Source organism: Arvicanthis niloticus, chromosome 12, assembly GCF_011762505.2.
Source record: "Arvicanthis niloticus isolate mArvNil1 chromosome 12, mArvNil1.pat.X, whole genome shotgun sequence".
In the NCBI taxonomy this organism is placed as follows: Eukaryota; Metazoa; Chordata; class Mammalia; order Rodentia; family Muridae; genus Arvicanthis; species Arvicanthis niloticus.
This window is the reverse complement of record NC_047669.1, coordinates 59,304,178-59,376,266: the sequence shown is the minus strand read 5'-3', so window position 1 is coordinate 59,376,266 and position 72,089 is coordinate 59,304,178.

Here is a 72,089-nt window from a genome sequence, read left to right as displayed (position 1 = left end):
TCAATACATCCACACCACAGATCCCTCCACACAGTAACAAAGTGCAATACAAAAAGAAAATGACACCTTTTCTTATATATATGAAGTATTAAAAAGAACAAAATACTTAGGAATACAATTAAGCAAAGAGACAACAAGCATTACACTACAAAAATGCCAAAAACAAAACAAAACAAAACAAAAAAAAAACAAATCCAAAACACATAAGGTATAAATACTCAGAGAAACATAGTTTGTTCCTGAATTAGAGGACACTATTGGGAAGATGGCAATGATACCCTAAGTCATTTATGAGTTCGACCATAAACTTGTACTTGAATGTTTATGGCAGCCTTCTCCCCAATAGCCACAAAACTCAATGGTGAGGATCTAGCTCAGTGTACATCACTTGCCTCACATGTATAAGGGTTTGATCGCTACTACCCCACCAGGAAGCAGAAATTAGGTTGTAACAGTAAATGCTATATGATTCCATTGATACACTACATCCAGAATAGGCCACTCTGTAGGTGTAGAAGGTGCTTTAGTAGTTGACTGGGACTAGAGACAGTGGATAGTGGGGAGAAACGGCTTGGCACTCCACAAAGGGTTTCCATTTACAGCTGGGAAAGCATCCTGGAAGAATATTCAGATGGTGGTGACACTTCCATATGGCTGAATTACAAAACTCCACTGAGTGTATTCTTAAGTGCTTAATTTCTTATTATAGAAAAAATTGCCTTGATTTGGGAAAACACAAAACAGCATACAAAACAAACTAAGGAGTCAAAACCTATTTCTCCAAAGAGATTTTGAACACATGTTGACCCCGATTTGGATCTGTCCTCTGCATTTATTTTACCAGCTGATTGGTTGTGCCAGCTGGTAGGTGGTATTCTGTGGAGAAGCACTCTCTTAGTCTAGGACTCAGAATAGTCTCAGAAGTCTCATCAAGCCTAACCTCAGAAGAACAAGAAAAGTATAAAATGCATCAGGAAATAAAACCACCAAGCCCAATAAAAAGCACAAATTCCAAAAGAAAGCACACACATACTCGCCAGGGCTATAGATAGTAGAATTACTGAATTTAGAATGTAATAAGAATGCCCCATATTCAGAGCTTCTTTTTAAAGAAAGGCACCAAGTACGAGAGCAATGAATATGGACTGCAAAAATTGACCAGACAGAATTTATTTTAAATTTAAAAACTGCAAAAACAGTTGGTCTGGGAGTTCTATGTCAACTTGGCACAAGCTAAAGTCATTTGGGAAGACGAAACCTCAACAGAGACTATGCCACCACCAGAGATTGGTCTGTGGGACAGCCTCTGGAGCATTCTCTTGATTGATGACAACTGTGGGTGGTCCCAGCTCTCTGTGAGCAGTGTCACTCCTAGGCAGGTGGTCCTGGATGCTGTAAAAAATGGAAGCTGAGCAAGCTATGAGCAACTAGTAAGTAACACTTCTCCGCGGCCTCCACATGAATTTCTGCCTCCAGGTTTTTGACTTGAGTTCTGAACCCAACTTCCCTCAGTAATAGAGTGCGACCTGAGAGCTGTGAGCTAAACTAATCCTTTTATTTCCCAAGTTGCTTTTGGTCTTGGTGTTTTATCATGGCAACAGAAATCTTAATGAAAACAATCCTTAAAATGAAAGATGTGATTTTTTGAAATGTAGTAGTGATAGTGAGTAGAAATTAGACAGCAAACACAGCTAAAGAGACACTCCACAACTGGAAAATAGAGTGGAAGAAGTGACTCAGAAGTCAATCTGAGTAGAGTTTAGAAAACATTAAACCTATAGGATCTCATTTTTGTCTTATTACTATATTGTAAGAAAATATAGATACTAGAGATTGACATAATGGGTGAGAATTTTCCAGAACTGATGGCAGTATAGAAGCAAGCTATGCAAGAAAAGCTGTGACTTTTCTAGAAACCCCAGTGATGTAGAAACTATTGCACATAGCCTCTAAACCAGACAATGTTAAGTGTGAAAGTAAATCTAATAGCTAGGTCTGTATGACAGAAAGCCCAGCTTGTCTTCTGTCTCTCTGCTTATGCTTCCATAGTAAAAATGTCCTTGCCAGGAATTATTTTTTTTTCTAGGTCTGAAGGTTGGGAAGTCGAAAGTAACATTGATGGCTAATGCAGTTTCTGGTGAGAAGGCTCTCCTAGCTTGCTGATGGCCACCTCCCTCCTATGCAGGGGGAGTGAGGTCAGGTCTCTAGTCAGAGGCAGAGGGAACAGAGGACTAATGAGAGGAACAATGGGTCTTCTCTCATCTTCTGAGACTACAGTATTGCCATCACCTCCCTCTCTAACATTAACCTTGATTGGATGTTAAACTTTGTCTAACCCCCCCCCCCCCCCATTGTTGAAAACAGAATGCCAGAGTCTAGGCAAGTGCAAAAATTGAGACTTATTTTGGACCTCAGATCTGGAGATAGGAGAACAATGGTTTGAATACTCTGGTAGTCTTTGTCCTGGCAGAGTCCTAAGGTGGTGTGCAGCATGGCATAGCAAGGAAGGAAGGAAGGAAAGAAGGGAAGGAGGAAGGAAGCTCATACATGCATGCATAAGTCTTTCCCCCATTCTCCTGGAGGTGGTGTATGCATGACTGTCTGTCTGTCTGTCTGTGTGTCTATGACTGTGTGTTTCCTCTTTTTTTAAAAGAATTTATTAGTTATTTTGTTTATTTACATTTGAATGTTATCCTCCTTCCTGGTTTCCTGGGTCCTGGGAGCCTCTTGCTTTCCTGGTGTCTGGAACTTTCCGTTGGCTACCCCCAGTTCCCCATTCCCCATTGTTACACAGCTCTGTTCAATTTCCTGACCCTCTGTACAATCACTCTGGAAATCAGTCTGGCGGTTCCTCAAAAAATTGAACATAGTATTACCTGAGGACCCAGCTATACCACTCCTGGGTATATACCCAGAAGATGCTCCAACATATAACAAGGACACATGCTCCACCATGTCCACAGTAGTCTTATTTATAATAGCCAGAAGCTGGAAAGAATTCAGATGTCTTTCAATAGAAGAATGGATACAGAAAATGTGGTACATTTACACAATGGACTACTACTCAGCCGTTAAAAACAATGACTTCATGAAATTTTTAGGCAAATGGATGGAACTAGAAAATATCATCCTGAGTGAGGTAACCCAATCACAAAAGAACACACTTGGTATATACTCACTAAGTGGATATTAGGCAAAAAGCTCATAATACCCATGATACAAAACACAGACCATATGAAGGTCAAGAAAAAGGAAGACCAAAGTGTGGATGCCTCAATCGTTCTTAGAAAAGGGAACAAAATAATTATGGGAGGTAGAAGGTGGACGGGACTTGGGAGGAATAAAGGAGAGGGAGAAGAAAAAAGAGGGGTCAGGATCAGGTATGGGAGGAGACAGGGGAGATATTCCTTCTTCTTTAAAAGTCACCAATGTTGAATTATGATAGCTCCATCCTGAGAATATTCTCTGTCTGTCGTCAACTCCCAGATTTTGCCTCCAAACATAGTGACACAATTAGGGTTCCATCAACTGAATACCTCACAAGGATAAAACCCACAACATGGGTTTCAGAAACAACATGCTGTCCTTCACGCCATAGTAAACCTCATCTCCAGGGGGCAGTCACACTCAGTGCAGGGGGCAGTCACACTCAGTGCAGGGGGCAGTCACACTCAGTGCAGGGGGCAGTCACACTCAGTGCAGGGGGCAGTCACACTCAGTGCAGGGGGCAGTCACACTCAGTGTAGGAGTCGAGGGCGAGAATCTTCAGTCTGTAGTACTTGTCTGTTCCAAAGCAGGTTTGTGTACAGACCCTATGGTTGAGTTCATCTTAGTCCTTAATTCAAGAGGAAGATTGATATTGAGGATGCCTTTTTCTCCACTCCAGATTCTCCCTCAGAGGCGGCATCTTCTCTGTTCTGTGCCTCAGGACATGAGCCTCTGCAGTTGCTCTCCAGCTAGCAGGTTACTGATTACTTTTGGCCCCTGGGATAAACTGGCAGATGATCAATGGACCAACGGCATGAGAAGCCACGATATTCATTTTCTATTCCTCCCCTGTGTTAGCTCTGCACCTTGTGTGGCTGCCTGAAGCCTCCAAAGCTGCACCTGGAAACTCCTTTCTCCTTCATACTTCTAACAGTGTTCCGGTAATGTCCCTCTTTCCCTCGCCCCTTCATCTAAGAGGTGGCCAATGTGGCTAAAGCCAGGTAAGCCTTGAAACTGTGCCCAGGCCTCCATCAAGAGTGTTGCTGCTGTTAACATTTCTTCATTTAAAGCTTACAGAGAGTGGATTCCATTTCTTTGAGTCCAGGGGCCTGGCTAGCTTTCCTTAAATTTCATTTTTTAATTTAAATCTCAGTTGTGTGGACATGCCGGTCTCCATTTATATTTAAGGGGGGGAAAGTTCATCATAATCGTCAGAACTAGAAGTGAGACATGATACAGAGAAGGAGAAAATTCGAGAAGAATTCATTAAAAATCTGCATAAAGACGTCTCGTACACCTTTAGAAACCCTCTCAGTTGTCAAGGGATCTCTTAAGAGAATGACATAGACAAATGCCCTTTGTCTTCTTGTGAATAAGTTGAAAGTCATTACCCAAGATCTCTCCATAGCTTTAATGGAAAGGTTATGGGGAGATCATTCATTTACTTCCCTATGACTCACGTTTTCAGTTTCCCTACTTTGGAATGAGAAGTGGCCATTTTCAGCCCTTGAGTTTAAAATAGGTCATTTCCCTCTTGCTTTGTCAGAAAAGCCTGGCTTCCTTAAATTGGGTGACTAGGTTTATTCATGGGGTCCCTTTAAGCAGTGTAACTGACTTCCAAACTCAGCTCTATCCTTGTTGATTCAGAAACAAATTCTGAAGTTGTAAAGGCAGCAGGTCACAGTGGGCCCTGGGAAAAACCCTCATCAGAGAGGCAGCTCGAGTGGGTCACATGCAGTTGCAGGTCCAGATGCTCTGATAGAACGGCCAAGAAAGAAGAGCTGGAGACAGGAGGTAATAGGACAGCGGTAGTGATCTCAGCATACAGAGTGAAATTTGTCCTCACAAAGAATGACAGTGAATGATTATTGACTGCAAAAGCATTGCCATGTTGGACTTTTGTTGGGTCCCTTCACTCACAAGACTTACCTTAAAAGAGGTGGCCATGAGAACATCAAGGCTCACCCCTCCTGCCGGGCCACGCCAGCATCTGGCACAGTGTGTGTTGGTAAAGTGTGGCATGAAGGTAAAATGAAAGCTCTTTTAGAAGGAAGAGGAGGAAGAGATGAAGAAGAGGAGAAAGAGGAGGAGGAGAAAAAAAGGGGGAGAAGGAAGAAGCAAAAAGAAGGAAAAACTATGTTTCATAGCTATAATCTGTGCTAAGAAAATATTTCTAAATTCACCTTGCAAAATGCTGTCTATAACATCACTGGAGTCAAATGGGCCCTTTTCTTTCCTTTCCTTTCCTTTCCTTTCCTTTCCTTTCCTTTCCTTTCCTTTCCTTTCCTTTCCTTCCCTTCCCTCTCCTCTCCTCTCCTCTCCTCTCCTCTCCTCTCCTCTCCTCTCCTCTCCTCTCCTCTCCTCTCCTCCCCTCTCCTCCCTTCCCCTCCCCTCCCCTCCTCCTCTCCTGTCCTCTCCTTTTCCCACCATTATTTTTTTTTCAACAGGGAAATTCACAGAGGCTCTCTGTGGTATGCAGGGCTGGAAGTCAAGTATACCTAAGAGCAAGCACTTGCCTGCTCTCACCCAGAATGATGATACAGGAATGACAAAGGGAGATACTGGGGAATGTCAAGTCAAACAAATCATAGCTCTTCTCTCCTGGCTCCTTTGACCTTGTTCTGAGGTAAGGCTCACAGGCGGGAGGGACATTTCGGATAAGCAATGTTTGTCATCTGAGGCTTCTATCTGCTCCAAAAGGAACTCTAAATCTCCCTTATGGAGGCATTGACATTTAGTTTGGCACATTTTCAGATACTAGAAAAAAAAACATGACTTGACAAGAAAAAAAAAAAAAGTCAAGTTAATACACAGCAGAAGGAGGCCATTATTTCAATGGTTCAGAAGCTAATTTACACAGAAGTATGCAAACACACATTTCCGGACACTAGAATTTCTACTTTTTTCTGTCACGGAGTCAAGTAAGATAACTGTGGCTTTTACAAATTCCAAATCAAGTAAAATTAGGTTTCCCTTTTGCCACATCCAGAATCAACCTTTCTTCTTTTCTTCTTTTCTTTTTCTTTTTTCTTTCTTTTTCTTTCTTTCTTTTCTTTTATCTTTCTTTTCTTTTATCTTTCTTTTTTTCTGTCTTTCTTTTTTTTCTTTCTGTGCCTCTCACATATTTTCAATTATGTGAGATTTTTATTTAAAAGTCACTGAGTGGTCCTGTCTCATATTAAGCTTTATCTCATGTGAAGATGAAGGAGGAGGGCTTCCAGAGAAACATTAGCATTCATTTTAGGGTGGTTATAAATCTTAAGTTTGGCACATGCTTATCTAATGAACCTCATTATACATGGTTCACGTTTCAATTAAATACCTCCGGGATAGGGCAAAACCTCATAGATTAGGGGTGTATTATTTTATATGACAAACTGATCCAATTGTTTCTTTCAAATTAAACCCTAAGGACTCCTGAGGAACTGTGTGCACACACATGCCTTCGAAGACAGAGAAACTTTGCACTCTATATGCTTGCTGAAAGTTTACTTTTGTGCCCCTGTTGGAAGGATCGCCTAATTCTGCCCCCCACCCAACACTTTGCTCTGCTTTTCTCCAGCCCGCACATCCTGTGACTTCAGGAGTACTGACATTTTAAGGTGGTATTTGATCCTTCCAAATCTTTGAAGATCATTTTCTGCAAACTCTTCACCGTGCCACCTTTAAAGATAAAAGGCCAGTCTGAGAGGGAGATGAGGTCGAGAAAGTTCACTTTTGTAATTCCAGCCACAGGACACTTCCCACACTGACTGACTCCCACATATCAGTTATTTGAGACAGATTTTTTTCTCTCTCTCTCTCTCTCTTTTAGAAGAAAAAGAGGACTGGTGTCAAAAGTGCTTGCATAGCATGCCGGTATCATACAGTCTCTTGAACTCCGACAGGTTAAGAAAAGACAGCCTGCTTTCCTACCTTCAGCTTTCCTTATTAACTTTGACCTCAGCCCTTTCTCAGTGAGCTGCTTGCACATGCATTTCATACCGGAGAGGTGAAGGAAATTCCAGAAGAAAAGCAAGCAGCATAAAAGTGACTTTTTAACGGAAAGTTCAACAAGAGGTTTCTGGAGAGATCGAATATGGTCTGTTGAAGTAGCAGACTTCATTTATTAAATGCACTTCCCGATGTGTTAAGTAACTCTTTCTTCTAAGTGCACAGGGTTTGTGTGGCTCTCCTCCCTGCTGCCTCCCTTCCCCTCTGAAGGATTTATGATGCTTTCCAGAGAGGCTCCATATGCCTGAGGCCCATTAGGTAGAACTGAGGTTTCTCCTCTTCTGAGTCCTGAAGTCATCCTGAAAGAGTGTTATTACTTCACAGTGTTCCTGCAAAACTATAGAACAAACACAGAGTCCCTTGGAACAGAAACTCCTGTCAAGGGTTGCTCTTCCTCCAGAGTTTTCTTCTCTGAAAACTTATTATTACTATTATATTATTATTATTATTAGTAGTAGTAGTAGTTTTGTTGATTTGACTATGCCTTATTAAAGATAGTAACCAAATGATATAAAATAGAAAATATTGTTGCTTGCAAAATAGTGTCAAAAACCAACAGACAAACCTTCAAATTCATCTGCACCACATGTCAATCAGATGCTATCCAGAAAACAGGTCCAAGCAGCAAAAATCTCAGTTCAAACTCAGTCCAATTTAGTTTGACCCAGAATGTATTTTAGGTCTGAGGTACCAGGACTACCTCATTTCTTCCACAGATTCTTCTGGAGAAGAGTGACTGACTGGATCCACTTCAACTCTGGAGATCTCTAGATGCCACCACGTACTAGATTTTTGGCCATGAGGGGCACTGAATCTTCAGATGCAGCTTCTCACACCTTAATGCTCTATACTTCCCTCAGCTAAATCGAGACCTTTCCGCAAAGAATACAGACCTGCAACTGCTCTTATGGTTTCAAAGCTTAGCTTCACAGGTAATTGGAAAAAGTTAGCTATATTCTCTGTGCACAAATGACCTCATTCACACTATAACAACTACTGTAATAACAGTGTCAGGAGTCTGTGAGAATTGTATAGCTCATGTGAAGCTGCTTAGGAACATATAAGCATTCATGTATGCATAACTATCTATTACTGTTCTTTTCCATTTCATTATTTTTATTGTAGAAATGTAAATCTCTTTCTTTCTTCGTATCATAGAATTGGCACAGCAATATTAACATGATATGATTGACTCAAAAACCTGGACCTGCCCACATTCTAAACTGAGGCCACTTTTGGAATCCCAGAGGAAGGAGTTATCTTGCTATGAAATATGTTCTCCTGACTGGGGATAAATAGAAGATGTTGGTAGACATGGACGTTTCTGGCATTGTCTGAAAATAGTTTCTACTGCCATGTCAAATGCATGTACAAAACTGACCCCAGACAACCACAGCTACTATAACTATATAACAGCTACTATAGACTGGGTGTATAAGCCAAGTGTCTGAATAACTTCCGGTGCCTGGGCTTCTTTCCTGTTGAGTTCCGTGACTGAACTCACTTAGAGACACCACTAGGAGAAAGGTCACAAAGCATGGCTTCTGCTAGCCCTAACAAGAAGTGATTGATTTGAAAGCAGGATTGATACATAGATTTAGTCTACCAGTATATTACTAAAACTCCTTTAAAATGAGACTTTCAGTCCATCCACTCTTTTAATTTCCTCTGAGTAGATTTTTTTTTAAACTAGATCAAACACTACCAAAAGCCAGGTCAAGTACAACACAAGCTAATTCATGTCTTCCATCCCTGTAAAAGGCAGAGACATCTGAGTATCTCCTAGTTAAAGGAGTAATCATAGTTCTTAAAGGTCCGAAGACACTAGTTACTGATCCCTACCTATCCTGAGGCCTCATTGCTAACACATGAGCTCAGATGAAATCGAAATGTGCTATTTCAGGCCTGTTACTGTGTTGATCATTTGAGATAAAAATATCATAATGTTGAGGCTTTGGAAACTGCTGCACTTAACTCCCATACTGTTGCTTTTTAAAAAAAAAAAAAAAAAAAAAAAAAAAAAAAAAAAAAAAAAAAAAAAAAAAAAAAAAAAAAGGCTAACTTGGGGTTGAGTGCATTGGCATCACTGTCTTAGAAAACAGCAAGCTAAAAAAATAAAATAAAAAAAGAAAGAAACAAACAAAAAAGAAAAAAAAGAAGAAAAATGGCAGCAGATTTTTTTCTAGCCGATGTCAGCACAAAAGGGTGACTCAGTTGTTTCATCTCCCAACAGCTGCATGCTTTCATTGACATTTGGTGACCTTTCTTTGTGCACCCAGCCTAACCTCTTAGGTTATTTCCTGGCCTCCCTTCTGTGACCTATGACCGAGGCTGACCTTTAGCTGGAGAATGTGACATTTTGTTCTCCTCTAGCTGACATGTGATGCTCTCATTATTCAAAGGTATGTGAAAATAACGACCCGAAGTGACCTGCGAGTTTCCTTTCATTTATTGGTTGTTTTCCGTGCTTGTTCAGCATGTAGGGGCCTTGGCTGAAAGGGGTTGAGGAGGCTGAGAGATGGAGGAGGAGAGGATAGGCAATGTCTTTTTTTTTAAAGCTCACAATTCTATCTGCTTTCCTGCCAGACTGGCCACTTGAATGTGCAAGGACACGTTAGTATTTCCTGTTTCTGAATTTAGGAACAAGGTTGGCCTTCAAACAACAGGTCTTCTTGTAGGATGTAAGCACTTCAATGTAGTGAGTAAAAACTACTTGTTTATTTATCTTCTTTCAACTAATGATATACCCCTACATCTCTGCAAAAAAAAAAAATATGCATTAGTTTTTTTATAGATGCCGAAGCAATAATACACAAAGGTAATATATATCAAAATGAATAATTGAGAAACTTGTCATTTATGTTCTAAATGTACGATCCAGGTGGATTTTGAAGGTGTCTTCTCTCTATAGAAAATATTTTTTTGTTTTCATAATATATTCTAATAAATTTGATTATGCTTATGGCATTATGTCAATTAGTTTAATAACACATGTATATCAATATGTAAAAGTGCACACCAGGCACAACATATGGAAAAATAAAATTAAATCTGGGCACTGGTGAAACAATTGTCATAAATTACTTATATATTTTAGAATCAATCTAGAAACTATTTACTCATGAGTATTAGATATTGAAAATAGTATTTATCTCAAAGTATCCCATAAATAATTTATGATTTTTGATATTACACTTTTCAACAAGGTAAAGTTTATGTCCACTTTAACAAACATATAGGTCGGGATCCCCAGTTCCTTTCATGAGGCTTGTATCTGTTTTTGGTTTGCTCAGTCAGTTCTCCACTCTCAGGTAACTATCTCTGGAACAGTTCCAACCAGTGCAGAAGATGGAGGACAGAAGTTTGGATTGCTTGACCAAAATGTAAACATTGTCATGTAGTCTGAGATTTCATAACTTTAAAAAGCATGATGCTCTCTTAAGTACATGATGTCTCTTAAGTACAGCATCAACTCTACGTGCATTTGAACAAACACATTGGCTCTCTTGGTGCAGGTTCAGATAAAGTTCCTCATTCTGAACCCATCATTTCCTTCTACTTTCACCTCCTGATTCTAAAAAAAAAAAAAAAAAAAAAAAAAAAAAAAAAAAAAAGTAGTTTCAAAATTACAGTGTTTTGTTATTTTTTAGTATAGTTAAAAATAAAATAACATCTTGGGTCCTATAGATCTTTTCTCATGTATGACTTAGCTAACTATTTAAGCTAATGTCAACATGATATCCTCTAAATTTGCTGAAGTAAATATCCTCTTGTAGCTCAGAATGTCTGTGATTAAATTCAAAAAGCCTAGGGCAGACGTCAATGCTGTACGAAATGTGTTGTTTATGTCCCAAGGAGCTGTGTCCAACTCCTTCTGAGTTCTATCTTCTTGGAGACGGGATGAGTTGACTTCTGATTTGTAAAACACTGCCATATGGACTATAGGTTCAACAAATATTTGAATGGAAGCTTTATACAGGGAACTCGAGCAGTGATAAAATACTGTGTCCTGCCCCTGGCCTTCAAGGAAGATGTGTTCTTCCTTAGAGCTTGCTAAAGTGTCTAACTCCTCCAAGAAAGTTTTAGAGTTTGATAAGAAATGGTGGCTTGAATCTGCAACACCAGGTCTTGGAGCCCAAAGTGAAAGAATATCTTTAAGTTTGGGTCTGGCCTGAGCTATATAGCAGGATTCTGAATTAAAACAAAATCTATGTGATTCCAGCAAAAAGAAAAGAAATGCATCAACATAAATGTATGTTTTCATAATTTTAATAGCTCTGTCCAATAAATTCTGATGTTCTGTTCACAGATAAGTTCTTGGATTATATATAAAATATATTTCATGTGCCACTTTTATGCCTAATTGGTGTATAACATTCACTGAACATCAAAATAAACTTCACACTTCATTAAATATAGGCCCATTAACTCCTGTAGCATGAAGGATACTGTCAAAGCCAGAGTCCTGGTACTCAAACCAAAACACAAAGTCATAACTTAAGGTTTCCTTGTTTCAAACAAACTAAAGAGATAATGAAATGTGAGAGTCAGTCCATTTAATTAATTTAATTTAATTAATTAATGCAGTATATGTTCAGAACAGCTGCAGTCTTAGTATTCACGTTTAGCATAAGTGTTTGCTTCTTGATGTTACTCTTTACTCTAACACTAAAACATTTCTCTTTTGACAACCATCCAAAACCCAAACCCAAAGCAAACTAAAGAACATTTTAGCCTGCTTTGGGTTTAGCTTTAATAAACAGAAGGTAAAAAAAAAAAAAAAAAAAACCCGAACAACAACAACAACAAAAAACAGTAATGCAGTGGGTGGATTCTATGCAACTGACCCTTGATAGATTATTTTGGTCATTACAGTTTCTAAAGGGAAGAGCCATCTTTCACTATTTTTAGGTCTTTACATAAGAATTGCTACATAGCTGGGTGGTGGTGGTGCAAGCCTTTAATCCCAGCACTTGGGAGGCAGAGGCAGGCGGATTTCTGAGTTCGAGGCCAGCCTGGTTTACAGAGTGAGTTCCAGGACAGCCAGGGCTACACAGAGAAACTGTCTCAAAAAAAAAAAAAAAAGAATTGCTACATAGACCTGAAAGCCATCTTGAGCTTCCTGATCCGGGAATACTCTATGCTTCCATCTCCTCTAGTCATTGGCTTTTTATTTTTGGGAGCAACAGTAGAAACCTGTTTTTGCACTTAGCTCATTCTGTTCTCTGTAAAGATCCTTGTTTGTCAGGCATTTAATCATGGATAAAGACAAATATTTTCAGTCGTTTAAAAATTTTTTTCCGTGATTATAATATAAGACTTTCTGCATGGGACTCCTTTCATGGACAAGAGTCTTTATGTGTTGACTGGTAACAGATATACATGAAGGAGGAGCAAAAGTTCCTTCTCCAGACCCCATGGGGAAGAGACCCAAGGTCTAGTTACTGCTTTCTGGCTTTCCAGTATTGTCATTTGGAGGTCCCCAACTATAAAGATCGTGTTCTATAAGTAGATTCCTAATAGCTATAAATCTATACCTCCTTGGCCAAGTAGGACTCGTCTGCATTATTTCTTTAAGCACCAGTGATATGCACATGAGAAGAGTAAGAATCATTTTTTGCTTGGCTTGCTCCTAATTCCCATGTCTTTATACAGCTATTGCCTAATTTGCCCATGATTCCACATCAGAACAAATTCATAAAGGAAAAGCACAGTAAGTGGGGAAGCCAAAGTCTTCATAGCTCAATATGAAAGGGAAATTTTAGATTGTGCATGTGTTGAGTTACTGTACCTGGGTCCTTTCATTACATATGACAAAATAATTTCCCCTAGGATTCTTTATAGAATCATAACGTTGTCTGTCTGTCACCTCCATAGTGAGATCCATCATAACACTTGCTAGTCACAGAATTCTCAGATGCTTCTTGGGAAACCATCCAGAAATAGTTTTGTATTATTATTGACTCTACTATACATGCTTCTTTTCTCTGCTCAAAGGATCATTTACCCTAATTTTTAACATACGATACTAAATATGTTTTTTTTATTTTAGATCCATTTATTGCAAGGTCGATTACTTGTTTACTTCAGAGCAAGGGGGAGATGATTAATAAAGAAAGCCGGAGAGGACCCTGTACATGGGATTTTTATTCTGTTTACTAAAAAAAAAAAAGCCAAGGGTCTATCACATTCACCACACCACGCCAGAGAACTACCTCACTGGGAAAAAAATAAGAATGTGTGTTAGATATCAGATTTTTAACCTCTGAAATCCAATTGATATATTTTACTGATATAATTGAACATATATTTCTTTAGGTCACTGACATACTTAAAATATTATTTTTTAAATTAATAATAAAACCTTGGGTCTCAGATATCACAAATCAAGGGCATACAAATTCAGTATCTATTTTTGAAATTGAAACACCCTCCATATACATAAAATCTGCAAAGAAATTTATTTCAGCAGGACACTAGTTAATTTATAGTGTTAAGTTCAAAAAGGCAGAAGAAGATAACAACCCAATTTAAGCAAAGGTAGAGCACATGCACGCTGGAGAAAAATAAATGTCACATAGGAACCATATCTGGAATTCAGATCACATTCTGATGCACCCAAGAACATTAAGAGCCGTGTAGGGTGCTATTGTGCTCCAATTAAATGTCCTTTGCTCACATCAATCAGCCCTGGCTTGAAAGTTAATCATATGATTTACAGGGCTGTTAGAGGAGGGAAAGGCGGGGCAGCCAGGACAGGGAAACGAGATAGGTAATATAACATCCTAAGAAAACCATGCATTACAAAGTTTAGTGTAGGATGGAGTAAGGGTAGGTTAAAGAAAAGTCATTCAAAAAACACAAGTATTTAGGTTTTCTCTTTTGGGAGAGAGGGAGAGAGAGGGAGAGAGAGGGAGAGAGAGGGAGAGAGAGGGAGAGAGAGGGAGAGAGAGAGAGAGACAGAGACAGAGACAGAGACAGAGACAGAGAGACAGAGAGAGACAGAGAGACAGACAGAGAAAAAGAGAGAACACACACACACACACACGCACACACGCACGCACGCACGCACGCACGCACGCACGCACGCACGCACGCACGCACGCACGCGCATGCAACCTGACACCACAGGTTTCCTGAGGTTGGGGCTGGGACTGGGGCTGTTTTCCAGGAGTTTCCTGGGGACAGTTTGGTGGTAGACACAGCAATGTTTCATTTGTTGTAGGTTTATCCAGACAGCAGCAGATTCATTTCCATTGTGGAAAACTCAGAGATGGCGTCATCCACTCGCTCTAAGCACAAACTGTGGGAACAACATGGAGGGCTGGAAATATCCCTTAAACACAGACCAGAAAAAGGTGTCTGATGTGATGTGTGATTCCTTTCCAAAGGAAATACGTAAGTCTGAAGAGAAATATATATTAGATGTTTTGAAACAGAGTCACGCATGTTCATTGTTGTCTCCCAAGTCCTTTAATATGTGTGCTGTGTTGATGAACCCAGTTTTATAAGATCATGATGAATTATAATTGACTGTGTAAATATTGAAAAGGACACAGAAAGCTCACTTATGTACAGATTCCTGGAAACTTTGAATTTTCCAGTTGCTTTATGTCCTTTGATGAGGATGATAACTATAGACAGCTACAAAGCTATTTGACAGACATTCGAGACACTACTAATGCCTTCTCCAAACGTTCACATTTCTTTTGGAGTTTTCTTTATAGTCTATGTATGACTTGGTCCACTAGAGTAAAGAATAAGAAAATGACATGAAATGAAACTCAGGAGACTTAGGTGACTATGTTTATTGGAATGATGTTGTCATAGCTGTAGTGATTATTATCTGTTCGTGCAATGATGCTCCCTATTCTAGCACAGTGGGTCTTAAGATAATGTGTATAGCAATGAGAGATTATAAGACGTCATTGGAAACAAAAAACAGAAATGAATACCTAGACCACATGGCGTAAAAACACATATAATTACACATCTTTTCATAATGCAGATGACCTAGATTTAAATTAAGCGACTTTAGAAAATTGATCACTGATTTGATAAACTATTACAATTATTAGGACCTGCTGTGCAAAGAAAAATTTTTTGAAATGCACACTGCTCTATAATAAAAATTCTTAGGAAAAATACAACTTTTTTTGCATGCTGAATAACCTCTACTCAACATTATGTGTTGGCCAAAAAAATACATTTTAAAATTAGAAAACATTTAAACTATATAGGATGTGTTCATGTGTTTGTAGTACTAGGTATTGATGCTGGGACCCTACATATCCTAGGTAAGTGCTCTACCACTGAGATATATCCTTAATCTTAAACACACACACACACACACACACACACACAAGGTTTTGCGTGTGACCACACTCTTGAACTCCATTTGTATCTCGTCAGGTCTTCCACTTATTATGCTTCTGCCTCAACCACTGAGATTACAGACATGTACCATGAATCCTGCCTAGATCTGACTCCTAATAAAGCTCTGTGACATTTATATATGAAAGGGGAAATTAGAAAATGTCCTTTCATTACCTAATGGCTGATGAGGGATCTTGATGACTTTGATGATAACCCATCTTGGAGTGTACTATAAACTCCTTGAGTACAGGACCTAGAATATATTTTAAAACACTGGCATGCTTTTCTTGATGAATGAGGGATGAGTGAAAACTTCTCAATCCAAGCAAAAAGACTTCATATATCAGAAAGGAAAAAAAAAATGTCTTCCAGGGAAAGGTTTTGCAGAAAGTGTTCGCCATGGGCAATGTCATTTGACAAATCTCATCCTTTTTGGTGGAATAGTGGCAAACTGAGAAACTACAGTGGTTTGTTTCCCAGAAGCAAGCTATTAGACTGTTGACCTCCCTGAAAATGAGGACCCCCAAGAATGTCCAAATGAGAGGCGCTTGTTAGTCACATGCCATTCTTAGCCATATCACAGCTTACCTCTAGCAACAACCAACTGTGAGTCTGAAAATAAAAATTTTAAATCTCCTTTCCATCCCACTTCCTCTGAAGCCCCTAAGATGGGACCCCTACTCTTCCATGTGAGCCTGATCTCGCCTGCCCTCTCCACACTGCCATCTGCGTATATATCTATGCTTTTCATATCTCTTCTAATACATTTCTTATAAACATTACAATGCTTTCAGTGCTTCCCTTGAGTCCCACCCATGAAACCTTTCAGAGTGTCTGAGAGTCATAAACATTTTAAAAGTTGGAAGACAGCACTTAAAATTAGCGTGACTATACTCTAAATTCAATGTCGTGTTCACTCAAGTTCAAGTATAGAATTGAAAGAGTTGGAGATTATTTTTGTATTTGTCACAAGTCACTGTCCCTGCACAAACACTGCCTTGCTTATCAATACCCACAACACAACCTCTATCTCTGATTTTAATGCAGTATTATTATTATTTGTTTTGATGCAAAGTTTACCTAAATTGCTAAGGCTGACCTTGAATTTGTGATTCTCTTATGTCAGCCTCCCAACCACTGGGTATGTACTGCCGGTCTTAGTGAAGAAGTTGAAATGACTATTTTTTTAAACTGATCCTCTTTCTTCTGATTCAGACTTTCTGTTCTCCTTTATAGGGGAATCATTCTTTATCCTTATATACTCCTTATATGTGTGATAAATTGAACAGATTCCCTTACTTCAGAGGGAAATTGTTCCTGTCGATCATGTTCTTGCTTTGGTTAGATTTCCACATTAATGTGGCCATAGCAATTCATTCTCTCTTTTCCTGCCAGCTTCTCTCAGGACTTCAGTGGAGACATCAGGAGAAGCTAGGAGAGTATAAAGTTCTGGAGGAAAAGAGACTTGTGTGATCCCTAAGTAGAGGTCACTGATTCTCATGAAGGTTGTTGAGGTGATGATCCCTTGCCAGTCATCCTAAATAACATGATATTATTAAGGAATGCAAAACGGCCAGGCTGCCCTAGGAACTGTTTCTCCTCTGTACCCTCCTCCTTAGCCACCAAATGCAGCAAAGGAATAGGGGTTAAAGTTGTGACATTCTCTATCATTAAAAACAAACAAACAAACAAAAACCTCTGAATCATCAGAAATAAATCTATATGAGTTTAGCTCAACAGCTTACCATCCCAAGTTCAAACCTGTTTTTAAGGGTAGGTGAACTTGAAAAGATGCCCGTGCTTCTCTGGAGCCAAGATAAATACCTTGTACTGTGTAAATGTTTGCACTAGTGTAAGATTCTCTCACTAGTGTTTAAAGCAGCCCTGGGCCCCCAGTTGGCATGAGTACCAGGGTGGGAAGCATGACTGAGCTATCTTTCTCAGGTCACTGAACTCCGTAATTACTGAAGGATCAACATCCGTGCCAGCAGTCATGACCTCTCTTGGGGTCCCATGGCCATGTGCTGTTTTACTGCCATTTCTCCTGCCACCTGCTCTACATATAATCAGCTGCTTGTGTGTGTGTGTGTGTGTGTGTGTGTGTGTGTGTGTGTCTGTGTGTGTCTGTGTGTGTATTGCTCTCTTTGTTATAATATCATTTTGTTTCAAATGTTAATATGCCAATAAAATTATTTTAAACCTACAAGCACTTCAAACATTTCAGATGGTCAATATAAAAAATAATTTGACAGCCTGAAAACTATATAATTTATTAAGAATCACAAGAATAACGTGTCCTTAGCAAATTAACCCTAACAGAAACTCTAAAGCATTGCTGCACAGTTGTACAAATTAATTTCTTTGCTTGGTAGACTTCAGGTAGATGCTTTCCTAATGAAGAGTATGTTGACAAGGGTGTATCTGTAGGTACTTGGGATGGTCACCTTAAGGGCTGATGTTGCCTTAACTAGATTCTGAAGATTTACTTGAATAAAGGTTTATGGTTGGGTTTCACTGACGTGGATAGAACTCAGCCATATTGGTTCTTTAATATTTTAAGCATCCAAAGGGGTCTCCAAAATAAATGCCTGTCAATTATTAAATAATAACACACTGTTCGTTCAGTATACCTTCCTTCCAGTTTCACAGCCTCTGTGGGAAACCAGCAAGCTGGGTGCACTGTACCCACCAGAATAGTAAAGAAGCATGGTCTTAGCTAGGATTTTACTGCTGTAAACTGACATCATGACCACAGCAGCTCTTAGAAGGACAACATTTAATTAGGGCTGGATTATGGGTTCAGAGGTTCCGTCCGTTATCATCAAAGCAGGAACATGGCAGCATCCAGGAAGGCATGGTGCAGGAGAAGCTGAGAGTTCTACATTTTCATCTGAAGGTGAAGGCTGCTAGCAGAATACTGGCTTCCAGGCAGCTAGGACAGGGGTCTTAAAGCCCATGCCAACAGTGACACACCTACTCCAACAAGGTCACACCTACTCCAAAAGGGCCACACTTTCTAATAGTGTCACTTCCTGGGCCGAGCACATACAAACCATCACAAGTACAATGTAAAGAATTGCAAAGCGCCTGCGTTTGTTTGCTTCTTCCACACTAGGAAGCCATTGCTTCCCATGTGCATGGCTGTGCTTTCAATCTCAGCACCACAGGGAATAGACTGTTTAAAGGTGAAGCCGAGACAATGCTAAAGGGTATGGGAGCCATTCCACACATAAAAGAGAAATACTCAGTCTGTGCTCACAGTCCCTGCAATCCCCAATGGAATGGAACAAGAGGAAGAACCAAGGAAGAGCACAAGAGTGGTGCCATCCATTGCAAGTTCTGCCTTGGTGTCCTTTATCCCGTGGCTTTGGTCTCTCCACCAAGTGAGGGGGAAGCATGTGTTTATTTCATCATAAGGTTTGTGTCAATGATTATTTTTAAGATAATCCTTGCCAAAAAAATTAGAGTGCTTTTTTTTTTTTTTCCAAAGGAACATAAATTGAAGGTTTAGTCTGTAGCTGTTAGTATTAATTCTGAAGTTTCTGGAAACTTTAGGTAGTAGCTTTGTGAAGTAATGTTTTTATGCCTGGACCCACTCTGACCCACCCCTGTCTCATTCTCTTTGATTCCTGTCTGCCATGAAATGAGACGCTTCTGGTGGTGTTCCCTCTAAGTGGAACCACAGTGAAGTCAAAGACTGGGGACTGAACTCTCTGAAACTATCAGCCAAAATATATCCTTTAATTTGATTTTGTTCGTTATTTTTTTATTGAAGTAAGGAAATTCTAATTATAAATAAATAAATAAATAACATTTAAAAAAACATGTTACTCATAGACATTAGTAGCAGCCAATAATGTGAAGTGTTACACTCAAAGATACTTGCATCATAACTAGCTTCTGCAAATGGAAGCTTCATTTGACATCAATTAGAATATAAGGAAGTGCATTATTGTGAAGTAGCTAGAAAGGTAAGGTGGTTTCTTAGATATGCTGCCTATATGGAAAAACACACTGCTAAGCTTCTGAGAGTAGGTGGTAAGCAGACAGCCCATGGTAAAAAACATTCCTCAGCATCAGATCAACTGTAGAGCATTGTCTCTCTCAGCAACAGTCCCTCCTTCTGTTTTCCTGACACTTGCATCCTAATGTGGAAAAGGTACAAAAGGAACGAAGGTTCCTTGACAGGTAGGTAAGCCACTCCTCAGAGCTCTTTTCCTCAGTGGCTCAGGCTTGGCTAATTGCAGGTCTACTTCTTCCTTGTCAATGACAGAAGCCTGATACAAGCTGTGACAGGAGAGAACGGAGCAGAGGGGAGACTCCAGAGAAATCCAAGGTGCCAGATGCTCTCTGTTCCAAAACCTCATTTGACAGAGATGAATGAAGGACACATGTGAAATGGACCCCAGCCAGAAACAAGTAGATCAGGAAAACAGTTACACATGGATGTTTGCAGAGGAAAAATCCTAAATGTGGAGATCTCAAGAGATGCTGATGGTGTAATGGCTGGGATCCTTCTAGGAGGTCATCAGGAAGCACAGTGCTCAAAATAGTCTCTGGTTCACTTCCTGTCATTGCATGTTTCTATTTGGGACTCTGGAGGAAGAGGGAGGTGCATACTTCTATGAATGATGTACTACGTTTGCAGTCAATACTTGCAAACTTAGCTGTTAAATTAATTACTACCAGATTTAAACTTTTCTTTCATTCTTTTCTTTTTTTCAGACATAATCTCCTGGAGCTCAATCCAGCTTTCATTCAACTTGTTAGGCACCCTTCACTGTCTCTGAACTCTTGATCCTCCTGTTTTGGTAGCCCAAGAGATGGGATGACAAGCACATGTTACTGTAACTCCCAAAAAGTTTTGCATAGTGAAATCTTAATAAAAATGGATACTTGGTTTGTTTTTATGTCGTTGTACAAGCACTTATGATATGAAAAAATACATTTAGCCAAAGATCAATAACAAAATACTTCGATTTCTTAGGTTTGTACAACTGTTCTCATATTCCTTATCTTACTTTTCAAATTGCTGCGACCAAACACCCAACAAAAGGCAATTTAAGGGCAGAACCATTTATTTCTGCTGTGAGCAGAGGAGATGCAGTCCATTATGGCAGGAGAGGCATGGTAGAAGGACTATGAAGCCACAAGTCACACTGCATGTGCAGGCAAGAAGCAGAGTGTGATGAACGTTAACATCTAGCTCATTCCCCCTTTTAAAGGTTCTTTAGGACCTCAGTGACATAGAACACTGCTGCCTATTGGTAGCATGGGGTCTCCTTGCCTCAGTTAGTCCAATCTATACTCCCTCACACAGATATCCCAGAGATTTTCTTCATGGTGATAATACATTCCATTGATTTGACAATCAAGACATCACACTACCTTTCCATGTTTAAGAGCCCCAGAACATAGAATGACAACACAAAAGAACACTAGGCATCAATGTAGGTGTATCTTGGATAATTGCAAGAAAAGGTCATGCCTTTCCTGTACCTGTGGTATCCGTCATCACAAGAGATATAACGAAGCTTCATAAGGGACTCATGATGGAGTGCTTTTCCTGGGAAGCATTGGCAATCAGCACAGGACTTAGCATTGTACCAATTCTTATTTAATTCTTATTCTTATTCTTATTTAAGTCAAGACCCACTTGGAGTGATTATATTAGTATCATCCCCAAATGGTACTTTTGAGTTCACTGAAGGCCTTGATAAAATGATGGCTACTCAACATGATTCAAGTTTGAAGGCAAGTATATAGCATTTTAACAGAGTGTTTTCCAGCTAGACACAGCTTCAATCCAAATCTGAAATGAAAAGAGCTACAGAGTAGCCTCATCAGAAAGCATGGTCAACAAGACATGATCTCAACCTGAAACTCTCTGTCACCCTGTCAATCTCTGAAATGAGGACAACATATGTGACCACCCTCGGACCCGTGAACTTCAGTTTTTATATCTGTATACAGGGGATAATAATTATCACCTTGAGGATCTTTGTGAAGTTTCCATTAGGTCAGGTGTGCTACATGCAAGATGTAACTGGTACCAAAAGAAAAAAAAGTATTGAACTGTGTATTGCTCATGGGTAATCTCGGTTGAATTTTTATTTTTCTATGATATTCTGAATCTGTCTCTTGTCATGATAAATTAATAACTAAACATCACTCATTTTTCATCATAATGGCATAGGAGAAACACAGCTTTCTCCATCTCATTTCGTTGGACTCCTCAAGACAGCTTTCCTTTTTTGCTTTGACAGTGATACAATCACATTCTCAATCTTTAAGATTCATGGCTCGTGTTTTGCATTTTTATATGTTGTGATTCATGCACCACTATATTTTCAAATACAAATGCCATTAGCATTAAATCTTCTTTTACCATTAAATTTTAGCTTGAGAAGAATGTTTCTAGCTGTCAGTGTTTCTTTCTGTCTGTTATAAATGTCACCATACTCTTAATGATCTGTTTTGTCTATGTACTTAATTATCTGATGTGAATACTATGCCAAGAAGTTGCACAGTGACACCCTCTGTTTGGACATCCTTATTAGAAATACATGTAGATAGAAGTTGTATGTCTGACAGGGTGACTGTGTAGCATGTATGAGTCCCTAGATTTAATCCATAGCATCAAAGGAACACGTGGACCCACAGGCAACATTCATCTCCCTTTCATTACAATTTCCCATTGTGTCTCCTGACATGCTTTCTCATTAATATTACTATAGTAAACACGAAATGTTATTGTTAACATATATGATTACACAGAGATCTTTGAGACTAGAACACATGTAGAGTGAATAGCTACTATCCTCTTTTTAGGGTCATCACCTAGAAAATGGGAGGACCGTGGCTACAATGTGAAAAGTCCATGAAACTAAAAAAGAGCACATGAGATAGGAGATAAAGAGGTTTGATGAAAGGTGCTAGGCCAGACATTATTATTCATGCCTCTTAAAGTGCAAGGGGAAACACTGGATGCATCAGGGAACTGGAAACAGGGCAAGGAGGTAGGGGAGAGGCTGAGATGAAAGGAACAGTAATAACAAAGTGTATATAAAAGTGGTATACAAAAACTGGCTACTTTGCAAGCTAAGGTTTAAAATAAATTAAATGAAGAAGTATATAACACTATCCCCTGGTTGATAATACATTACAAGTGTAGTAAGTGGCTCCAGGATGCTTCCTGATGCTAGATTTAGACCTGGGTCCAAGTACAAGTTCACAAGAATGGCTGTATGAACCTGAAGGATGGATTATGTTTTAGGAGACTGAGTTTTGAATGCCTAATAAAATAGGTTGAGTAATGATGCAACTTCCACATGGCGTTGTAAGGTGCTGAGCGACTGCAGACAGGGTGTGTGGTTCTCCTCCTGACACACAGGGATTGTTGAAGGCAGAGCATCATTAGTTCCATTTCTTCATCTTTACAGTTGATCGTGCCACTGAATAGGTGTGAGGAGAAAATGCTGGTACAATGAGAGGTTTCAAGAGAGTGCCATCCTTAAGTAGACAGTATGCAAGAGAAAAAGTGTCCCATTGAACCCTTGATGCCACATGCAAGGTTAGCCAAACCAAACAGGACGGGGAATATGGTTCAAATAAAAAGTACTTGAAAATAACATACTTTATGTTTTTATCCTATTAGCATAATTGCTCTTTGCAAGCACAGATATGTCAAAAACTACATTTGTCTAGCATGAACTTTCCTCAGAAGAACAAGAATAAACAACAAAACAAAAATCAGATACTTCAGATGCTGTCATAAATAAACCTTTTCTGCTACAAATGAGACTCTCAAGAGAGTGAAATGATAAATGATAAATCCCATAGTATTTGCAAAACATGCATCTGTAAGATACTGATACTCAGCCTGTACAAAACTTCCTACAACTTGAAAAAAATAGCTGAGTTTAAAAAAAAAAAAAAGAATTTGAGTAGATGATTTTTCAGAAGATGTGACATGGACAATTTGCATGTGGAGAAAACCGTGGAATATGGTTAGTCATTAAGGAAATTATCACTAAAACCATTATAAGACACAAGTTCATGTGTACTAAAATGGCTATCATGCAAATAAACACAACTGTAAAAAACAAAACAAAAAACATAGAAGAAAAGAAAAATAGCAAGTGGCAGTGAGGTTGTTAAACATTTTAAACACTTCCATTTCTGATAAAAACAGAAAAATAAGCCAATCATTTTGCAAAATAGTTTGGACCTTCCTCCCCAAACTAATTTTTTTTTGGGCCAGCAATTCCAATCCTAGATGTATTCTCAAAACAAAAATAAAATACAGAAATAGATGCCCAACATAAACTTCTGTCACACTGTTCATAGCATCCCAAAGGAGAAATAATATGAATGTTCATCAACTGAAAAAAATATCAAAAAAATTTAAATAAGTGAAAATGAGTCAGGTGCAAAGACTAAAGACTAAATACTGACATAATCTGTACTAGGGTAAAATCTTGGATACACAATATTAAGTGAAAGCAGCCATCACCAAAAATGACATATTGTGTAGGTTACATTGTAGAACACAAAATCTGACGTGGGCCAATGACAGAACATAGCATTGAGTTTTGGCCTGTTTAGAAACAGGAGCATTAATGGGCAGACATTTTCTTCAGAGACTGATGAGATGTCCTGAACATAGATGTTTGTAGAGAAATTTTAATCCAGCAACATGGCTGCTTTGGCAAGAAATTACATTTAAAGACTTTTAAGGTCTGTGTGATGGGGCTGGAATGCGGAAATGCCCTGAATTATAGTATAATATGGCTGGAATAAGCACAGGTGTTAGTACACATTGTTAATCCCAAAGAACGTAGGTAAAGTTGGTTTGTAGAATGAAGCAGCAATATTCAAAAGTGATGTCTAATTGGAGGGCAGTTGAGTGAGTGTAGTTCTTGCAGTTCAGTGCAGGTCAGCAGCGGCAGTTGAAGCCAGAGAATAAGAAGGAGCCAGAAGATTAGAATAAATTGCCAGTGAGTTTGAGACCAATAAGAGCAATTCAGTGAGAAGCCCAGAGAAGCCAGATTGAATCAGTCATCTTGGAGAGGAATTTGAGCCAGAACAGCTGAGTTCAGAAAGAGCTAGAAAGGATGAGCATATTCAACAGTAAGCCTCCAAGATGACAATTACATCTGAGGGAAAAAGTTACATTTACAGATGTTGGCGATGTTTACAGAACTTTCAGAGTATATTAAAACCCTGAGGAATTTTTTGCTACCTAAATGATATATTAATAAAGAATACATTTTAAAAAGAAAAGCCAAACCATGTAAGAACTAAAGGCACTGCAGTTGGAAGCTGATAGAAATGCCAGCACTCCATGTATTTCTGTGGTGATTCTGAAACTATAAAAATTCTAAATAATATATGCACACATGTCTTCAAAACATACTAATACATAAATTTAAGTACTATTCAATGTAGGTGACACTGGATTGATTAAGCAGAAAAACGATGTGTCAGCATATTATACCTAACAAAATATCTAACTTCTCTGTTTCTCTATGTGACACATTGACTTTTTATAGCTGTTTTTTTTTTTTAAATTATTCTGACATTTAGGGTTGTGAGACTATTAGCCTGAACAATACTTAAGTATGAAGCTAAAATATCTAGAGATATAAAAGCAGAAAATGTCTAATTTACCTCTTGTTCTTCTAACTTATGTTAACAGATATACCTTCATGGAAGTCTATAGCAAAAACGTTTTTCAGTACTATGAATTCAGTATTATAAATTACAGTTTACTTTCCCCAGGTTAATAGAATGCTTAATCTAAGACTTAACAGTAGTGGATAATCAGTTCAGAATGATTTTTGACCCAGTATCTCACCTTCTAGCCTAAGCTGAACTGGAACTCACTATGTAATCTACTTTTTTTAAACCTGTAAAGATTCTATTTTTTTTTTCAGCTTCCAAAGTACTAGGGTTACAGGTATGTGTCATACCTGGCTTCGTTTATGAGGATTCTAATATACCAGCTTGACACAAAAAAACTATCTTGATTTTATGTTCAGTGCATTAAAGAAAAACAACAACCTGGCCCTCATAGTTTTACTTTTCTACCACTTCAGCTAAATCTCAAATATTCACACTATAAGAGCACAAGATTTCAGTTTTAGTTATAAGTATGATTGTATTTTATCAACTCAAATATATAGCACAGGATTATAATCAAATCTGGAGAAACAGATCTACTCAGTGTTCCCACCTCGGAGCTCTGCCCCCTACTCAGTGCTCCCGCCTCAAAATTTTGTCCCTACTTAGTGCTCCCACCTCAGAGCTTCCCCCCTACTCAGTGCACCATCCTCAGTGCTCCATCACCTACTCAGTGATCCCACATCAGAACTCTGCCCCTACTCAATGTGTTGCACCTCTGTGCTTTGTCCCACTTTATTTTTTTTTTAACCTGGAAGTGGGTGGGTATCTCATCCCATCCTCCCCAATTCATCACCTGTGAGTTTGATCCCTACAGAGTAGGGTTGAGGAGAGAGTGCTTCAGCGATCTGTCATAACAATAGTGGACTCACTCTGCCAGGGGGACAAAGGAACAAGAGAAATTATGCCCATACGCTGGTCACTGGCCCACGCCTCCCGTATGCTGTTGTATCCACTAGATCACTAAAAAGGTAATGCCTAGATTTGCCTCACCATCTTGTAAGAAGGGTTCTGCCTTCAGGATGGGGTAGTGTCTGCTTTAAGAGAGACCAAAGCAGCTTTTAGAAGATTTATTTGTGTGTGCATGCATGCGTGCATATGTGCGTGCATATGCACAAGAAGTCTCTGAAGGTCAGAAGAGGATGTCGGTTCCCCTGTAGCTGGAGTTACAGGTATTTGTGAGTTGTCATGTGCATGCTGAGACTTGAACACCTTGACATCTGCAAGGGCAGGAAGGTGCTCTAAAGTCTCCCCAGTTCCTACTGTAAAAGAAAATGGGAAGATTGAACTTTACTCTATTACTGGGCTTGAAATAAAGATCAAATTTTCTTAAGGCTATATTCTTGTTTCATGAAGGCATTATTCTGTGTCTTCTCGGAGGCCTTAAACACATCTGTGAATTTTGTTCTCATCTCTTTGCCATGTGGCTACAGGAGCCCTTCCTTCCACAGTTTCCTCACTAGTTTAAACAGTACCAATCCTGGTCTTGCCCCTCCATCTTGACATCTCGCCTACTGCTCTGAAATGGTCAGATATCATCTTTAGCCCAACCCAAACTATCTAGACCAGTTCATTGGATGTTTTCCTGATAGGTTGCGTTCTCACCCTACATTTCCCTTCTCTTCCCTTTCCCCCTCCCTGCTTTCTCACTGCTTGTTGACTTCTTCATAATCTAAGCTTAGTTTTGAGTTGTGTGCGTGGTTTAAAGAGCATGCTACAACTTTTAACTTAGAGAGTAGTACCTAGCCCCTACCTCCCACTGCTGTTCCTCTGCCTCAGAGCCATTACTTCTTCTGCCTTGCCATTTACCTCTATATTTCTAAATAACACAAACTAACACTGCTATTTCTAGACTTTTGTCAGTTTTATAAGTTGTCTACTTACTTCCTTCAAAACAAGACTAATTTTACTATTTTTACATCAGTGCTAACACACATATTTATGGTTCCAAAAATTTCTGTAAGACATTTTAAAAAAATCCTTATTTGCATTTTTATGTTTGCTACTTTTTTCTTCATATTTATTCTTATATATTTCTAACATAAAATTTAATTTATTTCTGGACTTTAAAATTACATCATTTTTTTTTTTGCTTATGTGTATCACTAATATACAAAAAATTTGTCTGATAGAATTCTCAGCCCCTAAATAGTCACACATACTAATTTTATGTTTTGGTGTCACTTGTTAATAGACCCCTCCTACAGTTCTGCAATTGTTCATTCTATCTGGACTAGTTGCTCAGTTAACTCTCAGAAGTTATTTTTCTAGGCTATCATTGATTTTTCATCTTGGAACTTTTCTTAGGTTCTCTGTCCATGGGATTTGACTTGCTCAATCACTTTTCCTGGTTTGGGACTCACATGTAAGTATCTTCTTAGAAAAGCGGTATGTCCAGGGATGTGAGGGAACAGGCAGAGATGGGTAACTCCTTTGATGTTTTCCTTGTTGTTACATGTCTGAAAATATCTTTATTTTGCTCTCAAAGCTGATTTCTAATTTGGTTTTGTATAGAATCTACATTGCTAGTTCTTTCCCTTCACCAATTTAAAGGCTTCATCTATTGGACTGTAGCTTCTAGAGGCTGTTGAAAGCCCAAATCACAGTTCATGCACCTGCTTCTTGGTAAGATTTCATGGTGCTGTTTGCCTTAGATTTTCCTAATGGTGGTTCTTCTCATTCATGGCAATGTATGAAAATGAATTATTTAGAATTCGTACTCCAAATATTTGCAAAGTTCTACAATACAGGAACTATCTTAGAACTTATACCTGGAGTTCTATGGAATTTTCTCTATTATTTCTTAATATGTCTTACCCTTCCATCTCTATTTGCTAAATGTAGGTTATTCCTCCTTTATGTGTATGGATACTCTGATTTGGAGTCTCCAATTTTCTTCAACTATTTAATGACTTATTTTTAGCTCTCTTTCTGTTCATTCTTCTTCCCAAGCATTGTCTGAACTCACCTTCAAGTCTGATTTTTTTTTTAAATGAAACTTTTTTCTACCTGATTAGTATTAAGTAGAGAAATATAAGTAATGAAATTTAATTTTTTCTCCTTCTCTTCTTGTTTTCCTTAAAATCATTTCTTCTGTGCATTAAATTTCATATTTAATATCTATAGTTTTTTTTAAATACCTGGTCATTTCACATTGATAATCTAACAACTAATCACTTAGCTAAGAAATTAGGTACTGACAACAAATGTTTTTCTAGGAAAAATAAATCTGATCCTTTCTTCTTCCTGCAAACAGGTGTATTTATTGAACAGCCCTAGATCTGTTACTACTAGGAGAAGGACAAAAGATAACTGGATTCTCACCATTTAGAATGCCCATGGTCTCTCAACGCCTTCATTTTCCACGCTGGTTTCTTATACTATCCATGGTCAGAATATCTGGTGGTGTCCTGTCTAGAGCATCACTGTATGACAGTCTTGATGGTAACATTGTCTCTCCCAGAGTAAGAGGCCAGTAGGCCAGCAGTGTAGTAAAGAGGCAGTGTCTCACTGAACAACGACAGGAGGACTGGAGCCATTACAAGGTCCCCTTTAATTACTGGAGGTCAGGCCTCTATCCCCGCCTTGGCAAGAGTAGAATCGCCACAGCCCTTCTATACTTGGAGAAGGGAGGCAATGTCAGGGCAGCCCTGCTTATACACTGAAGGCCTAAAATCAGCCATAAGCCTAAAATCAGCAATAGGCCCGACTTACATGCCTGCTAACACAAAGTCTTGGGTCTCTATGGAAAAAACACTGAAACAAAGGGCTATAAACTATTGCAAACAGGCAGCTTTTGTTGAAATGTACCAGCTTGAGTAGTCGTAGACCTTGTAAATAGGCAGCCTTTGGCAGATAGTACCAAATTAGATAAGAACAAGTGAATCATAGGCAGAGTCATAGTGACCTGACCCCTGAACCTTCACCCAGCTGATACCCTGTTCTGAAAGATATCTGTACTCCCCCTGAACACCTATGCTCCTGTGTCATCCCCTTCCCCACATCTTGCATTTTTGTGTTTATAACCCCCATGTTAAAAAGTAAAAATTATGATTTGATAAAACACACACACACACACACACACACACACACACAGTGGTTCTGCTGACTTAGCTCCTGACAATCTATTTTCTTGTTCTCAGAAATACTTTGAATTATAAAATGTTATTGTGTTTTTTGTTAGTATGCTGGGTAAAATAATTTTTATTAATCTCATTTTAAACTTCAAAGTTTGTAGTGAGTTAAAATGTTCTTTAACATAATTATAGGTCATATTTATTTTCATATTGTAAAATGCTAGTTAATCTGTTGAACATTTTTTAAAACTGGATTCCTTTTTGAGAATTTCATATATGAACACTGTATTTACATAATTTTCCCCTTTCTCTCCTTCCTCCCACTTTTCCCAACCCCCCATACTTTTAAAATACATCTTATTATTTAATTATTATTTATATATGTATACGTGTATAAGTATATATGTTTATACAAATATTGATAAATAAAGTGTTTTGAAAAAAAAGAGGCACTGTGGTGTATGCCTACTTTCTACAGTGGTTATTCAATCCATCTGGGTTCAGATATCTTTTCATCTCTCTCTGAGCTTCCTGGTGTGTCCAGTTTTAGATCCTGTTCAGAGTTTTGTGCTCTGCCTCTGTCCATTAGGTGGGTGAGTTCCTAGAATGCTCAAATCCAAATGAGATACCAGTGGTGACTTCTGTGCTTTCTTGCTTTCCTCTTTTGTCATTATTGTCATTGGATCTAGAGAGATGAGTAACATATGTTAGCAATCTACGTTTAATTTATTACTTCCATGCAGCCATTTTATTAATATATTGAAATCTCTTACTTTACCATACCAAGTCTTCCAGATATCCCAAAGCAGAGACCTTTAGCTCGCCACCAGTCTGTGAACTAAACAGTAAAATCATAGTTTCTAAGACAGCACAAGTAGAGAGAGCTAGTGACAGAGGTGGCCTGACCTCAGCCTGGGTTGTAGGTTCAGATGCATTCAAGAGTGACACTGGCTAGCTTGTGGCTGGGAGGCAGCTGGTGACTAATGATTCTTTTAGAACAGGAGTTGCTTCTGGCAGCCTAAAAGAAGGCAGGCCTTGGAGTAATTGACAGAGCCTGATCAAAGGGGATTGTTAGAAGCCCAACGTGGATCCTGAGATAAGATGGTCACTAGCTAATACGCAACCATAAACTCTTTCTACTGTCTTCATGTCTCATCTTCCCACCTATGATGCCTCTGGAAACTTAACACTGCTTTAAGAAACTAAGTGTGAGGGGTAATCTTGATAGGAAATAAAAATCACCTAGAAGACACAGCTCAGGCATGTCTGAGGACAGCCATATTGGTTTGCTTGAAAAGAGATGATTCACTGTGGACGTGGAATCACTTCCCCACAGATTAAGATCCAAATCTGAATAAAACTGAAAGGAAGGAACCAAGAGGTAGCATCATCTCTCTCTGCCTCCTTAGCTGCAGACATGATGTGACCAGATTCCTCACACTCATACTGCCCTGTCTTTCCTGACCAGGTGATGGACTGTGGCCCTTCAAACAGTGAACCACAATAAATTCTTTTTCCCCTACAGCTTCTGTCAGGTATTTTATTATAACAAAAGATGTAATACACTTAATTTCTTCAACTGTAAAATGGGACTATCAGTCATAACTTCCTCCCCAGGGTTGTTGTGAAGACTGAATCTATTAGTTTCCTGTAGAGTTTAATATAGTCTCAAATGCATTGAACAAATGAGTACACTGTCATGCATGCACTAAGGACTCAGTAACTCCCTTTTAACTAAGTGAATTAAATACATCATATGGGACCATCTGTCTTTTTGCAATTTATCTTTAGTTTCTGGGATTCACAAATAAATAAATAAATAAATAAATAAATAAATAAATAACCAAAGAACTGTTTTAATGACTGCTTGTGGGTAGAACAATTAGCCACATGACTCTGCAATCAAAGAGACAAGCACTTCCAAATCTCTCTTCCAATAATACCACCAGGTAGAAAAATGATGACTGATTAACCAAGAGCTATGCTTTCTTTGGTCCAATAACAATTCTGCCCCAGGCATGTCTGCACAGTCTTCCAGGGACTCTGACTGATCAGCAAGGAACCAAAAGGCTGGTAATTTCTAATTTATAAACACTGCTTGATGTAGGCAGTTGGGCAGTCTGCCACCCCACTATGGCCTGAAATGGCCCAACCACTTTGCAGTGTGCTGAAAGCAATTTCAAATGCCTTAATAACTCTTTACCTACCTCTCCACTGGGGTCCACAGATACCATTGGATGAAGAAGGCCATCAACTGGCCTCAGGACAAGAGGTTCAGGTTACAACTTCATGGGGTTTCCAGCTGAACAATGAGTATATTGTGAGAGTCCCATCTGTCAAAGTCATCAAGAGATAAAGAGGGAAATAATACAATTAAACCTTTAAGACACATTCATTTATCTTTGGTTTTTCAAAAACCGATCTCAATTTGGCAAGGTTTTCTTTGGCAAAGAAACTAGAGATTGGCATGCTTTGATACAAATTGAGGTCTTACGGAAAACGAATCTTTGTATACAAAATGAGAACAAAATGAAGCTACTGGTACTATAGATATTGGTGGGGAGAATCTGGCTACAAAATGCTTGTCCTAATAAGACAGATCATTAACTAGCTTAAGTAAAGCACTGAGTGTGTGTATCCCTCACTAATCTGTGCATTTTCCGTTTGTGTCAACTGATTGGTCAAGGAGCCTTAGGGATCCAATTGACTCCATCACATACACACACATCACGCACACACATCACGCACACACAGGCATGTACACATGCGAGCACAAAAATGGACATGGTCACATAGCTGTGTGCAAGGGCACTTGCACATGTATGCATGTGCATGGAGGTCAGAGGTCAGTCTTATATGTTCCTCTGAAAGAGTCTATTCTCTTTTTAGAACAGGGTCTCTCACTAATCTTGGCATTTCCTATTTGGCTCAGCTGGTTGGCCAAGGAGCCTTTGCAATCCACCTAACTCCACCTTCACAAGAATACTCAGATTTATAAATATGGGATTAGGTCCTCATGTTTTTATAATAAGCCCTATAGTGATTGAGCTATCTCCCCAGATCCTAAACACTGCTTTTGTTTGTTTATTTCATCTCTTAAAAATAAAACCGTTCACCTTAAAATAGCAGGAGAACAGCACATGTGGAAAAAAAGGAAGAGCTGAAATTGTCCTTCATGGTGAAGGGACACTGATCTCCCTTGTTGATGTGACTTCATGCAGTATCTCTGGTAGCATCCTGTTCACCTCATCAGGTCCTATCTTCTCTAAGGAACTCGTGACTCCAGAACTCCCTCCCTCAGATTCACTGGCAACCACCATCACTTTCTGCTCTCAAGCTGCATTGGGATTTTTCTCTCTGTTTCATATTTTGTCGATGGACACTCCAACGCTATTTTTTTTTTTTACCTTCAGCCACAAATAGCAGCCATGGGTAAACTACAAACTTACTTTGTGTCCATGCAGGCTTTCCTCCCAAGTTCCTCAGCCTAGGATGTTACATTCAATGAGCTGCCTTTGGACCTAGTCTAGCTCTTCCCCTGTGGGGCCACGTGATATTGTTTGTGATTTCTCCACATCTGGTTGTCAGTGCAGTGGCAGAAATCATTACGCTTCCAGAAAGAGAATTTTTCTTTCTACCCCAGTCTCTTACATCAACCTGGGCAAGCCATCATTTCAGGGTACAACAGCTTCTTCCCACACTGATACATCCATTATTGGATATTCTGGGCACCTACAACCTTGTCTGGGTCTAGAGGGCATGGAAGGAAAGGCAGACACACAGACATCCCTTATCAGCTCTAAGTGCCATTAGGCTGCTGTTCTTCCTCCACCACAATGACTTAGGTCCAGGGCTCTGCATAAGGACAAAATCTAAAGGCTTTTCTCACAGACTCAGCCTTACGAGACGTCCAGACCTAAGTAAGACTTCACAACAGAAGCAACCCAACTCAAAGTGTTTTCAAGAACCCAAGTCAAATTCCTGAGCCATGTTTCATCTGGTCAACATGATGGCATAATATGGGACATGATTACACCTATGGCTCATATGGAACTTTATTGATGATGACAATTAATTTGTTCAATTTTTTTCTTACTTTAATTATTGAAATAACATCCACGGGAAGGGAAACTTTTTGCAGATGCTAACCACACATGTTATACACATGTTATAATTGTGTTAACAATTAGAACAGATCTGGTCTTCCTAAAATGCATAATAGAGATACCAAGTCTTCTGGCCATGACAGAGCTAAGACATTTTTCCTCAGCACTGATCTTAAGGAATCAGCTTGGGAAAAGCCAATTCCCCTATTTTTCCGCTGAACTGGCAATAATCAACACCACCTTTGACCACTTAGAACACCCTCCACTCCAAAATAGCCAAAGTAGCACACTTAAGATATTAATTCAGGATTCAAGGTATTTCACATCTCTTAGGAGAATTGGAAACAGAAAAGTAGGAGAATATCTTAATCTGTCAAGGTTGGAACAGCTGGGCAATGTGCTTGGTTCAGCTCCAAAAATTCTCTGTTCTAGTTACTGCTAGATGAACTGATCCAGTGATGGCAATGGGGATCAGTCTGTGTCCTGAGATGCTAGTCAGTCACTTGTCATAGTGCAAAGTCCATAGAATCAAACTGTGGGTAACCATCATCACCTCCAGTATTTGCACACACCCTCGGGCATTGCTGTTTCTCCCCAACTGTTTGGGCTCTTTCTGTTCACAAACTAACCTTAGATTCTTTTGAAGCTTTAGATTTATACTTGAATCTCTTCAATGTTTCTTAACCTCAAGAATCTGCTAGAATCTCTTTCCATCTACAGACAAATCACTGTCCAGAAAAGAACACACTTGCAGAATAGTCGACTGTTTATATCTGCCAAGACAGAGTAATCAGCCCTTAATAACTCTGCACCACTAGGTCTGTCATATGATCCTGGGCCAGAAGGCTGAAGATCAAATGCTCCAATGTTCTGTGGTATAGAGACTGTCCAGGTGTTCAGTGGTCTCTATAAATTGACTATGTTTTAGAAGCTATGCTTTGTGCTTCCCTAATTTCAGTTAACTCAGTCATTCTGGATTTCTGATGGGGTTGAAAACTCATGGTTTCATAGCCAATCCTTGCTATTTACTTTGAGAGAAAATATTTGAGAGGATGGTTTTCAGCTGACATTCATTCTAAAGCCAAGGGGGGGAAAAGCCAGGTTCAGAACTAAGTCTTTTATTTAGTAGAGATGACAGAGGTTCTGCTTAGTCAACAAAATGATGGACTGGGTATTAGGTCTATCTTGCACCTTACTGACATAAATTGGTATAGTTATGCTCTAACTGTATTTTAGTTTTATTTTAACAGGAAGGGTAATATGTAGGAGGAGCTAAGGTGGGAGGAGTAAGGAGAGGAGGAGGAAGAGGAGGAAGAGAGGAGGAGCTAGGTCATAAGAGAGAAAGTGGGGGCAGACATGGAGGCAGATGTTGACATGTCTCCGCCAGTCAAAGATAGTTGATATATCTAGGTTGGGTATTAGGTTACACTTCTGATTGATATTGAGCATTACCAAATTTATAAAGCCATTGGTTAACATTTAAAAAATTGTATAAAAGCAAAAAAGGGGGTATAGGATAGGGGTTTTCTAGGGAGGGGAAATGGGGAAAGAGGATGGCATCTGAAATGTAAATAAAATATCCAATAAAAAACAAAACAAACAAACAAAGAAATAATGAAAGCAAAAAAGAATCTGCTAGAATCTTGAGATCTCGAGAAAGATGTTTGTTTCTTCTTCCTTCTACCTGCCCTTCCTTACTTCTTTCCTTCCTTCCTTTTTTCCATCCATCCTTCCTTCTTTCTGTTCCTTTCCTATTTTCCTTCTTTCTTTCTTAAAACTAATCTGCACCTGTTGAAGTTTTTGAGATTTTTCAACTATTTTCTTTATTTTTTTTAATCTGTATGGGTATGGATAGTTGACTGCTTACGTGGTTATTCACACCACGTAAGTACAAAGCCCATATAGGCCGGAAGAAGCATCAGATTCCCTTGGAACAAGAGTTACATCAGTTGAGAGCCACCTTGTGGGTGCTGGGAATCCAACCAAAGGTCTCTGGTAGAGCAGTCAGTGCTCCAAATCACTAAGCCATCTCCAGTACTGGGAGGGATGTTTTTCAGCAAAGCCTGGATCCCAGCACACCTGTAATGACCACCATCCTGGTCCCTCCATCATGGCCATATCAGCTTTCTTTTTTTTGTTTGTTTGTTTAGGGTTTTTTTTGTTTTTTGGTTTTTTTTGTTTTGCTTTTTTTGTTGTTGTTTTGTTTTTGTTTTTCGAGACAGGGTTTCTCTGTGTAGCCCTGGCTGTCCTGGAACTCACTCTGTAGACCAGGCTGGCCTCGAACTCAGAAATCCTCCTGCCTCTGCCTCCCAAGTGCTGGGATTAAAGGCGTGCGCCACCGCCTGGCCCATATCAGCTTTCATGATATAGATTTCATTTTCTTTTTCTTTCCCTGTTAAAAATTATGCATGAACTACCAAAGTAAACATTTCAGCCTAAACTATTTTAAGATAGAATTGTTTGTTTTTTATATGCAGCTCAGGCTGATTCCGTGAAGCTTTTCCTGTTTATCAGAAGTTATTGGTTATGGAAAATGACTCTCTTTACAGAAGCACATAGTATTTTGTTTTATTAGTTCTTCATTAAAACATTCATATCTGAAATAAATATATACCATTTTAACAGTTCTGTTTACTACCCCCTATTTTATATAATTGCTTGTGTGTGTGCACATGCATGTGAATGTACAGTGTGTGTGTGTGTGTGTGTGTGTGTGTGTTGTGAGCATATATTAGAAGTATTCTCCTTATGCTTTTAGGTTTTAATGGTTGAAAAAGTAGATACTTATATGGCAGGGGCTTTAAAATTTCATTTAGTTTTGCTTAACTTAGGCTACTATTTTTTAATCTGGGAAAAATCAATATTCATTTTCTTGTTTCATGTTAAATAGTTCAGATAAAATACAAACTCAGGAAAATGCACCTGGTACATGAAAGCTACTGTTCCTGACAACATTTCATCTTTTTTCAGGCCCATATTGGCTTTTCTCCTGGCTCATCCATTCTCTAATGTAAGTGTTATAAATTGCTCTAAAGTGCCATAAAGCATAATAAACATAAATCAATATTTCTTGGTTAAAAACTTGGAATTGCTGATGGGGGTTCAGTTGATCCGAGGCATTCTGCATCTATCATGTTCCTTAGATAATTCTTCTTACCAGCAGCCATTTCTAGTCTCAGGAATAAGTCTTTGTTCTTCTCTCTGATCCTAGTTCCCTGGACACTCACAGTGACACACCACGACGGATGTGAAGAAGATCTTTTCCAGCAATCTTAGAAAAGTCCCATTCTTTTTCCTTTTGGCCTCTGAACCTGGCAACTTTGGAAGAAAGGAGTGACATTCTCAGACAGAATTAGACCACAGATCAGCAGTATGTCAAGATGGTCTGTGGATAATGCCAGTTTGTCATGAGAGAGAAAAAAAGAAACTATTCATTTTTTTTTGTCTAAAATTCAATGAATTTAGCAAACTTCCACCTCTTGCCTTCTGCTTCTTTGCAAATGTAGCAAGTAATCTGAATAAAACACCTGCAGGCAGCTTAATGGCAAAGCCCACCTGTCTGGATTCTGCCATCTTTGGCATGTGATCAGTTGTTGTGCCATTGGAGAGAAAACCACATCACTCTCCTGGAATGACAGCTTACTCCCACCGCCAGCTCATACTATTTATGTGGCATTCGTGTTATTTATTCTCATCTCAGAAGAAATGATTGAATAGCTTCCTATGCTTTCCCCACAAGGAATGGTAGAGGCATATCATGTTATATTTGCAAGCTCCAGTGATCCTAGATTACGCTTTTCACAGATGGCTTTTAGGGGACTCCTGAACTCTTGCTAGGGTGATACATAGAGTGCTTTTGAGAAGATTGCCCCACTGTCTGCCTTTCATGCTAATTGGGATCCAGCAAGGACAGGGCAGACTGACTTCTCCCTAAATCTTCACCAGGTTCCAACTCAAAACTGACTCTACAATACACTGAGAAGCAACATTAGCCCTGAGATGATCCAGTGCAGTGGCCCAGTGTGTTCTTGGGAATGGAAGTGGAAATGTTAAACTCTGTTTTTTCAATTATATTACCATCACAAGCCCAGTCTGACCATTGCTGGTAACCACCTGTTTCTTTAAACTCGTTAAATTGTGGGTGCTTTTGAAGAAGTCAGCTCAGAAACTTTGGAACACTTGTCCCTCTGGAAGGGAGAGTCTAATTAACATTCCTCAGACAATAGTGGAGAGAACCGACCTGTGGGTCGGGACATTCCACAGGATGAACTTTTAGCCACCCACAGACAAGGGAAGTCCTTGCCACCTCATTCCCTAAGGATCAATCAGTTTAAAGATCACACTGTTCTGCCAATCATATTGTGTCTAGTTGCTGTTTCTCTAGTCTACCCCTAACAACTGTATAAAGGCTCACTGAACGAGCTGCACAGGGTCCCTGTTTCTCCTTCAGGTGCAGGATGACCCCAATGCATTAGAACAATAAATTCCTCTTGCTTTTTGCATTGATTCTCAGCTCCCTGTGGTTCCCTCAGGGGGTCCCCAGTAAGCTAAGGCTTACCAGAGCCTTAGACTTTCACATAAGTAGAAAAGGCACGGCAAGTTATATTTAAACAAATGTAGCTGTACTCAACTATGTTTATGATCTGGGTAAATTCAATGGAAAAGCATAAAGTGATGTCTCTTTATAATCATATTAACAAAGCAAAATCTCACAGTTCTCTTGGAAAACTTTGAGCAAATAGAAAATCTCACAACCTGGTGGAGTGTGTGACTGCTCTGTGATTTCAGCCAACCGTATTTATTTGTCTAAAACAACTTGATATGATTTTTGAGAAAATAATACAAAGTGTTGCATGTGGGAATAGGTGAAGGAAACGCTGAGTAGGATAGAGAGCAATAACTAACTTTGCAATGGGTACTCATTTGCTTGTAAAGTACGGAAATGTGTAACCTGTTAAAATAGAACTTTAATTAGAAGCCAAATGTTTGTCTTATAAAACATTTTTATTGTAGTGAAATACATATGAGAAAAATTCTAGTTTTGCTATTCTATAGTTCGTTTGTGTATATGTATCTATGTATATTCATGTTTATCTGCATGTATTTGCATGTGTACATATGTATGCACCAGCAGTTGATGTATTTTCTTCTCTTACTTTCCACCTTGTTTTTTTGTTTTTGTTTTTTTAAACATGAGTTCTGAATTTCTATACTGAGATCTTGGACCAGACCCAATTCTTTTTTCATGTCCAAGTCAGCAGCATTCATTGAACTTATACTGCTGTATAATCTGGAACATCACAAATCTCTAAAACTTTTGTATTTTACCAGACACAGAAACTGCCTGTCCTTTAAGCAATGATGTTCTGTCTTCCTTTTCAACTCCTAGTAATTTCTAGCATGCTTTCCAAGTCTACGAGTCTGCTTATTATAGATAATAATACTACTCGCTTTGTTTCTGGCTAAGTTAACTTGGCATGTCTTCAAGGTGAATTCATACTATAGCATATATCAGAACTTCATATAGTCTTGCTAATAAGAAATTCAATGTTGATTTGTATATACAATGTTTTTTTTTATCTATTCACCTGCTTATGAACACTTTGGCTTTCAGGTTTTTCTCTTTAGTGCCTATTATCCTATGAACACTAGCACACAAATATCTACATAGCCTTCTTTTTAATTATTTGGGTCATGTATGCAGGAAGCATATTGGTGGGTCATAAGGTACTTCCATGTTTTCTATTTTGAGGAAATATGATGCTGTACCAATTTGTAAATATAGCCATCCTAGGAAGACATGAAGCTGTGTTTTATTAGGTTGATCTGTTTGAAGCAAATCTTTCAAAAATGGTCAACAATTATCATTTCCAATTTTATTATTAAGTTAGCAAGTTTTTTGACATTCAGCAGTCATAAAGTTGCTGAGAAGCCTGAACCAAGTCATCTTTATCCTCTGAATGTACATGAATCCTATTCAAAATTACAGCTACCGCTGTTACATGGCTACCATGGGCTATTCTTATATCATGATTTTTTCCTTCAAAGTTTTTTTATCTGTGCTAGGGATACAACTCTAGGCCTCACTTATACCAGGCAAGTATTTATCACTGAACTATACCTCAAGACTCTGAGGTTGAATATTTTATCTCTATTTTATAGATTAAGTCCAGGGTCTTCTAGAATAAAAGACATCATCCATGCAATGCATTAACCATCCATGTTATGGTTAGTAAACAGCAATGCTGAGATTTGAACCTATCACATGGACCTTTAGATATGTGTTCTTCTCACCTTGGCAAACCATAAGTGAAGTCTTTCTTTTTGATTTTCTATAAGGGAATCTGGGCTATTTCTTAACATACTCTCTGAAATACAGTATTTCACAGACGCAATGCCAAAAACCATGGGCTTTCTCATCAGTCTGGACCCTAAGGCTGTCCTCTTTTATGGTAACCGCATACATCCCAACTTATATATCACAGTTACAAATACACACACAGCCAGGAGGCAGGTTCTCCACAGAATGAAGTGAGCTACAGTGCCGAGATATGCACTGTCTGTCCATATAGTCTTAACTGGAAGTTGCCAATAGGAGAAAAACGTGATCATCAATGGAAAGACTGTTTACATGTGATCTCACAAGTGCAGTGAATATTAGACCTTCTCCTGGTAGAGGCAAAGTGGCCTCTTCACTAAAACATTGATAGTTTTTTAATTTTCATGGTTTATTGCCATGTACTTGCTGAACACAACATTAGGACTCATACAACATTTTCATGCAAGTATATTACTTACCTTGACTGTATTCATGTCCCACCATTTTCTGCCCCTCCTCAACCAATTAACACCATTCATTCTACAGTCTTGTTTCTATTACATCTCATACTCACACAGGTTTTAAATATCTATATAAAATCCAGTATTCACAAAATGAGGGGGGAAAGGCAAATTGTTTCTCTAAGCATAAATTGTTTTGTTCAATATTATCTCTAATTGCACACATTTTTGTAAAATATGTAATTTTATTCTTTATGACTGTTAGACATATAAAATACTGTGTGTGTATGCATGTGTGTTTGTGGTGTGTGTTTGTGGTGTGCCTGTGTGTGTGTGTATGTGTGTGTGCCAGATTATTTTAATCCATTCATACACTGATGGATACCTAGGCTGATTCTGTAGCTTGGCTACTGTAAATGGCAAGGCAATAAAACACCCTGTGCAAATGTCTGTGTGGTCTATTGGCATACTTTCATCTATATGCCCAGACATGGTATAGCTAGCTGGCTCAGATGGTACTTCTGTTTTCAGTTTTCTTAGCAGCCTCCACACTGGTTTCCATAGTGGCAAGACTAATTTACAGTCTCACCAGCAGTGTATGAGCCTTCGTTTATTTGGCTTCCATGGCAGAGCTTGTCACTGTTCTCTTGGTAATAGCTGTTCCCACTGGAGTGAGAAGAAACCCCAAGTTCTGCTTTTCTTTGCACTTCTCTGATGGCTAAGGAAGAAGAACATGTTTCTATAGGTTTATATGGTACTGCCCATTTGTGACAACTTTTAATTTTATCAGCATATATTGATTGCATTGTTTAGGATATTTATTTTTCTTTTGTGTTCTTTATATATTCTAGATATTAGTCCTCTGTCAGCTTGTCAGACATAGAGCTCATAAAAGTTTCCTCTCATTTCACTAATTGCTTCCTTTGATATGGAAAACTTCTTAATTTTAATGTAACCCCATTTACTGTTTTTAATTCCTGAGCAATTGAATTAATTTACAGGAAATGTTTATGTTTATACCTTGAAATATTTTCCTTGTGAATTCCTGCGGCAGTTTCCCAGGTTCACTTCTTAAATTCAGGTATTATTATTTAAATTAAACTTATTAGTTTTATTTATTCTTTAAATTTTTCAAATATAAGTTTTGAATTAAATATGTAGCACTAATGGCTTTGATTTATTTGAGTTGACTTTAGTAAATAACAACAAATACACATTCACTTTCTTCTTTGTGTAGATATACAACTACCTAATACCATTTTTTGAAAAGGTTGGCTTTTCTCCAGTGTATATTTCTGGCAGTTTTGTCAAAAGCACATGACTGTAGCTCTACGGAGTTATATTTGTGCCTTCTATCCTAATGCTTCACACGGCTGTTTTTATGCCTATGTTTTGGGTTTCCTATTACTATTGTGTTCTAGGATAACTTGAGTTCAGATATGATTAAACCTCCACTATTGTTGGTTTTTGTCAGAATGATTGGTTATCTGAGGTCTTTTATGCTTCTATATGAAATTTAAGATTTTTTTTCTGTTTCTGTTTTATTAATGAATCAAGACTCTTGAATGGAATATTTTAAAATAGAAAAAAACTAGATATCAGTGTGTCCTGACTGAGATAATCCACCATGTTGGAGCTGTGTCCCTTAGATCAGTGTTATAATATAGACTTTTTCTTTATTTGGTTTAATATATTATAAAAGCTCATATATATTAAAAAACTATTTGTGGTGGTTTGAATATGTGTGGCCCATGAGAAGTGGTACTATTAGGGGGTGTGGTCTTATCAGAGGAGGTTCGACCTTGTGAGAGGAAGTGTGTCCCTGAGAAGGCAGGACTTTGAGAACTCATATATGCTCAGGTCTGACCAGTATGACAAGGAATCTTCTCTTGGCTGCATTTAGATCAAGATGTAGAACTCTTGGCTGCTCCAGCACCATATATGCCTGCACAGTGCTTTGCTTCTCACCGTGGGGATAATGGACTAAACCTCTAAAGCTAAGCCAGCTCCAATTAAATGTTTTTCCTTTTAAGAGTTGTCTTGGTCACAGTGTCTCTTCATAGCAATAAAACCCAAACTAAGACACAATTCATTAAGACAAAACTGGTTTTTGTAAGCTATATAGATTTGTTTCAATGGGAAGGAAAAGTGATTTGGAGACTATTGGAAAGATCTAAGATACATAATCCACCCTAATTCCTCTTTCCTGTGACCTGCATCAGTCAGAATGCTCAGAAAGTTGAGATTTCTGCAAGACGTTGTTCAAGATTGCTTTTTAAATAGTTTAATATATTTTCAATTCAAAAATGAGATAAAATTTTTCATTGCAACCTTTAAATATAGAAAAGAAAATTCCCTTATCTCTGAATAATCCCACTTTCTGTGGGCATTTTCTGCTACCAAGTTAGTTTATAAAATACTAAGGTATTTTATGAACATTTTAAGTCATATTAGTTCATTGTGAGCCAGACCTTCAATCAATGAACACATATTTACTGAAAAAATTGAGCAAAGTACTCAAGGACACTGTATGGAAAGAGTAAGTCACAATGTACTTAACAGAGTGAAGCCGATTTATATCAGAAATGGTGTTGAGGGACTCACTTCTGGTATTGTACTTGATTGTAATGACAACACTGCAATTACTTCTCATTTTAATTTTGCAGATGAGAGGAATGAATTCCAGAGAAGGTAAACAGTAAATCCAAAGTCTCCAAGATGATCTGGAGAAAAGCTCAGATTCAAACCAAGGGCAGATTCTCTAGAGCACAGGATCTCAATGGCATCACATAGTCCTGGCCTAAGAGAACAGCTTGCCACTCACCTCAGGGTTTTACATGGATTGGCTCAGGTGTTTGTTTGTTTGTTTGTTTGTTTGTTGTTGTTTGTTTTAACAACACTGTGAAAACAGGTAGCAATTTGCCTCAACTTAGGAATTGAGAAACCTAGGCCCAGGTACAGAGCTGAAAGTGGAATGTAGAAAATCTAGAAAATGTAGACAGTATAGAAAACTTGAAAATGCATAAGAAAGCCATTGACAATTCTTGCAGCTGAAAACAACTCTGCCCTTTGTCTTTGTGGAAATCTGCAGTCCTTTTGCCTTCCAATCTGACTAATGTTGAATCACTAGGTACATAGATGTGCATCCATGCTAAAAACAAGTCATTGTGTTTGCTTAGAGTCTTCAAAAGCATTGAAAATTGCTTAATTATAATTTAAATAAGATAACAAATTGAGAATTTCACATTGAATGCAATCCTAAGTATTAAAGTGTGTGTGGCAAAAGTATTTCATAAGACGTTCATTTATTTTGGTTCTGATTGTTTTGAGGTAGTGTTTCTTAATATTTAAAAAAGTTACACAAGTATTTGTGTTCTTTTATCTAAAAGAAGCTTTTGGGGGGAAGGGCTTGGAACAGAAGTGGCCAGACCTTGCTAGTTTGTGGTGGAGATGAGTAGGGGATACATATTTTGGAGTGGAAGTGAGACCAGAACTCTAAGAGGTGAGGAAGTCCCTCCACCCCTGAGACGTGGCTGAAACCCTGTCTTGGGTTTGTTGCATCTGGGAGGCCAATTTGTACATTCCCAGTGACAAGTACCTTACCAGGATGTAGGAGGAGACACACAAATATCATCAGACCCTCATACTGAAGACCCCCAAACTCGGGAGACCCTTCCTCAAGTCTCAGGATATCACGGCCACCCAAAAATCACAAGAAACCATACCTGGATGCAATCAGCAGAGGTTTATTGGGGAAAGTTGGCTAGCCAAGGTCAAAACTGCTCGTCCATGGAGGAACAAAATTTTGACAAAAAGCCAGCAAGCTGAGGGGTTTTTTTTTATAGCATGGGGTGGAGAAAGGAAGGAATTTTCTCGAGGTTACACATGATTGGTTGCATTTTCGTGGGGTTACACATGATTGGTTGTTTTACAAATTTTGAACATCAGCAGGCTGTAACACTAGGAAAACCTCAAGGGGGTGGGTAACCAAGAACAATAGAACATTTCAGAGGAACGCACCCTAAATGATTTAAAGTCATGTGAAAATCACTTTGCACACTCATTCTTCTCAAGAATGTAGTTTTTCCATGTCACTGTGCCCTACCCTGTCATTACCAACTATTTCAGGTTAACTATTTCTCACTTGCCATAGCCCCTCCCTGAGGCTTGAGAAATGTTAATCCAGCAAGTATCCTCTGATTCAGGGATAATGCCCTCCACCCGAAATGTGCCCCGGGACAGTGAAAGCCTGAAATCTTACATCCAGTTCCGCTTTCTGGAACTTGCATTCTTTTGCTCAGGTTTAGGGTAAAGAAAAAGCCTATATATATTTAAAAAGCCTATATATATTTCATAAAATGGTCTTTATAATTTTTCACTCTACAATACTGTCTCTTTAAATGTGAATGATTAATAACTGAGCCCACATAACTTCCATATATTCATCACTGAAAAAAAATCACATACTTGAAGTAACCAATGTGTGACAAAGGGAAAAAAAAATCCCTTTCTAGAATGTTCTAGATAACAAAAGAATCCTATGGAACTTATTGGAAGATATCCTCTATACTCAACTGCCAGTCAATACAGATATTATTAGTGACAGAAACTTCTCTCCAATCCTGTTGATTAACATTAGTCAAATTTGAAGGCAAAAGGAATACAGATTTCCACAAAGACAAAGGGCAGAGGCAAACCTCAAACGTTGTTTTAAGATGCAAGCATTGAGGGTAGCTTTCCTGTGAGTTTTCAAGTTTTCTGTGATTCTCATTTTGTTACTTACAGAATCAGAAAACCAATTACTTTATTTAAAATCCCTATTAGCTGTATCCCTTTACCGTCCATCTGGCTTAGTTCATGCTTTATTTTCATCCAGACAATTTTATACTGCACATGTTTGTTACAAGTAGGACAGCTATGATTTTTCTCCAGAATCTAATCCTAGAATTTGCATTTAGATATATGTAAATTAAAACAATTTAGGCCAACAACATTCTATATCCTACTTTGAAAGAATCTTTGAAGTGCTGAGGAAAACTGGGACTTAATCAGTGCGTTCCATGCCATGCGTTAAGTCTCAGATCAGAAACAAAAATGGTGACAGGGTCCAGACCACTGCAGGAATGAAGGAACCAGCAGTTTGACCAGTGTCTCCTTGAGGGTTTTTTTTTTTTTTTTTTTTTTCCCCACTCACCCTTTTTTTAAAAAGTGGAATGTGGGTCAAATGTTGAGTCTTAAGAGAATATCTACAGGCTACTTTGCAAAGTAAGAGGATTGCTTTTCGGTGTGAGATTGAATCAGTCTGGTTTACAGTTGTAGTTAGTCACTTCAATTGGATCTGAACTGATATCAGTATAGAAGCCCTGTGTCAGGATTTATACCAAAGTATGATGTCCTGCTATAACTTTACCTCAAAAGTAGCCCTCTTGAAAGTTCATCTCTATCCTTAAGGAGACTCCTAACCTCCTATATAATCGCCCAAGTCACTCCTGGGAGCTCCTATATTTATTTCATGCATCCAAGACCCCATGAGAACTTCTGGTCGTTTAATACCAATTTCAACTGTTATGTCCTGTAATCTTGCCTATAACTTTTCCCGTAGTGTTTACCCCAAGTTTTCTTTACAGAGCGCTGTTTTCCCTAAAACACGCTGCCATGCTTCTGAGCTTACTGTTTCATTATAAGTTTGCTTTATAAATCGAATCTAGGGCACCTGAAGTCCTGTCTTCTGAACATGACATTGCTGTTGCCCCCCCATAAGATGTCAAGAGCAGCACCGGACCTTCACAATATTTCAATCTATTTCCATTATCCAGTCTGAGGGACTCGCAATACCTAGCAACCTCCCTGTGGATATAGAAGCAGTCAATGGTTGCTGGGAGAGGATTTCTTTCTTCAGTGGTGTAGCTACCCTTAAGTTCTCCACTCTCTAATTAAACTCACCAAACTACACTTGGGTAGAATATTTTCTTTGTTTCTGTCATTGAGACCTAGTCTAGAATAAGTAGATGTTCCTTCTCATCTCTTCAGAAAAGAATTTTACACAACATCTAACACTCAGCATGACTTATATCTTTGACCCCAATTACCAATTTCTATGACTTTGTCAAGCGAGTTGTAGAGGCATAGTTGGCATGTAAAGCTGCTGACTTGATTCGCCTTCCTTGTCTCTTCCCTGCTAAAATACCCACGCCTTGGTCATCATCTTTTCCCAATTCTTCTTTCCCAGTAAAAGGGGAGTGTTTTGGGAAGAATTGAAGAGCCCAACAGGCTTCCCACACCAACTCTGCTCCAGTGTGGTCCCACCGCCTTTGTCTCTAGCTAGTCCCCACAGCGGCTCTGGCTTTCCGGTTCCAGAGCGGTTGTCATGTGTAGGTCAGTGCTCCTGTGGGTTTGTCTGCTAGCCATCTCCTCTGCCTCCACAGCTCTCCCCATGCAGTGACCGATCGCAGCCTTCCCAGCAACCGGGTCGCTGCCTCAGTGCATCCCGTTCCCTCTCAGCCACAACCCCTCTGGTTGGCCGGCACACATTCCAGTGATCCAGCCAAACAAAATTCTGAAGCTAATTAACCAGTCAGATTTATATATATATATCCATAATTCTCAATGCACAGGATGCCCACACAATAATTTCAAGGACAATTGATAATGGTACAAGCTGCCCACCTAGACTAGACAAGTTACTCCAATCATTCTATTCCTATATGAAATCATATCTACCTATGGCTATTTAAAGTCACACTAGTTCACGATCTTCTCCCTGTCCTTCTTCCATCTTGATTCTCCTCCCCTCCCTACCTCCCTTCCTCTCCCCTGCAACTCTTAGCTCCGCCTCCTTTTCTCTGTCCAATCACAGGCCTCCTGCTGCGCTATTATTTAAATAGATTGAACAGGTGGACAGGGAAATTCCTGCCACAGGGGAGGCCAACCATTTACTCTCTTTTCTTACCAGCTTGAAGTCTTTACATTTTTATCACCCATAATGTGAAGCTGATACACTTAACTGGGAGTCTTATGTTGGTTTTGTTTCAGTTATACAAATATGAATAAATTGAGATATTGTCTTTTAAGAAGTCCACGCTTCTGTGGTATATGGCTTTTCTAGGACTTCCATAATAGAATAAAATAAAATGTCTGACAGAACAGCATGTACTTGTTGTCCCATGGTTTTGATGATCAAGGTTGGAAAACAAAATCGAGAAATCAGCAGAGGCTTCTTGGACTTCATCAGAAAGTTTGTTTTCACAGTTGATGGTAATTGATACTACAACTCACCAATGGTCAAAAGACAGAGAATAAATGGCTCCTCAGCCTTAAATCTGGCATCTATATCGTTGCTTACTCAACAAGTCTCAAGAAACATTGTGGAAGAGGCAGTAGATAGAATGTAAGAGTCAGAGATTTTCAAGGAGTGATTTGAAACAGTGCTTTCAGGATATTAGAAGGTGGTTGTGTTCAAAACTTCAGTGTACCTCCAATCACAGCACACAATTATACCCATCATCATTTCATCATGCGACTGGATGAGTTCATTAGAGCCCACCCCTCCCTGATACTGAATGATAGTTGAAAGAAGGGGGAAAGTGCCATTTTCTGCAGTGGTGTAGTCTTGATGACTTAATTGCCTGTATTCCAGCAAGTAACCTTGTACCCATGCTCAGACAGACAACCCCAATCAAACTCAGTGCAACACACACACACACACACACACACACACACAGAGAGAGAGAGAGAGAGAGAGAGAGAGAGAGAGAGAGAGATAGACAAACCTAAATACATGAACCCATGGATCCATAGACACACAGACACAAAGACACACACAGAAAAAAAGGGGACACATGAATACACATGGATACACATAGACACACACACACACAGAAAGAGAGAGAGAGAGAGAGAGAGAGAGAGAGAGAGAGAGAGAGAGAGAGAGAGAGAGAGAGAGATATAGACAAACCTAGAGAGAGAGACAGATATAGACAAACCTAAATACATGAACCCATGGATCCATAGACACACAGACACAAAGACACACACAGAAAAAAAGGGGACACATGAATACACATGGATACACATAGACACACACATACACACACACACACAGAGATACACACATGGACACATGTGCAAACACACATGGACACACACAAACACACAGGGGCACACACATGGAAACACATACAGACACACAGACACATACAGAAAGACACATACAAAGATGAAAGAAGGAGGGGACTTACTGGAAAGAAGTGTTTAATTGTCGTGGAAGGGAAGATAAGACAGAGCAACAGAAGCATAAAAATTTCATTATATTAATGAAAGAATCTTTTGAACAATAAAAGTTAAATAGAAAAAGATACCAGCAGAGCTGGCCCCCTCTGAGAACTGTGCTCGCATCCTCAGCCACAGACATAAAGCAGAGACAGTGAACTGGTGGGGCCATAAGCTCCCAGTCTGTTTGTCCTTCCTCCATCGTGGTTGCAGGGTAGCATAATCTCCTAAGGCACCTCCAATCGAGGACCAAGTGTCTAAACAGCCAAGCTTCTGGGAGACACTTTTATCCCCACATCCACAAAGAGCAGTGCCAAGAATTTTTTCTCACTAAACAGAGGAGGAGGCCGGCTACTGGCCAGCACACGAAAGCCTCATCTAGCTAGAGAACTTTCAAGCATATTTTGCACCCATCTCAGATTTAACCACAAAGGAAATGGGCTCTCCCCGGCATATGTTATCCATCTAATATCTGGGTGTCAGAGTCTAGTGCACTTATCAAATTTATTAGGTAAAATCACCTGAGGGCGGAAGTACCCGAAAAGTATGAGTAATTAAAACACTGAGCAGCAATATTATTAAAGGTATATTAAAATCAATGACATCCATTTGAAAAGATATATTTCATACCCTGTCCTCCACAGTGGGAGACATGGCTGGGCAGAAACAGGTCAAGCAGAGCATACTGTTAATGAGGGTCCTTGTGGAAACGGCTGCCTGACACAAAATGAGTTAAAATCTTTATTGTGTCTTGACAGTGCACATGAATCTATGATGATGATAAATGTTCTCATTTAGAACTTTTCCTTTCCCTGAGACATTTTACATGTTCTCTCCAATTTGCTTTGATTTTCTCAAAAGACATATGTTCTCAGAAGAAAGGCTCTGCTTGCTTTTCATTAAGTTAGATCTTATCAGGGTGTTTGCATGGGGTATCACGTCCAAACTATTAATCTTATGGCAGGATATTAAAGGGGGGAGGGGAATCCCTTAACAGGTTGAGGGCCATTACACTTGAGAAAGCGCTCTCAGCACCCAGCCATGAGAACCAGACTAGGACCTGCTACTGTGATGATTAATATGACATTCCTGAAGTGAACACTCTAGGCAGGGAGGTTGCTCTCCTTAGGAGGGTGGCCAGTGGACAGTGCAAGTTGAAATGACTTTGGTGCCATTGGGATGGAACTTGGTGCTGCTAGCTTGTTGACCTGCAGGATCCTGGCAGGACACCAGGGAACTTCTATTAATTCTCAGTGACATAAAGACTTCTCTGGAATAGAGGCTCAAACCCATGAGCAACAACATAGATCTAGGTTTAACCCCCCACCGCCCCCCAAAAAACCAATTATATACCCCCACTATAACAGTTCTGTACACACACACACACACACACACACACACACACACGCACACGCACATGCACACACACACACACAAAACAATATACCTCAAAGCATGTATGCATGTACATTCTAACAGATGATAGGAAACTAGAATAAGAGAAGGCCTCAGAAATTAGTGGATTCTGTACACTTTGGACCTTAATGCTATAGCAGGTCTTTGACATTTATTGTAAGAGCACTGGGAAATCTCTGACAGTGTTTAAGCAAGCAAATATAAATTGTTGTCCTTTATTAAGTTTGGAGGATTGGCTATAGGACATTCCCCCAATAAGTCTTTTATGTAAAATTGCATGACATTTTTCATATAATATATGTATATTGCTATCTATAAATTATCTCTGGCTTGCTTTTAATACAAAACAGTATAAATATCATCTACATAATTATTAAACTATATTGTTTAATGAATAGTAATATAACATTATACATGTTTTATATCATTTTTGAAGTGTTTTTGAATTGTGCTTGGTTTGATGTGTAGGTTTAATTTTGATGGCATTTGTTTTTCTCACTGATTATTTCAAGGTTAAGTGACAGAATGCTAACAAAGAAATCCTGTGGACCATCTTGGAGATAAGGAAGGTAGAGAGACCTCAGTGACATTCAAAGCGATTTCTAGAGATGTTGATGAAGATGCTATTGTAAGAGACTTCAGTTATCTGACTATATAAACAGAAAGATAATAAGGAATTTACAGAAACAGGAAGAGATGGAGCAGCTCAGACACAGTAAGAACATGTGTTGGCTTGTGGGTACACTGGGTTTTCAATAGGTTGAGAAATAGCTCAGAATTTTCCTTAAACTATTCTAGCTTTTCCTATGAAGTAAATGTCAAATATTTTACTTCTATTTCCAAAAATAAAGATAGAACAGGTTGCCAAGGGAAATGCCCAAGCCAGCCATAAAGCATCTCCAAAAGGAGGATGTAGTGAATGAAAATGTTAATTCTCATCTTGCTTAACAAGCGCTCATGGAACCTCCCTAGGAGTCACACTTCTCCAATGACTAAAAAAGATTATGAACATAATAACATGGACAGAAAGGCAGAGACATTGCCAGCTATACTCCCAAGGCCAAAGAGCCAGTCTCTCCTGTGCCTGTGGGATTTGTACTTCATGTAATAGGATGGATGCTATCAAGAAAGGATTTTCCCCTTACTCTTTTCTTGGAAAATAGATGGCTAAGTAAGTGGGATGAATCAAAGTGGACATGAACTTCAAACTGGCAGTTCCTTTAAGTTGAAAGCTGAATATTGACCATAGGTTTGTTTCCTTAGAGCCACCATATACTGAGAGGCACAGATATGCAGCTGGAGGGATCAAATGGGGCAGTTTAAGTCTTCTTATTACCTAGAAAAAAAATTGATAAATCCATAGAAACACTTTGAACTTGAGTAAGACTGGATTGATTCTGGTGTTTATTCTTTTGGACTGCTGTGTAAATACTTTCATTTTAATTTTTATTGCAGTTTTTTTCATTTATTTGCATATACATATACACATCAGCAACTTATGGGCAGCTATATCAATGAGAAAAAGAAGTCTTTGTTCTTCCCAGTTTCTGTAAATTGTCTATAAATTCTTGAGCATATGCACGTCTTATGGGGCCCTCTTCCTTCCATGATAAAAACTTAACCAAACCAAGTATGTGTAGGTGTTTTTCCAGTAACCTCAGATGCTGTTCATTCAAGAGGCAATGGTCATGCTATTCCCAGAGCAATAGTGTTATGTAACACTAATTCTGTTTTCTTGTTAAAAATGGAAAACATTACATATAGCTTCCATAAAGATACTATGAATATTAAGTAAAATGAAAAATGTTAAAATAGCATTTGATGTTTTCAATAATCCTATGTAAAATACGATTGGTTTTATTATGATATGGTATTATTTTATTATTATTAAGGATACAATTGATATAAATCCATTGAAAATTGTTAGGAAATTACTAAAAATACAATTTTATTAACCATATACATCTATATTACATAGATATATAAACAAAAGAACTTTCACATAAAAGAAATTTTTTATTTAAAGCAAAAAATATTACATTGCACAGTTTCATGTTAACATGTAGCAAGTATTATTGGTAAATGAATAAAACAGAATGCTTTTCCTTTCATCTATGAGAATGGATACAAGAACAAGCCATGCCTAAGAATTTGAAGTCCTGTTTTGGGAACAGTGACTTACCTATTGTTTTTTCACAGAGAGGTAAGGGAGGTGTCCTTAGGGCAAACTCCTGTAACAGTTCGCCTTCATAACATCCATTCCTGTGGTTATAGCTTAAAATTTGAGGCAGGAAGAAAGCTAAACCTATTCAGAAGTATTTTTGTTCACGATCTATGACACATGAGCCTATCTGGGAAGTGTTCCTATCTGATATTTCGACCTTTTGGGCATATGGCCTGCAGCCTCCATGCTAAGGAATGTGGCCACCATCCCTTCTTCTGTAACCAAGACTTTAAACTGATGTGCTCAGTACAGATCATCTTAAACTAAACATGCTTAGGAATGTGCCTGCCCTTAAAGTGTTCTCCTATATTAATATGTTGAGGCCCTGCTAGTAACACCCAGCATCCCTTTGTTCAGAGCTGTTAGAACAACTCTATGGATCTCCTTACATGCAGCAGGTACTAAATTCTCCATTCTTTTATCTTCCTCTGGTACTTCTAGCTTTTCATCCACCAAGAGGACGATGCAAAAGAGGAGGTGTTTGCTTGCATTCTGATTTGGTAATAGACCATACTTGACCTTTCTGATTCACTTAAGAAAACTCCAAGAGAATATCTTTGTGAAGAATGTGGGAAAAAAACAAAACAAAACAAAACAAAAATAAACCTGAACCGAGGCCAAAATTTGGACATGAATCTTCATTAGAACAAAACAAGATAATCCAAGGGGCCACATGATGGCTGAGTCTGAAGTAGCCTGTGGTGCATGCATGCTGTCATTCACGATGATTACTACCTACAAAAACAAAAAAAAAATCAAACAACAACAACAAAAAAACAACCAACAAAAAAAAAAAAAAAAATCACCTCCTCATGGAAATATCTCATTGAAGTGCTTTGTTTTCACTGTCCATGCAGAGAAATGTTCAGCTTTCTGTTTGGCCTGCCTGAGCTCCTCACTGATTTATGGCCCATTCATATCCAGTCTCCAATATTGTAAATGTTGAAAATGAAAATGAAATATTGAGGTTTCTAGCAGTCAAAGATGCACTGAAAATTCTAGAAGCTTTTTCTATTTGACCCTCAGATGACTCAGGCTAAAAGCAGGTACAATAGAACTTTTCCACTTAGGTCTTATCTCTACTGAACTTCATTTGTTGGTTGGATTTTTCTCTTATTATTGTTGTCTTTTGAGAAGATATTAAAGAAGAGTTTCATCTTTGTATAAAAAAGTACTGTTTTATTCCCTATTGTCGTTCTTTGTATTAGCGAGACAACCCTGATTTTTATCTATTTTTATCTATAGTTGCCTAGTTAAAAAGGTATAGTAACCTTACAGTTAACTATGCTTCTTACCACGAGAAGTAAAGGGGGTGCCTCATGGTAGCTACTTCTGAACAGTCTTCATGGGAAAGTACCTCTTCTGATTTTGTCTTTCTGATCCTAGAAGTCCATAGCATACAGCAAAAGCTTCCCTAGGCATGAAATATAAAGAGAACAAAGGTTTAGATTTCAGAAGCAGTAGAACAACTCTTTCAGTTTGGGGCTATAATGTTTGTTGTGATGAGAGTCAGTTTCTCTTATTATCAAGTCTCTCAATAGAATGGTTCAAATGGTTGGAATTTAATTCTGCTTTCACGGAGCAGAAATGCCAACTGACTTCCTTGAAATCACCTAGGAGACCAATTAGCAGAGCCCAGTGCTCTCCTTAACATATAGTTTTAAGCGTAATAGTCGTTATTATATAAATTCAGTGGGGACAAAGAGAACAGGGGAAGATGTAAGTGATGGGTGAACATCGCTACTGCTCACACTGTTTCGATGATCCCATATTCTCTTACCCATTCTCTATAAAGTACAGTTGAGCAACCAAATAACTTCATAATAATAGAAAGATAAAAGTGTTTTATACAAGTACAGTCACTCCTATGTTTTTCCAAATGATTAAAAATATACTTGCATTTTGTTTAAACCACTGCATTTGAGATCTATGTTACATATAGCTTAATGTTAACAGATTATTCCTTTCATATTTTATTCGATGAAAAGCTGCTCTTTTTTAAGTCATGATTTTGAATGAATGGATAAATGCTAAATTGTCTTCCAGCTTCCAAATTCTAAGATTCATTATTATTCCCTTTGAGAGCTCTTACAGAACACCTTAAGACATAAGCAAAAGGTATTCTCTGCAAAGAGCCTTGTGGTAGGTACTGTAGTGTCTACCCATTTCCATAGAGCCCATCAAACACTGTCATAGATGAAAGGACTCTAGCCAGATCGAACGTGACAAACATGGCTCTCTAGCAGGCCTTGCCCTTCTCCTCCATTCCTTCTTTCTTCCTAAAAGCCATTAGATTACATTCCAAAAACTAGCCATCAAGATCTGTTCCCACGTCCTACTGAAACTAACTACAAAGTTCAGTAATCAAAATACCCCTTTGGCTCACCTAATTAACATGAACAATTAAAATTAAACACCTCATCCTAACATGGTGTTTTCCTCTATACCTTTATAAACAGCCGTGTTTATAAACATGCTATGACCTATGTTTATCTCTTTTCTATCTAGAGTCTTTTGTCTCCCCTTCCCCATCTGGGACAAAAACCCCTTCCTGTCTCCCTTGTTCCCTTCTCCTTCTCCCTTGTCCTCTATCTCCTGTCTTTGTCACTTATTCCCTGACCTTTGTCCCTCTGGGGCAAATAAATCTCCTTTGTGCTAAGAACATAATCTTGGGGTATCCTGAGCTGACTTTAATGTTACCTACAATAGTGGAAGGCCAGGAGTTAGAGCAACTGGGAATCAGTCTGATCACGAGCTGGAAAAAAGTAAGCCCCTCATCATTTAAAGATGAGACAGAAGCAGGCACTAAAAACTCAAGTACAGAGAATACTATCAGTTTGAACACTGAAGAGTTTTTTGTTGAGTAATATTCTATTCTCTTACCTATTCAGTAAAAGTCATTCCCATAAGATACGAGTTATAGTAGTTGTGATACTTTTATTTGTGAGCAACTGACAACTGAAGCCAAAAGGACTTAAGTAAAGTATGACTGATGGATCCAGAGATAGATTTGTTTGGAGAGAGAGTTGTTTGGATAAGAACCTGGTTCCTGGTTCAAATGATGTCACCAGACTGATTTCTTGATTCTTTTTCTTCTGAGTTGGCTCTACTTTCTGGCCCCATATATGAACCAGGAGGTTCAGGCCTCTCACAGCACAAAAGAGAAAATCTGCTTCCCCATTCAATAGTCCCAGAATTGAGTCCCATTGTCCTGATTGGATAAACTTGGCTTGCATCCCTGACTGTGACCAGGAAGTAGAATGAACAGATTAATTTAACCTTGCTCACATACTGTGACCTGTGGATTGAGGTAGAGCCAGCTTCATGCCAAGCACACGAGGGGATGTGGAGAGATGAGGACATTGTGTCCTTAAGTAGAACACACAGGTAACAGTGGGAAAGAACAACAGATGCTTTCAGACTTCTAGATTCAAGATGTAAAGCCTTAAAGGAAGACAGTTTAGAGTTGCAATCAGCTACCATGTCTATTTCTGAATCTAAAACCTTTAAAAGATGTGCTCCTGATCAGACTAGGTTATAATGCTTGGAGTCTGTCAACCTACATCTACTGAGTAAGCTTGTTGAGCCCAATATATCCACTGTACAATTGTGGAGGAATGATCCATTCACAATAATAGATACACTGATCTAGATAAGATGAGGGAAGAATGTTTGAAAGGAGTGAACACTGATTCCCAGTTTTAGAATGTGTGTCCTACCTTTCCAGGCAGGGACTTCAATGATTCATTGTCCTGGTCTGGTAAATGCCTTTGCCCAGTCAAGTCCATCTGACCTTGGCTGTGTTCGCTGAGATTATTGCCATCACATCTACTCCCCCATTACACATACAGCTTCTTATTCTGTCCTGAAGAAGAACTACTTTTGTGCAATGTCTTATTTAAGATGTGGATACTTGAGAGGACACCCATTCAGAGAGCTGCACCTCTTTCAGAACCATTCATTTAGCCTGGACCTGGAGATTATTTTAGGGTTAACCAGAAACCATTCTTGAGTGATGTCTTCACCTCAGCTAATCTGATATTCTAAGGTCAAGCTTTTATAACATACCAGTCCAGAAATGAACCCAAATACATGTAGTGCATTTTTATTTAAAATTCAAGAGAAGCTCAAGTCAACCTGACTTAATCAAAGCAGGGAATGCTTGGATGACATAATGGAGATGCTTGGGAGGCTTCCGGTCCTATTTAATGTAGGATATGCAATAGGTGTCACTCATTTATCTATTTTATGGTAATTCTATTTTCAGACTCCATACCATGGAAACAATCATCTTCAAGTATGTATCAGAATAACATTATGGGAGTCTTGATCCTCTGAATCAAATCGAGATAAGTTTGCAATGAAAAGTACACTAAGCACATATAACATAAAACACATGAGCAACCTCCTGATGCCACCACACTAACATACTTATCATGTGAGAGGAAAGCTGCGGGCTCCTGGCATGTATTCACCTTCTCTATCTATAGAGGCAAATCTGTAAGCTCAGATTCTTTGTGTGGGATACTGAGTCATAGATATGAAATTTATAGTTCAATTTGGATCTTATAGCCCCAAAGAGAGTGCAGTGCAGAAAACATATTGTCTAAATAGTTTGAATTGATGGCTTTTTTCTATGAATACTGTTCATCCCTGATAATCTAGAAGAATAAAAAAAAAACATACATTAAAGCAACAACAAAACTGAATTATATTGGCTGTACAACAATCCAGCAATGCACCGTGGTGGTAAATTTAAAAAGTCAAATATATTAAGCCATAGTCTCTAGCTATATGGACAAATAACCATCTAAAAGTTTCCTGAAGGTACTTTTAAGAGAAGACTAATGTTTAAATTCGTTGATTTTTTTTTTTTAAGAAAGCAATTATCATCAACGTGGGCAGGACGTTATCCAGTTAGTCGAAAGTTTTAGTAGGAAGATTGAGGTCTCTAAGGAAAAAGGAAGTCTAGATTCAGACTTTCTTTGGACTTGAATTATGTCAAATCTTTTCAGGGTCTTAGCTTGCTGGTCTATTCTGTATATTTTGAAAGGATAAACCTCCATAATTATGCAAACTAATGCTTTAATGCAGCACAATACTGTCTCTCTGTTACACACACATATTCTAATCTTTTTTTTTGAGAATTTTAATACATACTATTGATTTTGTTATGGTGCTATCACACTAGAAAGAGCCATATCCTGTTTTGGTGTCCTATTCCTGCCATAAAAATATGGCATAAATTAAGGGGTTTGAAGAATAACATACATTGATTAACTTGTGAGTAGGAGATAAGCAGTGTACCTGGTCTAGCTTCAAAGTGTCCACATGGCTGATTTCCTTTTAGGGTTTTTGAGAGAGGATAATCTTGACCCCTAACTTTCTGCCTCTAGAGCCACCTGCAATTCCTGAGCCAAGGCCAGTATGCCCATCATGGAAGTCATACAAGAGGCAACATCTGCAAAGACTTTTGTGTCATGTAAAATAACATACAGGGTGTAGAAAATAGGGTTTGGGCATATTGGAAGAGACACCATTTTGGTTCAGTCAACATTTTAAAAGACTACCACTTGTGATTATCATTTGTGATTCTACAAATTTGGAATCTAGTTACGTAGTACCATGAGAATCAGTTACAGAATAATAGCAAATTAAGCAAAACTGTCGCAGGAATGAAGGTTTGGGAGTAAATACTACAGCAAGCTAGCCTGACTTGACCTTTGGCGAGTCTCCTTATTTCTCTATGATCTCTACCTCTGCCACACACATTTCTATAAAATGTTAGTTTTGGCAGTACTAGGGATTGAACTATTCAAGGAAAACATTCCACCAGCTGAGCTATACTTCTAGACTTCCTCTCCTCCCTACCCCCTCCTCTCCATCCCTTTCTCTCTCTGTCTTTCTTCCTTTCTCCTCCTTCCCACTCTTTCCTTTTTTCTGTCTGTCTATCTGTCTTATTTTTTTCTTCCCTGTGCCAAGTTTTCATATATACTTGGACTTAATTGCTGCATAAATTCATCTATGTGCTGATACCATGTTGCCAAAGTAAAAGTTTAACAGTAAATTATCAATTCTGGGTAAGGACTTTAAAAGTTGCTTCTAGAAATTTCTAGCTTATCTTGCATGGTGAATTTTTCCCCCCAGGGGGATCTTAGCAAGCAACTTCTCTTCTAGTGCAATAAAACAAAACAGAAAAAGAGCTTGCTATTTAGTAAATGTATAAGCTAAATGAAAGAAAATGGAGATTTTATGGCATTCTATCATGCAAAGATTCTTCTTCCGTGTATTTAAGGTTTTATATTGTTGTTGTTGCTGCTGGATTTTTAACCCTGTTTTTAAAATCATATATACATTGCTCATATCTTATACTTAATTATTGAGAGAAAAGTCCTTCATAAGATTGATTTTATTCCTAACCCATAGGTATTATTATTTTATTATTACTTATTTTGAGACAAGTCTCTCTAAGGTGCTAGGCTGATCTTAAACTTGTGATCCTCTTGCTTCATCCTCTGGCATTGCTGAGACCAGAAGGCCTGGGTCAAATCTGGATGACAGGAGTAAAATGGATCTGATCATCATTCTTATCATTCATTATGTCCATCATCTAACTTGTTGGATTTAATTGCCATCTTTGGTTGCTGTTATATCATCTACTTCACTTCATGTCTTCTTTCTTGGGGTATCTCAAAGTCCAGATGGTTCCCACTATATAAGTCAGAGATAGACATTTCACCTGACTTCCACCGCAGGCCTTTAGACAGACCTCCAAGTGGGAGTGGCGCTGAGGGTGGTGCAAGGGGACCAACTCCTACTTATGCCTTGTTAGCCTGAAGCAGGGTGAGCACTCATCACTAAAAAAAACACCAATAGACACCAATGGCAGTAAGGGGCCACTTGCCGTAAGAGGGATTTACACAGGAAACAGGAGGGACCTGTGCAGCTACAGAAAGCCTTGCTGATAGATCCCAAACATCTGGACGAATACCCATGATACCAATAACCACAAATAGCCCTCCATCGTAGTTTCCAGGCCCTGAACTTGATGCTCATTTGATGAACTTAATAGTCTACTATGTCAAGGAGTCAGGGAGAAGGAAGAAGTCAGCCGGGGATCTCTAGCCCCACCATGACTTCTGAAGGACATTCAAATCCTATTTGGAACTCCTTCTAATCTGTGGGAGTTCTTTTCTTTATTCTGTGCTCTAATAAGTTTTCTGTTTGAGACCTCTTAATCCCAAGATTGCCAACTTTTTTTCTTCAGAGCCCTGAAATGAGTTTGAGAAAGACAGCAGTGTACCCCCTGTTATGCTATATCCTGTTAGTTGACTTTCACAAAATTTGCATATTATATCTTATCATTACACCATTCAATGAATTTTAATTTTACTTCTTGTGTGTCCACTTGACACAGGCTGGAGTTATCACAGAAAAAGGAGCTTCAGTTAAGGAAATGCCTCCATGAGATCCGGCTGTAAGGCACTTTCTCAATTAATGATCAAGGATGGGAGGGCCCATTGTGGGTGATGCCATCCCTGGGCTGGTAGTCTTGGTTTCTATAAGAATACAAGCTGAGCAAGCCAGAGGAGGCGATCTAGTAATCAACATCCCTCCATGGTCTCTTCATCAGCTCCTTCCTCCAAGTTCCTATCCTGTGTGAATTCTAGTCCTGACTTTTTTTTTGGTAATTAACAGCAATGTGGAAGTATAAGCTGAATAAACCCTTTCCTCCCCAACTTGCTTCTTGGTCATGATGTTTTGTCCAGGAATACAAACCCTGACTAAGACAGTTGTGATTTCTTTTCATTGATCTTCTAGTTGCTTATGAATCAGTTTGGTCTTTTTTTATTTATGAAAATCTCTTTTAAATTTTTTATGTTTTATGTTACTGAACATGGCATTCAATCTTGACAACCTTTCACCTTCAACACTTTAAAAATATCCTGGTTTGCATTGATGCTGATGAGGAATCTTATTTTCAATTTTGTCTGTTGGGAATTTTCTTGAGTCTCTATGGATGATTTTAAGATTTTTATCTATATCATTATTGAAACATGATAGACGATGTGAATTTTTCTTAGAGTACACTGAAAGTTGATTATATCTTAATTAAATGGAGCAAGTATTTGTCCGCTATTTCTTCATATTTAATTCCACATTTCTCTCCTTCATTAGACCAAGTCACCCATTTGTCAGAGCTTCGTGTTTCCTGAGAAGCTGGGACAGCTATGCTGTTTCTGCCTATCTAGTCACCTTTCTTCCCATTTGCTCAGATCACTCTCTATTTCTGTGTCATGAAGTTACCAACTCTTCTAACTTATGGTCTGTTTTCCATTTTAAGCCTACTTAGGAGTATTTTCACCTCTGATATTATATCTTTCTGATTTTACAAACGTGAAATGCATACTCAACACTTTTAAATGTCTGATGCCATTTGTGGCTTGGTTTCCTCTCAATTTTTAATTATATGTAGAAGGGCCTATTTTAACCACAGTAGGCAATTTCTTTACCAGCACATCAGCTTGATGTTTGGAAGCTCTTAAAAATACTGTATTATTTGAGGCTGTAGAGATGGCTCAGTGGTTAAGAGAGTTTGCTGTCCTTGCAGAGGCATGTAGTTCAGTTTCCAGTATTCATAGGGTCAGCTCCCACTGCCTGGAACTTCAGTTCTAAGGGATCTGATAAATTTTTCTCACATCTAGGGACATGTGCACACACATGCCTCTAAAACACAAATAAGATAAAACAAATCATATATATATATGTATATGTGTATATATGTGTATATATATGTATACATATACATATATACATATATATGTATATATGTGTGTATATATATGCATATATGTATACATATACGTATATATACATATATGTGTATATATATGTGTATATATATACATATATATATATATGTATATATATACATATATATGTATATATATATACACACACATAGTTTTATATCCAGAGTGGTTTTGCTTTATTTAATAAAATCTTTATATTTATTTAATAAATTATTCTTTTGGTACCTGTACTTGGGTGTCCTGAATATTTAGTGAACTCCTTTCATTTGGGGTGGTTCAAAGCTCAGTTTCTTCTAGGCCTTGAGTTTTCTGCACTTCCCTTAACACTTCAAAGGAATATTGATCATCACAATTAAAAACAGTTTTCTCAAGTTATCAATAAACCAATCTGCCACATCCTTGAAAGACTTGAATAACTTTTCCTTAAATAACCAATAAGTGGGAAACCAGAAACTATCAAATTGCTTTGCACGCCATGATGCTATTGTCTCCCAAGTGAGACTACATTAGCCAGGCTTGTATGAAAGACAACCGTAGCACCAACAGAACGGTCTGTGTTTTCTACATTATCCTTGCTTTACTTCTGAGCAGACACTAAGAGTCAGCTGTCTCTTCTAAATAACTCTATAAATAGTTGTCATCATCCATCCATCCATACATCCAGCTCTACTCTGAGGGAAACATTTTTTTTTAACTTTTTTAAGGTGGAACATGGCAGGAAGATGTTTGCTGAGCTTGCCTTCTTAATATTAGGCATGCTTCAAGATGGCTGAAATCTCTGGGAGAAAATTCCCTCTGCAGCCCCCGGAGATGTTAGCTTAAATCTCAAATGCCTACTTTCATCAGAGGACCACTCAACTGTTGCAAATGGCTTTGACAGTAGAATCTTTCAGAACCTCCTAGGGTTTCATCAAGACAGTCTTTTTCTAGCTTTATGATCCAGAAAACACGACTCCTGACCATACTTTCAAATCGAACTGCAAGACGATTAAATAATGGCCTCCAGTATTGCAAAAGGATATAGATGAAAGCAAGGAAAGAAAGCATCATTCTTCTGAAGCCTACAGTACAGCTTCCTAACTGATAGCCTGGTATTAGAGGCTAAACATGAAATTCAAGGTTTTAAACACTTAGTTGAAACAACTAAAGAGTGAGATTCTAACATTGTTTACAGATTCATTTTAGTTTTTTTTTTAAATCAAGCTTTGAGTATTTTATTTTTAAATTACGTTTACTATTACTTCATCAATTTCTTATAATTATGTAGAGTCCTGAAAATCTCATTCACCTGTGCCCTTTTTTCTTTCTGTAAGAGCATGCTTGTGAGCAGTAGCCCAAGCCTGACAGTTTGTTTTAATTACATTGTAATTCATTTCCTCAAGCTATGACTTAGTTCTTTCCATCTCCCAGTCTAATCTACATAACCATATTAACAGAACATAGTGAAACATAATTCTCACTCATTAAAAGATGCAGATGCTAAATGTCAGGCATTTACATTTTGAAACAGTGATTTCCTCCTATCTACTTGATCTTATTTAACTTTTAAGAAGTCCTTTCCCAGGGGCTAACATGTAGGAAAGGCAGGGAAGTAACTTCACTGAGCATTTTCTTCAACCACATAGAGAGATAAGAGGTCTGCTTTCGACTCTGTATTTGCATTTCATGACTCTGATGACAAATGGCTGAGAACTAGCTGTCCTCAGTTTCTGTTACCTATGACAAAAATGGTTGATGGCTTTTATTTGTTATCATTTCAAAGACTTTCCATACTTTTCCAATGAAACCTGTCTCACACATTTCCTTTCCATGTGAGGTGACTCAAGGTTTTTGTCTGATGTGCTGGAGTAAGAAATTTGTTTGTACATCTAAAGGAAATGCTTTCCAAGGGCTATTGATGAGAGAGAAAAATAAAATAAAATGGGACTAAGGAATCTTAGGTTCAATGTCTGGATGTTCACAACGTGTTATTTTCTCTCTGTCTCTCTAAAACAAAAAGACAATTTATTGATCAAACATAGAACTAGGAATTGGTATAAGCCAGGATTTGGATGGCTACTGTGGTGGTTTGAATAAGAATAGCCCCTTTAGCTCTCAGATTTAAATGCTTGGTCAACAGGGAGTGGCACTATCTGAAAGGATTAGGAGGTGTGGCCTTGGAAGAGGTCTGTTGGGGGTGGGAGGGTGAGGAGGGTATGGGAGCTTTGAGATTTCAAAAAGCCTATTCAGTCTTCACTACCAATGAGGGATAAAATATATTTTTATAAATGAAATTAAATTAAGGATCTTTAAATAAGATGATCCTATGTGACCTAGCACCTAATGGGTCCTAAATTCAAAGGTCCTTAAAAGACAAACATAGGGTTATATCACAGAAAAAGGAGAGAAGTTCTGATGGGTATAGTCATCTAGAGAAAAGGGAAATAGAAGAGGGAGTATCTCTGGGACGAGGTAGAGACCTGGGATGGGGAAGGATCCTGGGAAGATACAGTGGTAACCCTAACTGAGAGTTTTAGCACCAGGAGATAGGGAGCCTGAAGTGGCTCCTCTTGTAGCCAGGCAGGACTTCCAGTACAGGGAAGAGGACACTAACACACCCAAAAAACCCTACAACTCACAATTTGCCCTACTCACAAGATTTGCAGAGATAGCAATGGAGCAGAGATTGAGGGAATGGCCAACAGTGACTGGCCCAACTTGAGACCCATCCCATGGGAGAAAGCCAAGCCTTGATCTTATTAATGAGACTCTGCTATGCTTGAAGACAGGAGCCTAGCATAACTGTCCTGAGAGGCTTCATCCAGCAGCTGTTGGAAACGAATGCTGAGATGCACAGGCTGATCTCAGGGAGTCTTGTGGAAGCATCAGGGGAAGAATTAGGGCAGTCAGAGGAGTCAAGGACACTACAAGAAGACATACAGAGCCAATTAATCTTGGCCCATGGGGGCTCACAAAGACTGGCCCACCAACCAAATAAAATGTATGGACTGGACCTAGGCCTGATACACATGTGTAGCAGATGTGCAGCTTGATCTTCATGTAGGTGCCCCAACAGTTGGAGTAGGGTCTGTTTCTGAGATGGATTCGGTTGCCTGCCTTTGAATCCCTTCCCCCTAGCTGGACTACCTTGTGTGGCCTCAGTGGGAGAAGATGTGCTTAGTCCTGATGAAATTTGGTGTGCCGGGGTGAGTGGGTACAGCTGCGGGAGGGTGGACTTGGAGGGGAGGAAGGAGAGGTATTACGATCAGGATGTAAAATAAATAAATAAATAAATAAATAAATAAATAAATAAATAAATAAGGGAGAGAGAGAGAGAGAGAGAGAGAGAGAGAGAGAGAGAGAGAGAGAACAATGTGACTATGGTGACTATGGTGACTATGGGGGGAAGTGAATCTGCCAATGTGGGTGCTAGTCGGGGGATGCCAGCAGTTATCGAAACCTGAAAAAGGAAAGAAGTTGGCACTTTTCTTGAGCCCCAGAAGAGAGAAACCTGGTCATATCCTGTTTTGGAACCTCTGCCACAAGGACCATACAGTAGATTTTAGTCATTTTAAAGTCATCTAGTCTGTGGTAACTTCTTACAGGAGTCAAGAGGATGTTGATATAGAACTTCATTCTCACTGTTACCTACCATTCATACAAAGACAACTCTCAGTGTATGAAGTTCCCAGTGTATACACACATAAAATTACCCAACAATAAAATAAAAGGCAAAGCTCCCAAATGCATATGTTTGATTTCAGGTTCCTTTTCAGAATGCCTTCTAAAATTAGAACAAACTTTACCTGTACCATTCGTGCATTCAATTATACATATTTATGGCTCCATCCTCTTGTGTATGCTAAAAACTCTGCTTAGGCATTTCAAAATATTTATTACCCACCTGGATGCAGTCAGTAACCTTAAGGAGAAATAATTATTACAGCTGTGCAGATGTGTTGATAGAGACTTAACGGGTTTTGATAATTTATTCAAAAGAACGAGGGAGTGACAGAGTCAGGGTTTTGAACAGACATCTTCATAAAGTCAGTCTATGCTCTCAACTGAAGCTGTTCATTTGGTTTGAATAACACATGCAGCCAATTTAGATAGTTGGCATTGGAAACAGTGTCACATTGAGGGAATCTTCTTTCGCCAAAATCCAGAAGTTAGCTGATAATTAAGTAAGTATTCTTGGGCAATTTTGTATTAGATGGAATGGTTTTGGTTTCACTGTTTTTATACAAAGCATGTTTAGTCTCATCTCTATGGTAAATATTTGTCCAAGATTTCATCCTCTGAATTTGAAATAATAAAATAGTTCTTACCCTGGTAGTTTTCTATTAATGGCAATTTGAAGTCCAAGAGTCTGTTTAATCAAAGCAATAGCAGGACTTGACTTAGGGAAAGATAGTAGAATTTGAGCTTTGACTCAGAAATACAATTCTATTCTGTAAGATAATAGTTTTGCCACAGTCTGCCTTCACCTTTTCTTTAATGTCACCCTGTTCTCATCCGTGGTTCTTTGAAAATGAAAAGCACAATTTTGTTGTTGTATTTTCTGAAGTAAATCGGGTTTATAGATACTTAGTTGCAGAAATATCAATGTGATTAGCTTCTCTGCCATATAAAGGATGACAGTCTCAAATATTTAAGGTTCATAGCAGGCTAGACCCCCACGGTATTAATAGAGCCAGGGGGAGATGAAGTAGAAATAGCAGGAGGTCACTGACTTCTGAGAAGCTATCTTCCAAAATCTTACAGGGTTTACAAATATACACTGCCATTAACCGCAAATAGTTTCAGCCCACGCTGTTTGTGAGGCTGTTTGTTTATGACTTTATTTGTTTTAAGATCAATGTTTCATAAACAAAACCATGTTTATGCTAAATCAAACACTAAATCCACACTACCAAAACAGAGCAAGACATTTTTACAAAGCTACTTCGGTCTAGTTTTTTAATAGGAAATACCAAATACATATATTATTTGTATGATACCAGACTGTTACTTTTCAGGATGCAGTTCTGGACTCCTGCCATCTTGATACCATGAAAGACTACCGAGAGGGAAAGGAGATGGCTCAGTGGGTCAGAGCGTTTGCTGTGAAAACAGGGGCCCTTGAGTTCATAATAGATTGGTGGCATAGCTCCAATGACAGCAAAGAGTTTTCTGAAAAGAGAGAAGCCAACAGTGCTGACACTCATGAAAAGAGGTGGTGGGGGAGGGGACTGGAAACAAAGAAATAAAGGTGGTTAAGCAAAGCTATTCTCTGACACACCTCTTCTGACTCACACACACAGAGAAAAGTTTCCCAGTCAAGATTAAGATATATAACTAATTCCGTGTGTGTGTGTGTGTGTGTGTGTGTGTGTGTGTGTGTGTGTGTGTGTGTGTAAACATACATATAACAATACAGGAATAACTGGAGCTATAGCCATGTGCAGGTGAGTGTTCTGTGATTCTAAAGTGACTATTTGTGTGGTCTGGATCATTAAAAGGCAACTCAGACTCATTTAAGTCAGGAGCATGGGGCAGGCTTGAAAAATATTACTGCCATTGCTTGGGACCTCGACTTGTTTCAAGCATTAAACCTTGTATTTTACATGAGCACAGTCATGTACCTAAGACCAATATCAGTACCTTACTATGGGATGGAAAAACAAAAGGGTTAACTTTATAAAATCTGCATCTGAACCAACATTCAGGGATAGTACAGGCACCCATCCAATGAAATGGTTGGAGTTCAGTCTTCAACTTTCCTTTTAGCTACATGCACTCTATGGTGAATAATCTATGAGCAGGATGCAAATCTACTCCACATATCTTGATGATCCCTAAGCTTACACCTAGTTTTACAGTTCTCCCTTGAACACATTTAGTTGCCAACTTGGAATGGCAGCTTGAAGGTTCCAAATATAATTCTGCCTTTCATGCTAACCTCGTTCCTCCATGCTCAGTCTCTGATTACTCGCACACCTAACTTCTCTGGACCACAATGACATAGTCTCTCTCCTCAGCTCCACAGGAGTGCCCATGATTTTATTGCAGCCCTCCAATAGTCTGGTCTCAAAACAATGTACACATGAGACACGACCACTCATTTCCTATTACTTCCTGGTTTAAAGTATCTTGGAAATCTCCCGTCTATCTTGAGCAAAAACCGAAGTCTTTAGAGTGTTCCATACCCTTTGACGACGTCTATTTGAGCTGACTGAGGCTGCTGTACCTTGCTTTCCCCTGAATTTTCTGGACTCTGGTAAGACATGACTGTGAACATGTATGTGTGTCTTTCATTTTCTTTTACTTCTGAGTAGAATGTTCTTTTCTGAAAGATCCACAATGCCTCTCCTCGAGCTCATACGCACACATACGCACACACACACTCACACACACACACACACACATATATACACACATATATGTATGTATATATATGCTAGTAATATATATTACATAATTATAAATATTATATTATATAATGTATTATGCATCTACTGTATTATATATTGTGTATTACATATATAACATATATTCATATTATATCATATATCATATATCATATAATATATATCTTAATATATTTAATATAAGAATTTCCATATCTGATTAAATATCATATATTATTATAAATATATGTTTTATATTTAAATTATAAATATATATTATAAATATATTATAAATTATATTATATTATAAATATATGTTTTATATTTTTTTTCAAAAGGATTTTCTGGTGATTAGGCTAACGATTACATGTCTGAACATAAGCAGTCCCCTCTCCCACCTTATTTTTCTCCAAAAGTTTTATGTCACTTCACTTAGTAACTAATATGCATATACATTCTATGTGGTCTGTCTCTCCACTGTGAAAAATTAAGCCATGTGAGATCAGAGATTTAAAAGGATGACAAAATCATTCATTTGCCACTATGGTCTCAGTGCCTAAGACACTGCAACTACTGCTAGGTTCTGTTGGTTGAATACATGATATTGGGTTCAGTGGAGGAAAAAAAATAAATAAAAACTCTAGACACTGAAAGTGAGCCAGTGAATCATAAGTTCAAGCATTTCAACATACTTAGTGCTAAGACAGTCAAATCAAAAACATTGGGGGAAAAGGGAAATCCATGTTGATACGTAGTCTGTGACACCATTAATGTGAACCTTGAAAGTGAAAGACTGATACTAAGATACACCATGCATACATGACAATACCAAGGAGCACACTAATAAATATTGTGTAAGAATGAGAAATGGAAACAGGTTTTACTTTCAGTGAGGAGGATCAGGGACTATTTCTCAACAAGCATGGAGGAAAGATTTTTGTTCCTTTAGAAGGCACTGGAAGAGGCTGAAAAACAGGAGCCTGGGCGAATCCAGCAACTGCCTGGGAGATGAGAAGGGTATACACGAGAAGATGCAGAGGTTCTAAGGTTATGTGAGGTTGAGTGGTGGAAAAAAGACTGGCTGTGTAAACTGAGTGGAGAGGTGGCAATGGTTAACTCTTGGGAGATTTTCTGAAAATCATCATCCCAAAATGATTGCACAAAGTTCCAGAGATTCAACAACAGTTTTTAGAATGTTCTGGCAGTTGACCTTTCCAGTCACGCAAGGGGCCATTTCTTCTAGGCTTACCAATCCATCCCTGGGCACGTGTTGGAAGGAATTTTTGGAGCAGTTAGATATGCTCCTAGAGAGTATATAATCACCTATAATTTGATGGCAAATGATGATTTGGTGTCCCAAAGCTCTATTCCAATATAGTAGAGGAATTTCAAACCAGCAACATGACTTCTCTGACTGGAATACAGACATGCCCTAGTATACACCTTTAATCCCAAACTCTGTAAGTAAAGTAAGTTTGTAGAAGGAAGCAGCCATGTATGAAAGTGACATGCAACTGGGGAGCAGACAAAGTGACAAATTGGAGAAATATTTGACAGAATAAGTCAGAGATATGATATGCTCTGATCTCAGGAATAGCACAGGAAAGAAAGGCTACTTTGTAGCAGTGCAGGCAGAGAGGGGGGAGTTGGAAGTCAGTTGATTGAGTACAGTTCAGTAAGTACAGTTCAGTGGAGTTTTGAGTTCATTCATGAGTTCATGCAGTTCAGCGCAGGTCAGTGGAGGCAGTTGAAGCCAGAGAATAAGAAGTAGCCAGAAGATTAGAACAGATTAGCAGAGTTAACTTGAAGCCAAGCAGAGCAATTCAGTGAGAAGCTGAGAGAAGCCAGATTGAATCAGTCAGCTTGGAAGATTAGGTTGTTTGGAGGCTAGAAGCTTCCAGGCCTAGGCCTAGGGGTAGTTAAAAACAAGGCATCAGCCCATACCAGGTGCTGGTAAAGGTTGGATCAAGCTCTCATCTCATTCCATCCTCTGGCAATTTGAAGTTACATTTACAAAAGTTACTAAAGCTTTCATTATCTTTTGGAGAGAAATGCATTCTATGTCAGTGATGGTTTCAGACTTGATCAGACATCCAGTCTTTCCTATCTATACTTCTTTAGCTTGGTGGGCTACCTCACTAGGAAGTGATTTAACTCCACCTTTTGGTAGCCTCCAAACCCCAAAGGCAATAAATAGCTTTGGGCAGGGGCTCACTCTGTGTTAAGCCTCATTCATAATAAAGACTGTGTAAAAGTGAGGCCCTTTTAAAGAAAACAAAATCATTCAGTAAAATGCATTTTGTTGTGACTGAGATAAGATATGCTAATAGACTCACTGTGAAAGCAAGAACCATGCAGAGCAAAAAATCACTCATGATTCACCAGCCAGTAGAATAGCTGCCCCTTCCAAAAACTACTAAGGGGATACTTGGTTTGTCTGTGGTGGGAGGAGCAATGTCTTCAGTAACCTGCCATGGTATGGCCTATTACACATTCATGCCCATTCCTTTGTCACCTAGAACTTTTGTCTTTACATCTCCCAACAAAATTCACCCCAATCCAAAATCCAGTCTGAATACTTAATGATTTTCATTATTTCCCCAGACAAAAGTTGCCTTTCTCTTCATTTTGTTCAAATGTTTTTGCCCCTCTCTCAATTTTTTTTAACATAAAGAATTTGTCTTTTGTGTAAAGTCTCTATTCCTTCATATTTAGAATAAATTTCCAACATTTTTTCTCTTCAAAAAATGTTTTAAGTAAAGACTAAGTATCCATCAGATTGAAACAATGTACACTGTTGAAAGAGAATATAGTGATTTTTCCATAGCATGGAGTTCTCTTCTGCCTGTAAGAATATATCTCCTTGAAGTTAGCTGTGAACACATGACTTACTGAACAGAAAAGTATGATCAGACATGAAGTTTGCATGTCACTTCCAACATGACACATCTATCACTGATACTCAGAAGCCCACAATGCCTTTACTGTGGAGGTCCGTGTAGACTTGAGATGCTTCCAGGAAAAAGTAGCCTGGAACTTTGAACCACCACCCTGAGAACCTTTGCCTTGGAGATTTGCCCCCACACAAGAACTTTGTAGGGAGGAAAAATTAACTTATTTTGCTATTAACATGAGGGATTGTTTGTTACCACATATAACCTACTCTATCTGGAAGCGAGACCCAAATTTCAATTTTTTGATCCGCATTTTATATCAGCCTGATTGTTGGGAAGTTCTGAAAAACTATACATCTGTTTCTTTACCATTACAAGGGATGTCATGACTACCTGCTTTACAGAGTGTACAGGTTGTACAGATTTGTTTTACTTAAATAAACACACATTGGAGTCATCTAGAAAGAAGAAAGCAGAACTGATATAATATTCCCATCAGACGGGCCTTTCAGCAAGCCTGTGGTCATTTTCTTGATTACTGATGTTTAACGGAGGTCCTGGCCTACTGTGGATGGTGCTACCTTTGGGCAGTTGGTTTTGGATTGTATAAAGGGCAAGCTAAGTGATTCACAGGAGCGAGCCAATCAGGTAATCAGCATTCTTCCATGGTCTCTGCTTTAGTTCCTTCCTCCAGGCGTCTGCCTCCCATTTCTGCCTTAACTTCCCTTCATGATGGACTCTATATCCTATAAGCTAAAATAAACCCTTTCCTATCCAAACTGCTTTTGGTTACAGTGTTCATCACAGAAAAGAAGAAGAAGAAGAAGAAGAAGAAGAAGAAGAAGAAGAAGAAGAAGAAGAAGAAGAAGAAGAAGAAGAAGAAGAAGAAGAAGACGACTATGGCACAACGTTAGCACAGGGTAGTCAAGAAGTATTTATAAAATAATAAAAAAAAATTATTAAAAATTCAATAATTGTTTATCATTCATCTGACATGTTACTTTTATACAATTCTGTCACAGAACACAATGACAAATACCAAGGCTTTGATGCACAGGCTTATTAATCTGAATATTTACAGGAGAGTACCCGTAGACTATATGATGAGACTCTTAGCAAGGTACTCAAGAAATTGTTGCCGAAGTAGCAAAGGTTTAAAAATGATGTCCTAGTATGCAGTTAACCCTGACTTTTAGAAAATTCAAGGATAATGTTCTCTTAAATCATGAACTGTACTTGAAGGATGTCTCCCCTCTGTTTCGTCCAGTTCCTAATATATGCCACATGCCATCCACCTTTGTTCACTCTGACTTGGTCCTAAGAAATTGTTCTGTAATTAACCTTAATAAGTTCATGCCCCACCCCACCCCACCCCGCCTTCTTGTGCCTTCTTCTTTAAATGTATCATTTAGTCAGCTAAGTGTTTTGGCTTGATTTAGCTTCTAAGATTTTGATATTTTAGACTCCTTGCACACTGACAACTTCCCACACTCATCAATATTAGCTATTGTGTTGTTGTAAAATTATTCTATTAGTAAAAATTCACATTTTTTCTCTCTTGATTGCTACTGCTCTATGTTTACTCCAAAATTATAAAATGCCATTATGAAGGTAGTGTCTCGTTTTCAACTGTCAAGAGATTAAATGAAGCTACAAAGGTTTTTAAAACATATTGTAAAACCCCATTTTGAGGACTTGGGGGAGGGAAAGATTACAGATTCTGCATTGAATGAGGAGCTGAATCCAGCTTGGTAACTTTTGACTTTGGGAAAACTGGCTTGGCTAAAACTCTCTCACTTTCTTATCTGATACATTCAGATAGCAATACTACTTGTGTCCTAGAATTGTAAAATGGAATTAAACTTGTCATTTGTCAGTTCATGA